The 72089-nt window shown below is 42.0% G+C and overlaps 1 protein-coding gene and 2 non-coding genes across 4 annotated transcripts; 2 read left to right on the top strand and 1 right to left on the bottom strand.

The window, feature by feature from the left end:
* The first annotated feature begins 20971 nt into the window (after nucleotides 1–20971).
* Nucleotides 20972–51112, top strand: LOC4335504 (aspartic proteinase 36). Of its 2 annotated transcripts, XM_015779755.3 has the most exons (12): nucleotides 20975–21374; nucleotides 21467–21596; nucleotides 21753–21985; nucleotides 24667–24891; nucleotides 25719–25884; nucleotides 25967–26037; nucleotides 26748–26838; nucleotides 30541–30610; nucleotides 30693–30764; nucleotides 49354–49443; nucleotides 49524–49729; nucleotides 50826–51112. In XM_015779755.3, exons 1-10 carry the CDS (start codon nucleotides 21133–21135, stop codon nucleotides 49389–49391), a joined length of 1338 nt encoding a protein of 445 aa, XP_015635241.1. In that variant the 5' UTR covers nucleotides 20975–21132; the 3' UTR covers nucleotides 49392–49443; nucleotides 49524–49729; nucleotides 50826–51112. The 2 variants fall into 2 exon arrangements, with proteins under 2 accessions (XP_015635240.1, XP_015635241.1); XM_015779754.3 differs by lacking the exons at nucleotides 49354–49443; nucleotides 49524–49729 and having other exon boundaries at nucleotides 20972–21374.
* Nucleotides 51113–56616: 5504 nt separating this feature from the next.
* LOC112938853 (small nucleolar RNA R71) lies at nucleotides 56617–56723 on the bottom strand. Its single transcript, XR_003242173.1, has one exon. It is a non-coding gene; the product is annotated as a small nucleolar RNA R71 (small nucleolar RNA).
* A 12907-nt stretch (nucleotides 56724–69630) lies between these two features.
* Nucleotides 69631–69737, top strand: LOC112938859 (small nucleolar RNA R71). The gene has a single exon (XR_003242179.2). It is a non-coding gene; the product is annotated as a small nucleolar RNA R71 (small nucleolar RNA).
* Nucleotides 69738–72089: the final 2352 nt, after the last annotated feature.

Below are 72089 nucleotides of genomic sequence, written 5' to 3'. Positions count from 1 at the left end.
CCATTTCAATTTTTAAATTTCTATAATATTAACTAATATTTGCAAGATAGGGAGTTTGTTGCTTCTTTTGACAAGATCTAGGTTTATTTTTATTATTTATCAGATAGACTTTTAGCTTGGATGATATTATCTCTGCTTATAATCATACTGCTTAGTCCTCATATGGCTAAATTAAAATTTAGAGTAAATTTCACTTTGGACCTGTTTTATTGACCAAAGTTTCACCATGAACTATGTCTAACTCGACCTTTTCAGTTAACACCAGGTATTATGATTACCTTCTTTTGCAATTTGGACCGGGTTTTAAGACTTCGGGCCACTTGATCTGAGCCTAGTGAACTCAGTTCAGGGAAGAGAAATTATCGATGGAAACTAGTACATGGGAGAGGAAGATAGTGCCGTGGAGGCGGACTTGCTCAACGCCTCGGTCTCCACCCTCACCACTGGTGGTGACTCCTGCGCCTGCGGAGCGGCATGATGCGGCTGCGGCGTGGCATGACGCGGCGGCCATGTGCACGTCTCTGGCTCTGGCGAGGCATGGCGCAACGGCCGCGCGTGCTCTTCTTCGGCTCCGGCGCGGCAGGGCGGCGGCATGCATGCTCTTCTCCTGCTCGACCGCGGTGCCGGCAACGGGGTGCACGCACCGCTCCTTCAGCTCACGGCAGAATGGAGGCCAAAAGCCTCAGCAAGTTAGACTAGTAGGATTTATTAGCTCTGTGTACTGTAGATAAGTACCACTAAAGAGAAGGCACTGGGAAGGGAAATTATCACAAGTGCCATGTTGTACCGATAATTCATTGTGCCTCACCATCAGGTACATGTACATATGGAACTTGGAACCTCTTTGCTTGTTTTTAGTGGCAAAATGGACAGCTCCATCTTACTTGCACACTCATTCAGAAACAAACATTGATTCATTCCGCCAGCACTACACCGGAGCTGAAGAGCGCGCCGCCATGCCAATTCGGAGCCGGAAAAGAGCACGCCGCCGCCACGCCATGCCGCTCCGGAGACGCGGCCACGAGCCGCCGGTGGCAAGGGTGGAGGCCGAGGCGTTGAGCAAGTCCACCTCCACCTCCACCTCCACCTCCACGACACTATCTTCTTCCTTTCCCGCGCGCTAGTCTCCCTCGATAACTCTCTGCCCTGAACTGAGTTCACCAGCTCAAGCCAACGTGGTGGCCCAAAAGTATTGATACCCGGTCCAAACTGTATAAGAAGGTAATCATACTTGGTGCTAACTGAAAAGGTAGAGTTAGACCTGGTTCATGGTGAAACTTTGGCCAAAAAATCAGGCCCAAAGTGAAATTTACTCTAAAATAAATAAATGCATGAAGTAATGCTACCTATCCATCTTTTATATTATCATGTGTTGTTTTTTACAATAATATGATTTATTACTTGTGGAAAGAGTTAAAAATTTACGTATATTTGTTACACTATTTTTTATGATCATAATCACTTGTTAAGCTGGCCCCCTCGTGTTAAAATTCTGGCTTCGCCGTTGCCTAAAAATTTTATACATGAAAACTCTCTATATATAAAGTTATATATATAAACTTTATATATGAAAACTTAATAAATAGAAACATTAGGTATATAAACTTTATGCATAAAAACAGTTCGACCATCTGCATGGGAGGGAGAGAGAGAAGAGCTCTCAGCAACGGCTAGACACGAGTAGTGGATGTCGATGATGGACGTCTCGTTATCTCAATCGGCATGTGGAAAACAACAACAAAATGCCAGGAAATCAAATAGCGGTCAGAAATTAATAATCAATCTAATAAAAATTAAATTGGAACTGCCAACCCGAATAGTGCGGCGTGGCTTGGATCGTGAGTGATGGCCGGTGACACGCCGTGTGCGTCGATCAGCTTGGCTGGGGCGATTCAAAAAAATTAACCACCACCGCATGTGTGTATCTGCCCCTATAGGCGATGGCTATCTTGATGCCGTCATCAGCAGTAGCCGGCGGATCTCATCATCAGCTGAATTGGATCTTGGAGCGAAGACGGTGCCGACGACTCCTGAGATTAGTTCCATCGCACTTGTCGATGGGAAACTCAACACAGCCTCTACCTGACACGTCAACTGTAGAAACTGGAATTCGGCAATATGAAAAGGGGTAGCGCACAAGACCTAAAAGTGGATGGATGCGGAGACAATGATTTAGACATGTTTATACCCTCTCAATGAGAGGTATTGATCTGACGATCGGGTTGTGAATACCCCCTAAGGGGCGTCCTGCCCTCCTTATATAGGTGAAGGAGCAGTCTTATAAGATAGAAACTTATTCACTTACGGTTTAAGTTTCCTATATCTAATCCACAAACTTAACAAACTAGGATTACAAGTCATTTCTTGATACACAAGAAAACATAATACCCAAGTCCTAGTCTTGTACGTATTCTATATACATTATCTATCCCCTGTAACCAGTTGGATAGCCCAGCCGAGTGAATATGTGGTAACCATAATCTCCAAAAAAAATGAAATGTAGTTTTGATCTTGATTCATTCCCTAGGGCCAAAGGCCTTAATATGTAGCTTACAATTCAGGCGATTACATCCAGCTGTACAGGTAAAAGTAAGAAGAAATAATGGAAACAATGAGCTGCATGATTTCAGCTGAAAATAACAACAGGTAATCACTACAGTTGTCCTGGTGTAGTGACCTCCGCCTGATCTCCTTCGCTTTTCTCTCCATCGTTGATAGTCGTCTGATCCTCATAAGTGTACCCATCAAATCGTTATCCCAGCTGAAGCTTCCTCTGCTTCCCATCTATAACTTCAGTCCTAAGTCTGAACTCCATTTCAGTTCACAGCTCCTGACAATACCCTTCCCTCGCAAGAACCTTGTCCTCAAGGTTCAAAAGTAGGAAATGCTGCTTGGATGTATGAGGTAGCCTCAGCAAGAGTTAAATTCTGCTTAAGAATTAACCATTGTGTTACTGAAGCATCATTCCTGGGAACCGAGCTTCTTTTATAACCATCCTATGACAATTGTGAAGTCGGTTGGTTAACACCCCTAACCATTATTGGCATTGAATGAGAAGTTGCCATCTGAAGGGCCAAGATGAGGGGGCCAAAAGAGGTTTGGTCAACTCTCTAGTCCCACCTATCGGCCACTCCTTCGGCTGGGATACTGACTGGAGGGCCCTCTACATGTTGCACCATGGATTGACTCATTTGTAGTCGGTTTTGATTGACACGTGGGGCCTCCAATCATTGTGATCTCTTCTGATTGGCTGGTAGTGTGTTCTTCATATGGTGGGTGGTTGTTGGTATTTCTTACGACCAGAGATAAATCTGCAAGTGCATGAAATACTGCTGTAGCACTTCACCTTCGGGTAACCCCAAAAGGATAGCAAACTTAGGGAACGTGTTTAATCTACCTAAGGCTAAGACTATATCCAAGGACTACAACTATTGGTAGCTAGCTAGGCTAGAGAGGACTTTCTACATGTTTTAGTTATCTAAGCTAAGTAAAGGTAATTTTCTATCCGTTGCTTTGGGCACCGACCGCTGCTGGTCTGCCAGCATGGTTCCGGCTATAGTTGTATGATATATCCGAACATGGAGGATTACTAGGACGGGATTCAGGGCTGTCACCCCCTACCGGCTACCTCTTACAAATCCGTGGGATACACAACAAACAAAGATAATCTCTAACCTAGACATCACGTCTAAGTTATTAATTACTAATCTAAGGGCCTGTTTGGCACAGCTCCAGCTCCAGCTCCACCTCTCCTGGAGCTGGAGCTCAGCCAAACAGTTTCAGCTCCACCTAAAATGGGAGCGGAGCTGGGTGGAGCTCTCTCACAGAATGAACTAGAGAGGTGGAGTTGGGTTTAGGCAGCTCCACAACTCCACTCCAGACCCAACTTCTGGAGCTAAATTTAGGAGTTGGAGCTCTACCAAACAGACTCTAATACTTTCGCAGGAACTTCCTCCTTTATCCAGAGTCTTAGTACTAGAGCACTTAGTACAAATACTAAACAATGAACCCGCAAAGATGGAAATCTATCTCACTTAGACTAAGTAATTAAATAACAAAAGAAATGATCCCAAATGCTTACTTAAGAGAAGAAGTTTCTCCGAATCTAGAGCAGAGTGTACCGACAGCTCCGGTACTCCTCCAGAATTCCTCCTAGAAAGCTACACTTACCGAGGTAGAAGTCGGAGAGAGCACCAAACTTCCGGGCACTCCTCCGGAGCTTTTCTCACTCTCTACCTATTTTCTAATGTACAAAAGATATAATAGAGCCTCTTGTAATTTACCTCAAAGTTGTGTGTATTGGAATGAGAGCCTCTCCTCCTTTTATAGGCTCCAAATGACGGTTATGGCCATGAAAAATGACCAAAATACCCTCCAACAGTCATTGGGGAGTAATCAGGGCCGTCCACGTGGACACAGATGGCGGGAGGCGCTAGGAATGGTTTGGCCAAACCCAAAAATACTCCTCCTGGCCTCTCCTTCGGCTAGGACGTTGTTTATTTGGGCCCCAACATCATGTACTATGATTTGGCCCAATTCTAAGTGGTTTTGATTGACATATAGGCCCTTCAATCTGTGTAAACGCGTCCTGATGGTGCGGAGGTGCATTTTGTCGCATGACGGGTGTGTTTTCTCCTTAAAACACCTGCATAGACATATTTCACCAATAATAGTGGAAATGATTAGTAATAATCCCTATCACTAAGTTGGATACCATATTTTATTTCATTATATGCAGGTGTTAACGATCAGATATTATGATTTAAGGACCGTCAACAACACCCCCACACTTAACCTTTGCTCGTCCCGAGTGAAGGCTATGGACTCTACAATAGGTTATAACTTCATTACTAATAATTATGCAAACAAACTATTCAAAGCCATACCTGTACTTGTGAGTCTTTGTAGTGTCTACCATGCGATCCTGGGCAATTGAGAAATGGAACAATCTTGATTCAAGTTACTCTAACTTTTCATGAAGAACAACTTGAGGTTTTTCAAGTAACTCAAAATTATAACTTTGCTTTGCTTCTCAATTAATTCTCTCGATCATTCAATGTGTATGATTCCTCACAAAGGCTTATGATTGTGTCTTTTCATTTTCTACCATCTAATAAGGCTTATGTGGAGCTCAGGGTATGGAAAAGAGTAGAGCATTACTTGCATCACATATATTGCAAAGTCAAATAATGGATCCACGGAAATACAAGACATACCTTCTAGTCAAGAATGTGCATGTGTATGTGTATGCTAAATTTGTGGGTGGAAAAAAGGATAATACTACTACTAATAATAATAACTCCTTTTGTATACCTACTCATCCTTTTGCATGGCTATCTTTTTTTTCTTTTCTTTCTCTTTTTTTCCTTTTTATCATCATGATGCTCCATACTCATGTGAGCAACACTTTTTATTTCTTTCTTTTTGCATAGGCATGCCTCTCTCTGTTTTTTTGTTGAAAGAACTTTGGAGCAAGAGACATAAATGACATGTAGTATTTATTTTATGGACTATGGATGAAATGAATGAAAAATGAGAAATATTAACTTCCAGTAGAAGTCAAGCATAGGTGGGTGTATGTGATCTTGACAATGAAAGTATGAAAAGTATGTCACAAGGGTTACAATATTTGACAACGCTCAGTGTAATAACAAGCAGCGTATGTAGCAAGCTAATAATGAATGATCAACCTATATATATGTATATATATGTATATACATATATATATGTATATACATATATATATATATATATATATATATATATATATATATATATATATATATATATATATATATATATATATATAGGTATATATGTATATGTATATATACATATATATATATATACATATATATATATACATATATATACATATATACATATATTACATATGTACATATATATATAGATATGTATATATATATGTATATATATATGTATATATATATGTATATATATATATATATATGTATATATATATATATGTATATATATATATATATGTATATATATATGTATATATGTATATATATATGTATATATGTATATATATACATACATATGTATATATATATATATACATATGTATATATATATACATATCTATATGTATATATATATACATATGTATATATATATATATACATATATATATATATATATATACATATATATATATATATACATATACATATATATATATATATATATATATACATATATATGTATATATGTACATATATATATATATATATATATGGGGCAACATATCCTATGCACACAGGCCCTCACGTGTACACACGTGCACACCAACTAAAAAATGTCACCAAAAAATCTAGAAAAAATCATACACATACTTTCAATTGTATTACACCTAGGGTTAAAATCTTAACGTCAAATTCATTATATTTTAGCTGTAACAAAAAAAACAAAAAATCTGACAGTTTTAAGGTTGCAATTTTGTCAGAATTTTATCTTTTTTGTTATTCTCTATGTAGAATGAATTTGAAGATGCGACTTTGCACGTAGATGTAATACTATTGAAAGTATATGTATGAATTTTCCTAGAATTTTTTGTGATAATTTTTAGTTGGTGTACACGGTGTGTACACGTGAGGGCCTGTGTGCATAGGATACGCTCCCTATATATATATAGAGGAGTTGGATTTTTTGCACGCGAGTTCACATGTACCCACAATCTACACCCTATATGCAGCTTGCACGAATCTTAGAGCGAGTATATTAGGTGCTAATAAAATGTACCATGCATGATGTTTACGTTATACTATTTTTTTTACAAGTGTAAAATACCTTGTTTATGTAATTTTTGTATTTCTTGTAGGCAAAACTTGTTTATGTAGTTTACCTTGTTTATATAAATTACCTTGTTTATGTAGTTTTTGATGGTAGGATATATATCATTTTGGAAGTATCATTTTTGCAAGATGACAATTTAGTGATATAGTAGATATATTGTTTTCTCATTTTGACTAAATATCATGTTATAAACAAAATAACGGTTAGAGAAATACAATACACTAGATATATAAATGTCATATATGATTGTTATTGAAAAAGTTATTTGGTAAAAAATACAACATACATGTTATACATATTGTGAACTAACCTAATCCTAATCTTTTCTCCCTATAGTAAGCATTCATTTGGTTAAGGTTAGGTACATTTTGCAGCACGAATCTTAAAACACATCAACGGTGTAGATTGTAGGTACATATGAACCCGAGTGCAAATATGCATTTTCATATATATATATATATATGTATATGTATATGTATATGTATATGTATATGTATGTATGACGCCCGGATGGGACTCCATGGAGTATGGGCTCCAAACTTGGGAGCTGTTGGATGGTTGCTAATCGGTTTGATCATTTGATTGCAAGAGCTTAATGGGTATAGACCCGTTTAGAGTACAGGATTTACTAGTTAATGGATTCCATATATTTGAATAGATTAAAACAGGAATTAATGCATTTATATGCATGCATGCATGCAGTGTGGATGAGAGAATTTCCATAATTGCATGCACATTTCAAAAATGGAAACATTAAATGTCCGTGTAATTGGAAATAATACATCTAAAATAAGGAAACTTAGTTCATTGCACGTACATTTCAAAAATGGAAACATTCCATAATTGCGTGTACATTTCAAAAATGGAAACATTAAATTCCCATAAAATTGGAAACAATATCTTGTAAGTACGGAAACTTACGTGATTGAACGGTGAGGTTTGAATAAATGGTAATATAATGGTGAAAAATGGAAACTAAGTATATGGATAAATTGACTTTTTTTTTCTGCGAACTAGGTATGTGTAATACTAAATACTAATCCTTCGTGTTTGGAAAGTAAGTATATGGAAACTAAGTAAATGGAAAGTTACGTGCAATATACTGATCCTTCGTTTTTGGAAACTAAGTATATGGATAATAAGTAAATGGAAAATTACGTGATTGCTCGGTGTGGTTTGAATCCATAAGTGTGTGTACATTTCAAAAATGAAAACATTAAATACCCATGAAATTGGAAATAATATCTTGTAAGTATGGAAACTTGCGTGATTGCATGCATGGTGAGGTTTGAATAAATGGTTATATAATGGTGACAAATGGAAACAAAGTATATGGAGAAATTGACTTTTTTTTATGCAAACTAGGTATGTGTAATACTAAATACTGGTCCTTCGTATTTGGAAACATGGAAGCTAATTATTTGGAAACATGGATACTATATATCGCAGCTCATTTATATGGTAATGTAGCTGTACCCAATTATTACATTAAAGCTCTGTTAATTTAGCTATTTGATTCACAAAATATGCACAGCGGATCACTTTCCGAGGTTAAGCTACACATATTGAACATATACTAAAAAAATTGGGTATGAAAAGGATCGGAAAAAATCCCTTTACCCCAATATACCTTTTTTGTGAGTATTAAAGGAAGGAAGCCTGAGACATGAATAAATATGTCATATATTATGTATTAAGTTAGTGATATAAACTTAGGTATAGATGTAGATAATGCCTAATTGATCGATTTAATATATGATGGACACTTGACAAATATATTATTTATTGTCAGTATATATATACAGGATAAAAATTCCATCCATACAAACAATATACTCCAGATTTGGCTAGAAAGAAAGTAGTATGTGATAAATACGTGTATGTGATCTAAAGTTAGTTGTACTATGTTATATTTTGATATGCTCCAAGAACCTAAACTTCTGTATACTTATATGTTCCCGTGCCAGGTAATAGTGGCAAATTAAATGATCAAATCATATGGAGTACATAATAAATAAATTAATGTGATGTATTGTGACAATTATAGTTTGTATAATTACTAGATAACATGCACGAAAATCGGGCACAAGACTTGTACTAATTTGATTGGAAATATATATCTTCATATCAAAATGGTTTTTTGAAGCTACTAGGTGCCGTGTGGCAATTATTACAATATTTGATACTCTAAAAGAAAAGACCAAACTGGATTATTAATTGACAGATGGCTTGCAATCCTTGCACGCTTTCAGGGGCGCCGGATTCACCTGATCTTCAGATTGATCCCCATGAGCCTGAACGAGCAACTTGGGAGGATCCACTCTAATCTTGACATCAGTGAGTTTATCTGCGTCTGTCTCCTGTGATCAGCAAACAAGGGAAATGATTATATTGGAGGTCGGAAAAAAAAGAGGTACGGATCATGATGCATGAATAAAATTGGAAAAAAGAAACCCAAGAATCGTTTTGATCCGATTCATCATCTATTATTTTCTGCGCATTTTGGAGGTATTCATTCTCATCTTGCAAGCCATAGTGATTGACAAAAGCCACCCAAGCATTTTCAAACTCCTGTGCTGTGCATCCTTTATCAAGGACAGAGGGCATCCAATACTTTGCAAAATCCTGTGATGTGTGTGCTTGACCAACCTTGTCGACGTTTGATCTTACAATTCTAGTATTTGCATAGTATGGGCATCGTCGGTGCTAGGATATACGCGAGACTGAGGTAAAAGAGATGGAGACGAGGATTTTTATACAGATTCGGGCCCCTGAACTGTCAGGTAATAACCCTACATCCTGTTGGCCGGAGCCGGAGTTACTTTTATTCACCATAATCACACCAGTACAATATGTGAGGTAGCCTATCTAACTGTTGTCGACATGGCGGTCTGAAGATTTGTCTCGTAGTCGACAACAGGGTAACCTTGCTCCTCGAGCTCGCGCCCGACGAAATCAGAGACAGTGTTAGATCCCTACGGCCGGCCTCTGAAGGTACTGGATAGGGTTGATCCAGGCGTATCTCTGATGTCGATATCCGGCGGCTTGTCTTGGCGTATGTTGGCTTGTATGCTGTGGCTTCTGTTGTTCCGTATATTGTTGTAGGTGTGTTGATTGTGGTGGTCGTCGATTGTGTTGTCCGTGTCCCCTCTCCTCCTAGGGGGCCATATATTTATACCTATAGGTGTCCCCTTGTCCAAGTAGAACTAGAGAAACCAATATGGATACAATCCGAGTAGTCCTTGTCGTTTCCATGTAGAACTCTGGTTGTCTTTCTTTATCCGGAACTCCTCCTATATCCGCAGGTTGTTTCCGTATAGGACATGGTATGTGGTGGGTCCTGCCGAGATGTAGTCGACTACTATTAGGTATGTGGTATCCATAACCCTGACAATAGCCCCCGACTTCAATGCAAATGAACAAATTCATATTCTCGACCGCTCACTATAGAGTAACTGTTATCGAGCTCAAGTGACCGTTCTCGGTGAGTTCAGAGATAATGTTAGACTTCCTTTGTCAGCCTCGTGCGGGCACCTAAAGGGTTTGTTTGAGTCAATCTCCGACGTCAACCAAGAAAGTACATAGCGTACGACTAAGTCTCCCATCTTGCTGTAATCGAGAATTTGGATTAAAGTCAAGAAATTTTATCTCGGCGGGTACACCATCTCTTCATTCCGTATTCCTTGTCGAGATCCAGCAACCGTTCTCGAGCGATCGAGAAGGCGTAGAGTCTGCGACGGAACCTTGTCAACATTGGTCGTACTCGCCTTAGTCGATCTTGGTGTAGAACCATAGAGACATGGAGCCTTCGTCAATGTCGAATAGGATTTTCCTGAAATCAATACTCAGAAAAGAATATTAGATAGAAATAGCCCCCGAGCGAATGCCCAAAGGGTGACATGTTATAATATATATGGTAAATTGAAAATGAATTAAATTTATCAACCAATGTTTTGTGTATGAGCGTCTTCCCTCTTACCGACTTCGATCAGTCAGTTTGTAGAGTTATATACTCTCCCTAGCCCCCAGCCTTGTCGTCGGAGAATCGTTCTCGGAGGAGAAGGCTCTTGGACCTTTGACCTGCCTTGGTTGAACAAGCACTGATCCTAGCCCCCAGCCATGAAGTTGGAAAACTCAATTTCCGATTACACGACTTGGTTAATACGCACGGCGAGAACTCTTACACGACTAGATCTTACATGGTCTTTTGTCTCTACAGGATCCGACAAGGCCTTATCGGCTCTGGGCGTCCCCAGCCGAAGTTCCCTTAAGTTCCTCGGAGGCCTTGTCAAGACGGCGTAAAGGGACAGTAGGATAGGTTTCAACGCTAGGTGTCGTCATGGTAAGGGATCTCTGGGTAAAACATTTGGCGATAGTGTGTACCTGATATCAACTTTGTTGAAGTAGAGGTAGTAGGAGAATTGCTACACCGCTGGTCGAGGACCAGGTAGTAGTCGTAACTCGACCACTAGAAGTGGAAATAGTGGGAGAATCGCTACACCGCTGGTCGAGAACCAGGAAGTAGTCATAACTCGACCACTAGAAGTGGAAGTAGTGGGAGAAACGCTACATCGCTGGTCGAGGACCAGGAAGTAGTTGTAACTCGACCACTTAAAGTGGAAGTAGTGGGAGAAACGCTACATCGCTGGTCGAGGACCATGCAGTAGTCGTAACTCGACCACTTAAAGTGGAAGTAGGGGGAGAAACGCTACATCGCTGGTCGAGGACCAGGCAGTAGTCGTAACTCGACCACTTAAAGTGAAAGTAGTGGAAGAGACGCTACATCGCTGGTCGAGGACCAGGCAGTAGTCGTAACTCGACCACTTAAAGTGGAAGTAGTGGGAGAAACGCTACATCGCTGGTCGAGGAGCAGGCAGTAGTTGTAACTTGAACACTTAAAGTGAGGCGAGAGAGATCACTACGTTTTACTGGTTCGAGAACCAGGAGTAGGAGTCTTTTAATCACCTATAGGGGCGCTAAAGTTGGTTTATTACATGTGCATATCATGTGGCCAGCATGACTCACATACCCAACTTACAGCATATCCGGATGTCCGTTCGCAATCATGTCGGGTGATCAAGCCGACGGCGTTCGCGAGGAATTATCCGTTAACAACCTTTTCTCGAGTAGTCCAGCGATGGCCGGTGCTATGAGATAGGTCGTCGGTCTTCGTTGGCAGGTTGGGTGCGATAACTTCGCATTTGTCGAGAATGTTCTCGATAATGGAGTGTACTCGACCATAACCTAATCGAGTGCTCAGTTGTTCCTGAAAAATATTTTCTAGAAGGCAAGATATATAGCAGATAATATCGAGTATGTACTCAAAAAACTGCATGGATCTTCTAGTATTATCAGGATATAATGAGTAGATTAAATATCAGGCATTATGTAAACCGTAAACAAACATGATTCATACAGAAGAGAACAAAGTGAGGCCCCAGCGTTAGACCGTAGTCAGTTTAACGTCGGAAACACTCACGCGATAGATATTGTATAAAAAACATGCTCTAGGTAAACATAGTAAATTGTAGATCTGACAATGCTGTATGATCTGAATAGGTACGATAAATTCATATAGAATATTGCGTACCTTTGTAGATATATGCCGGATATATCTACGAAATTAGTAGATCAATTAAATTAATTAATCTACTAATTACCTTGTTTGTCATGCCGTGCGTCCTTAGTAGAGATTCCATGCATGCGGTAGATTAGGACGTGGATTAATATATCACCAGGATCATGCTGACTGTGTACGGGTTGGACACGGTGCCGAGTTCGGCCTGGATTGGCCGCACCAGCCGATGTCGCGGGCGGAGGGCCTGATCAGTAGCTCAAACCGATCCCACATGCCGTCATCATTGGGTTGACTCTCCACGGCGACGATTTCCTGAAGCTTGGTCGATCTTATGAGATCGAATTGTTGATGATGATGATTTCGATCTCATCGAGGGACATACTCCGGTCGGGTTAGATCTCCTATAGCCGAAGTTGTCGAGTAGTATGTTGTCGGAGAATCCATCTCTTGAACCCATCTCGTCGAAATCCTGAAGCACCAAAATCCCCCTACCTGGCGCGCCACTGTCGACGTTTGATGTCGCAATTCTGGTATTTGCATAGTATGGGGATCGTCGGTGCTAGGATATACGCGAGACTGAGGTAAAAGAGATGGAGACGAGGATTTTTATACAGGTTCGGGCCCCTGAACTGTCAGGTAATAACCCTACATCCTGTTGGCCGGAGCCGGAGTTGCTTTTATTCACCATAATCACACCAGTACTATATGTGGGTAGCCTATCTAACTGTTGTCGACATGGCGGTTTGAAGGTCTGACTCGTAGTCGACAACAGGGTAACCTTGCTCCTCGAGCTCGCGCCCGACGAAATCAGAGACAGTGCTAGATCCCTACGGACGGCCTCTGAAGGTACCGGATAGAGTTGATCCAGGCGTATCTCTGATGTCGATATCCGGCGGCTTGTCTTGGCGTATGTTGGCTTGTATGCTGTGGCTTCTGTTGTTCCGTATATTGTGGTAGGTGTGTTGATTGTGGTGGTCGTCGATTGTGTTGTCCGTGTCCCCTCTCCTCCTAGGGGGTCTTGTATTTATACTCATAGGTGTCTCCTTGTCCAAGTAGAATTAGGGTAACCAATATGGATACAATCTAAGTAGTTCTTGTCGTTTCCATGTAGAACTCGGGTTGTCTTTCCTTATCCGGAACTCCTCCTATATCCGCAGGTTGTTTTCGTATAGGACATGGTATGTGGTGGGTCCTGCCGAGATGTAGTCGACTACTATTAGGTATGTGGTATCCATAACCCTGACAATTATTAATTGACAGATGGCTTGCAATCCTTGCACGCTTTCAGGGGCGCCGGATTCACCTGATCTTCAGATTGATCCCCATGAGCCTGAACGAGCAACTTGGGAGGATCCACTCTAATCTTGACATCAGTGAGTTTATCTGCGTCTGTCTCCTGTGATCAGCAAACAAGGGAAATGATTATATTGGAGGTCGGAAAAAAAAAAGAGGTACGGATCATGATGCATGAATAAAATTGGAAAAAAAAAAAACCCAAGAATCGTTTTGATCCGATTCATCATCTATTATTTTCTGCGCATTTTGGAGGTATTCATTCTCATCTTGCAAGCCATAGTGATTGACAAAAGCCACCCAAGCATTTTCAAACTCCTGTGCTGTGCATCCTTTATCAAGGACAGAGGGCATCCAATACTTTGCAAAATCCTGTGATGTGTGTGCTTGACCAACCTTGAGTTCATCTGATCGCATGTACGCAGAGTGCACATTTGCTTGGACTGAACTGAAAGTGTGCCAACGACAACGTTCGTCGCTATACTTCCACAATCCCTGCTTGATCTCCTGGCTTCGAGCTGCAGTGTTCATCTTGTCCATATGATCTGTCTGCATGAACATAAATAGAGGAATATATTGAGTAGTACCCCAGTAGCGTTGAACACATATCAGAAAAACATGGATAGATGGAGCACATACCTGAACGTCGTCGCCGATAAGATTCAACAGTAGGAACTGAAAAGCCGAAATTCTTGTTGGTGACAAAAACCAGAGGATAGAACGTATGAGAAGAACAAAGTCATCCGGCCCTGATATTTATTGTCACCTGTAGTGGCGGCCTTGAGTTGGTAGGGCGGCAAAAATTGAAAGGAATCACCATGTATAAAGATTGTATTTATGGATATAGATACAGCTATGAAAGTGGTACCTTTCAGAATATCATTTCTTACCATTTATATGAATATCTCCATTAAGACCTGGATACTGATTGCATAAATCAGTATACAGCTGGTGATTTTGTTTCGTAAATCACATATACATCTGATGGACAATAAAAGAGAATGAAATCCATTTCGATCTATTTCATGCCAATTTATTATTCTACTCCAATAACAAAATTCGAATGTTGCACATATACCTGACGTATCAGTATGATACCATGGGATGAATACCTACTGTCTCAGCCATACTATTTGTTACCTTGTTCCTTTGTTAGCTTGGGGTTATAACATGATTAGATGTTGGGTTAGGGATTGCTTAGCCATGCTTAGCTCAACTAGCACATAATAGGGGAACTACATTAATGCATAGATTTCAGATTCTAGATTGGTGTTGGACTATAACCACCGCTCTGGTGTTGGTTAACTAAAATATACTAAATGGTGCGCTGTGGGTGCATGGTTTTGATGGTCGCACCCATGGAAATTAAGGACCGGTTCGTGGGATGTCCTGGAAAAACTTACCATACTTACCACAAACCAGCATGGGCAACGGCTGGGCTTGTAGTGTAGCTTTCCTCTAGCTGACGCATCCAGGCAAGGGTGAGCGTGATGGAGTTCGGATGGGCCCTGCGATAGCCTGTGCGGCTTTCAGATTCACCTAGGCACGAAAGGGGACTGCCCGATGCCTTGCGAGGAGTGGGGGTGAAACCTGAGGTGTGGTGTGTTTGGTTAGAGGAGGTTATGCGAAGGGTCCTGTCACGGCCTCTTTCCGGTATGTTGTGGTGGCATGCCGGCGCACGGAAACATGTCGTGGGGCTGTGTCTTTTGGGTACAGTTGTCCATCTCTGATCAGAGTAAAACTATTCGAATAGCCGTGCCCGTGGTTATGGGCGGTCAACCAGATTCACCGTGATTAGTCTCACCCTAGCTTAGTCTAATGGAATTGATTAGTTCAGGTGGTTGGTTGGGCCTGTTGCAATGCGGTGTAGCGTTGGACAATGGATGGTTAATATTGATTAATTATTACAACTGTTTTACTATTTTCAACTACTGTTTATAAATGCTAGCTTTATGCAAATGATCCCCTTTAGCCTTCCTTTGGTTATATATTGCATCATACCCTCCGTTCCGGTATGACTTGTTGAGTACAGTGGGTAGTACTCAGTCTTGCTCTATCTCCCAACCCTCAGAGTTCGAGTATGCGTTAGTGGTGGTTTCTCAGAGGAGTAGGCTTCGTCCGTGCCGTCGAGGATGCCTATGGAGTGGTGTTCCCGCTGCAATCCAAGTCAAGGCTTAGCTCCAGTTATCTTTAATTTTCCGCTTTATTTATGTAAGACTTTTATTATGTTTGTAAGACGTGGATCTGTATGTCAACTTTGTTGTTTGTGTACCTTGGCCGGTCCTGGACAGGGGTTATAATGCACATTCTGCTTGGAATTCTATTCGAGAATTTCTGGGCGTGACAAGTTGGTATCAGAGCCGACCTTGGCCGTAGGACAAGCCAAATAGAAACCCTAAGAGCCAAATTGTATTTGTTTCGGGAAAAATTTGGGTTTGTTCCTTGGGTCCATGGGAAAAATCTTGATCGCTCCTTCAATTGAAATTTGTTCAAATGAGGTCAGTCTAGGGTTTTAGTAAAATTATTTGAGAATTATTTGACAGTCAGTCGGGATTTAATGGGAGGTATGCATTAGGTCTTCACTAAGGAACATGGGTTGCAAGTTATTTATGCTCTTATTATCATTGTTATTATTATTACGTATCTAATTCCTCATTATCTTATTGTAATGTATGTCAGTCTTATTTATTCGCTCTCATGCAAAAATGATCTATGCACAAAATTCTGCTCTTATTCGCTTACTTTATTTCAGTCCTTTACTGTTTATTTTATAATTGGATTTGATCATACATTGATTCTCCATCCTTTGTCTTCTATAGATGGCCGACTGTCCCCTAAAGCACCAAGGTCAGACTATGGGAGGCTTCGTTGCAGAGTTGTCCCGCATGGCGTTTGTGATTGGTTTTCCAAGGGAGCTGCAGTACACCAGCATCCACCCTCTTAGTGGCGAGTTCCCACGTCAGGTCCGCTTGGAGATTCACGGCATACACTCCTACCTGCACAACATGGAGGTGACAGCTTGTGGGGGCACATTTGAGCATGCTTGTGAGGAGGCCTCCCTCAAGATGATGGCCCATTTGAGGGAGCGGCATGACGGCACCCTGAACACCACCGCCTACCGCTTCCACCCTCGCCGCGGTTCCAGCTCCAACACCAGCACCTTCAAGTCAGCTTGGGGAGAGAACGACGTCACCTTCGGCCACATGAGTGAGGTGATGGAGGGCTACGACAAGCTGCACGCCATGCTCCACAAGGCAACCAAGAGGCTCAACGACCAGAAGCTTGTGAGGATCGCTGAGTTGCAGGATGAGAACGGTCGCCTCAAGAAGGAGGTAGCCAGGCTGCACGGATGCTCACCGCCAGGAGGAGCCCGCATCCGCACCATGCCAAGGAAGTCGACCATAGCTCCAGTGCGCATTCAGCTTGCGCCCAGGAACCCGCCACCACCTCCACCTCCAGCACCTCCCGCAGCTCCGGCGCCAGCTCCAGCTCCTGCTCCCGTGCCAGCTCCAGCATCCGCCCTCTCCTTCGTGCCAGCTTCAGCCTACAGGGGTCCAGCAGGTGGCAGTGGAGGATGGCTGCCAGCTTCTCCCAGTGGTGGTCGTGTGATCATCAGCAGTTCCAGCTCTGAGGCAGGCAGCGGCGACACCTACCAGCTATATATGCTGATTTTCTTTCTACAGAAGTATATACTGGACTCTGTATGTACTGCTTTTTTCTATGGAGTGCTAATATGCTGAATTTTTCTATGGTCGGGTATATACTGAACTTTGTTACACAAAAGTATATACTGCATTTTCCATAGATATGCTAGATTTTTTCAATAGAGCGGCACATACTGTCTTTTCTAACAACGAAAGAGTAGTAACATACTTAAAAAAAAAGAATAGTATGTATCCCCCCCCAAAAAAAAAAAAGAAAAGAACAGTATATACTCCGACAAAAAAAATCAGTATACACTACAAATTTAGAAAAATGGTATATACTATAAATCTAGAACAAGTGGTCTCTCCTAATACTCTAGAAATAACGGTATATATATACTACTAGTTTCTGCCTCTCTGCTTTCCATCTCGTATTACATGTATTGATGCGTCAAATATTTTCTTATTGATGTTGATCTAATATTTTAATATTTTCGTGTAGAACGGTCGCCATTAATTTGGAGTGAGGAAATTCAAACAAAGTACTGTGTTGAACGCCTTGAAACAGAGGAATAGGAAGGTTTGCTTGTTCTGATCAACTAGTAATGCCGAGGGAGATCGAGGTGTGACACCGTCGCCGTCCGCCAGGGAATGTCATGGGAGAGTGCGGCGAGATGTCGCCCACCTGCGCAAGGGATGGGAACGCTGCCGATGAGATTTAGTCGTCGGCGTCGGCGCCGCCGCCTGGACACTAGGGTTTTTATTTTCTACTATTTCCTTTTGATATCGGGAATGATGGATTTGTGCGATCCGTTCGGTATGGACGAGTCCATTTATTCAGGATAATTAACAATTACGGAAATTATTTCTTTCCACAAAAACCGGAACGGGTTCGTGATGCTGCGCCTGTTAGCAGGTATGGGGATACTCATCATGCAGGTTGGGATCAACGGTGGATGAGAGTAGGAGTACGTACACCTGGGAGTATAGAAGCATTTTTTTTGAAACATATATATGCATAATATATATAAACTATTGTTGACGGTCATTAGCGATCAGTTTCGACTGTCAATATTACTGAGATAGAGGAGAACTAGTTATGCTTGCATTGCATATCCATGTTAGAACAATAATATTCCACTAGTATTTGGTTCACTAACCTTTTACAGAGAATAATCATAAAGTGGAAGAGAATCGACATCGAATCAGACGATAAATCAATCGGACGATGTCGAGAATCAGACTTGTATGAATTGGCCAAGAACTCAGAATTGACACGATGAATTAGGCCAAAATTCACAAGTTTGCAATGAGCAACAGAACAGGAGGCCACCTGCCGAGTTTGGGCCAGGTGGGCCCAGCCCATGGTTTGGCCGAACCTGCCATGGTGCCGATGGATGCAGGGTTTGATGGACGGCTGGGATTGATCCCCAATGTCGGTTGGAGGGTATTACCGACCATTCCAACCGTCATAATCGTCATTACCTGCCTATAAAATGAGCTCACTCTCTTCACTTCAACATACACCTCAAGCAAGAGCTCTCTCGTATTCTCTCAAGTTAGTTTAGTGTTCTTAAGCTAGTGGAATAGGAATAAAGTAGAAATCGGAGTCCGGAAGCCTTCGGAAGAGTTCGGGTATGGCTCTAGTAGCTCTTCTCTTCTCTTTTGTAAGTTTTTTACTTTTATTAGAATACTCTTATTTATACAATTATGGTATTTGTCAGGGTTGTGGATACCACATACCTAATAGTAGTTGACTAAATCTCGGCAGGACCCACCACATACCATGTCTTATATGGAAACTGACCTCGGATATGGAGGGAGTTCCGGATAAGGAAAGACAACTAGAGTTCTACATGTAAACGTCAAGGACTACTCGGATTGTATCCATATTGGTTTTCTTAGTTCTACTTGGACATGGGGACACCTATGGGTATAAATATAAGGCCCCCTAGGAGGAGAGGACACGGAACAATAGATCAAGACACAAGATCAACATACAAGCCAACATGCGCCAAGACAAGACGCCGGATATTGACTTCAAAGATAAGCATGGCTAGTCCCCTACGGTATCTACGGATACTGTCAGGAGAGACATAGCGCTGTCTTTGATCTCGCCGGATGCGGATTCGAGGAGGAAGGCTACCCTGTTGTCGACTACGAGTCAGCACTTCAGATCGCCAAGTCGACAACAGTTAGATAGGCTACCTCAAATATTATACTGGTGTGATTATGGTGCATAAGAGCAACGACCGGCTTCAGCCAACCGGAGTAGGGTTATTACCTGACAATTCAGGGGCCCGAACCTGTATAAAATCCTCGCCCCCATCTCTTTTACCTCAATCTCGCATATATCCTAGTACCAATGATCCCCATACTATGCAAATACCGTAGTCGTGACATCAAACGTCGACAGTATTGAAATACTTTCCGAGTATATGAATGCGAATTTTACATTATGTTCGTGTTATATTGAATATACTGCTAGCTTATCTGGGAGATGCGTTGGTACGGGTATAATGTTTGGTTATGCAATTACTCTATGTCATGAAGATGATATTAGAGTAGTATCTAGTAGTTTAGGCGTGGTGTCTAGATTACGGGATATTATTATTTACGGTTATATGCTGCGGATGAGAGGTGGGCCGATGATAGTGATAGCTCAGTACGGGTATTCCTCCGCGTGTATATATAGTCCTAAGTTAATTTCCCGGGGAGGGTACTACTCCGCATTTAGCCCCGGTTGTATGGTCATGACGGGCTGTCGTAAGGAACTCGGCAGTCAGGGGTGGCTTCTCGAAGTACCAGGAGGGCATCGGATAGGGGGTATTAGCTACTATATCAGATAACTAGGATGTATATATACTATGTATATTTGAAGTATAGGAATAGATTCTCTTTCTGTTTTCTTCCCACTTAGCTTAAATATTTTAGTATGAGAATGAGTAGCTCCTTGCTTGTGTGTCACTCTACCCTTTGGATTTTCTTAACCCCTGCATAGACTATGATTATTACAAGTAACATATAAATTATTAGTCAGGTTCTCTCTACTATGATTTTTCCATGGGATTAAATAAATACGATACCCTTGGAATACTCTCGGGTGAAATGCTACAATGATATATCTGTGTGCTTGCGGATAAACTCTGTAACCATAATATACCAAGAGTATTTTTGCGCCATTGCTAGGAATTATATTTCTAGTAATGTCGTTAAGAAATACCAACAACAATGCAGCAACATGGCCATGGAAATAAAAAAAAATGAATCGATCTTTAGTCCCGGTTGGTGTTACCAACCGGGACTAAAGATGGCTCAACCGGCCACGTGGTTGAGCGATCTTTAGTCCCGGACTAAAGATCGATCTTTACTTCCGGTTTTTTCACCTCGGACTAAAGATAGCGATATTTAGTTCCGGATTGGTGATCCCAGTTGGAAAACCGGGACTACATGGGTTACAAACCGGGACTAAAGACGGTTTCTTCACCAGTGTAGTGGCCAGATTTATATCCATTATCTGAAAAAAACACACGTGCATTTTTCTCAACCGCAAAAACCCATGTAGTTTCCAGTTTCCTCGTACTCTCTCCCGGCAATAATTGGTGACTGCTTCCACTTTTAGCTATTTCCTGTTCACGGTTCCCCACATCTTTTGCTAGCATGCCCCTACCCATTCATATTGAAGCTCATAGAATAGCCCATTGCCAGAGATGAGGACCAGATGAGGAACCAACAATTACCATTTAAAACTCCATAAAATACAAAAAGGGAAGGGATAGTACGCACTTTGCTGAAGAGATGGCAGCTCCTTTGTTGTTATCAACAATCATTTTGGCTCTAGTGGTGGTAGCATCCTCTACTCATGGTACCATGGCCAATGGGGTATTCCAGGTGCGCCGCAAATTCCATATCGTGGACGGTGTGTACAAGGGGAGCGACATAGGTGCATTACAAACCCATGATGAGAACCGCCATCGTCGCCGTAACCTTATGGCTGCAGAGCTCCCACTTGGTGGCTTCAACATCCCATACGGCACTGGGTATGCTTCAATCATCTCTGCATTTGGTCATGTCTGTGTTTGCTTGGTTGGTTGGTTTGGTTATTAGGGTTAAAAAATGGATCTTGGCATAGGCTATACTACACGGATATAGGGATCGGGACACCCGCCGTGAAGTACTATGTGCAGTTGGACACCGGTAGTAAGGCATTTTGGGTTAATGGCATCTCCTGCAAGCAATGCCCTCACGAGAGCGACATATTGGTAGGTTTCCTTGTAGTGTTTCTTTAGTTTCAGTCCCTTAATTTGCTTGCAAAATTCTTTTGCAATTTAGGGTTTTTATTCATTATAGAAGTTGAAATTCTGGATTGTAATATGTTTTTGTTTTTGTCGTGGGTACGTGTATTTGCTTGTGTGCAGAGAAAGCTGACATTTTATGACCCTAGGAGCTCAGTAAGTTCAAAAGAGGTGAAATGTGACGATACAATATGCACTTCGCGACCACCATGCAACATGACCTTACGTTGTCCGTACATCACGGGGTACGCTGATGGTGGCTTAACAATGGGCATCCTTTTCACTGATCTTCTGCACTATCATCAACTGTATGGGAATGGGCAGACTCAGCCAACCAGCACCAGTGTCACATTTGGGTGAGTTATTAAAGAAAGAGCACTGCTACACGTACTATGTTTTTCTTACTAAATTTTTACTAACAATCATCTCAACTGTTTGATTTTGCTAAATGGAAGTTATAAAAAATCTAGATACACTCATAGCATGACATATCAATGTATTACAATTCGTATGTGAAATTTATTGATTTACAACTGAAGTGATCTATTGTAAAATGCCATTGATAAGCAATAGTTCAACAATATGTTTTCCATACGTGCAATACTCTTTCTTTTTTACCATCACATCATGGTTAACCTCAAATTCTGTCTCTAGTTTTTACAAAATGACCAAAATATCATTGAGAACACACATATACCCTTGACAGACTTCTTTTATTTTTTACAGTGACCAAAACACCTTTGATAACTCTGTTAAACCCTCGACAGACTTTCGCGAGTGCCTGTTGCAGTTTATGGTGAAATGAACTTTCCATTAGAGGACAACAAAGGCCCCTTAATGGTTAGTTCACAGCAATGGAGAAAAGGTAGAAAAATAACATGTATGATGGCATAACATATAACTCATATTTATAAAATCGAAACACAATAACCAAATCTACCAGAGAGTTGTGAATGGTACGAACACCAAAAACCAAAATGGAATAAAAATAATCCTCTAACCTTACAGAGTCCACGATGAAGTCTGGTGTGCACCGGTCTGACCGCTCTGATGCTGTCGGTCTGACCGGTGTAGAGTCGCCGGTCCAATAGCCTTGCTTCTCCCTTTGCCTGACACTGCTGGTCCAACCATCTAGAAGTCACCTGTGTGACCACTGTGCCGCCGCCGGTCAGACCTCAAGGATGCTACCAGTCTAACTACCGAAACAAAGTAAAATACAAATCAAAGAACTCTTTAGAAGTAAATCAACTTTATTGTTTCTAATTGTGCTCACAAAGTGTAACAATAACACTCATTTCTCAACTTTTGACTATACTCAAAATTTAGGCTAAACCCTTTTTTTTTTCAAAACTGTTATCTCACAGAATGGTACCAAGAGGCTCAACCCCTCTTTTATTTATACCTTGAAGTGGCTGCACAAAGCCACGAATTCAACTTGGATAAGTAGTTCTAATCTCATAGAAAACCTACCCGAACAAGTATACAACTTATCGCTTTACAAATCAAACTCCAATCTTTTCAAATTTGGATTCCTTCCAAATTTGAGTCATATTTGTTGATGGCATTTCATAGAGTCGAGTGGCTGCATGTTGATGGCATTTTATAGAGTCGAGCACTTGCATGCTGATGGCACTTACAATGTTCCTTTTCATACCAAAGGCATTCCATTGCACAAGTACACAGTAGGCAATCACTGCCGGTCTAACGGTTGCTATAGGCTAGCAGTGATTAACTATATATAATGCCGGTTCATGCTGGCTTGGATATTTTTTTCCCTACCAACCCATGTGTATGGGCTATGATAGACCTAGCATCTCTGTCGGTTCAGCAACTGGTAGTGATAGGTGAGGCCACCACTGCTGGATGACCTCATCTAGTTCAAAAACTGATAGTGATGCATTAGTTATGAATCGATGGTGATCGGAGTTTCCGTACTGGTATTGTTTTATTAAATCTGAAGCATTATTTTACTGCATCACATGGCAACAATTAAACCATACATATATTTTTTGTTCACTATTGTCTATAAGGTGGGTATGCTGTATTGATTGTCTTTTATTGTAGATATTCTTTTTGAGAAGCCATGCTATATAAGTTTGCCCACTTAGGACCTGCTTGAAATTGATTATTGACTGTATTTTTTTCATGGATTATCTGCTTTGATTATATGGATAGACAAAATATTTTCAGAAATATATTCAACAGATAGCTTAGAACAAGTGGTCCAATAAGTATACATGCAATAGAAGAATGTTCAATTTTAGAGGCGTTGAGCAAATCCATGGCTATAATCCAGCGAAGTAGCAGAAGAGACATGGCATAAGTTAATGCTCCTGTGGGGGGCTACCATTGGATGTTGCATCACACAACACACTAGTTCTTTTTCATATGAATGGTATTTTATTGCACTAGCACACATGAGCTAATCACTACCACCCATCACTACTGGTTGCCATGCATAGTGCCAACAATTATTGACTATTAATGCCATTTCATGCCAGCCGGGTTGGGCATTTACCAAATCTATGTGAATTCACTATGATAGCCTGAGCATCGCTGTCGGTTCGGCCACCGGTAGTGATAGCCGAGATCACTAGTGTCGGCTGGCCTCTGCTGGTTTAGAAATTAGCGTAGATGCCGGTGATGGGTTTTGTGTAAGTATTTTTATTTGCTTTTCATGTAAATCTCTGATGAACTCATCACATGACAATAACCGGTTATGGCGGTTATAGGTATATTTTGATATTTTCTATGCCTTGTTCTCCATAAGGTGGGCAGGCTGTATTAATTGTGTTTTATTATAGCTGTGCTATCTAAGAAGGTGTGCTATATATGTTGGCCCACTAAGGCCATGTTTGAAACAAATTATTACTAGTTTATTTTTGTGGATTACCTACTTGAGAAACAATCTTAACAAATGGCTTGGAAAGTAATCTAACCTATGCAGTAGAAGAATATTTTTTAGCAAACATATTTTTAGGGACGTGGAGAAAATCCGTGACAATAATTCGATGAAATGGCTCCCCTGTGCTTCTAGGTGTGGTTTACAACAATCTGGAAGTTTAAACAATTCAGCAGTAGCGATTGATGGAATTATTGGTTTTGGCAATTCTAATCAGACTGCGCTATCACAATTGGCTGCAGCAGGGAAGACAAAGAAAATATTTTCTCATTGCCTTGATTCCACAAATGGAGGTGGAATTTTCGCTATAGGAGAAGTGGTGGAGCCAAAAGTAAAAACAACACCTATAGTAAAGAATAAGTGAGTTAACCATGCACTTTATTATGTTTCTTTTATGGTCACAATTTAATTTGGCTCTACTTTAAATACATATATTTTTACCCTGGTTATAGCATCTTCCGGTATACTTGTTTAAGAAGCATTTATCAACCCCCCTAAAATAAGATGCATTTATCCACTTAAACATGAACTGTGTCAAGTGGTACATCTCTGGTACAAACGTTGTGAAAAAAATGTATGTGTTGTTGTTCTTGAGTGTTCTTATTAGGCACAATGTTTCAAAGTTTTGAATGCACATAGCTATGTGAAAATTTATGTTGGCTGTCTTCAACATGGACTGAAGGGTGCTCTTAGGCTGGAATCGCTTGAACCTTAAACTATAATTTTTAAAAAAGCTATTTATATACTTTAGTACATGATCTTGGCTCTCCACCAGTCCCTGTTGGATGTTAGGTTTATGACAAGTAGGGATATATGCATATAATATCAATTTGTATTGTAGTGCACGTATGCCTTCTTACATGTTGTAACCTTTTGAGAATACATGTCTTTCTGCGTGTAATCCAGACTCGTGGTTCCAACACAAAGACCATAACCAACCTTGTTTGGTTCTATTCTCGTTTCCACCAAACTAATGCTATTGTATCCATTTTGAATCTGTATAATAATCACTGGACCCAAAGCATGGATTTACAAATTTGAGGGAATATGCATAGTTTTTTATAGAAATACTTATCATGTTTATCTGCATCTTCTGAAAATTAAAAGCAACAAGGCATTTGGAACTTTTGAGCCCACTCACACACCACGCACACTAACTCACATCAATTCACGATTCTATCACATAGTGAGGTATATCACCTTGTGAACCTCAAGTCGATCAATGTTGCTGGCACAACACTTCAGCTTCCTGCCAATATTTTTGGAACGACCAAAACAAAGGGTACATTCATTGATAGCGGTTCAACCTTGGTGTACCTTCCAGAGATTATATATTCAGAACTAATACTTGCGGTATGGCAAAAGTACTGCTATTCTTTTCTAGTGGTAGAATTGTTTGCAATTACGTTTACATATAACTCTCAACCAATTGCAGGTATTTGCCAAGCATCCGGATATAACCATGGGTGCTATGTATAATTTTCAATGTTTTCATTTTCTTGGAAGGTATACTCTATAACACAAAATCTAGCTATAGTGCAGAGACATTACATTCACCAATGGACTAAATACCAGAAGATTCATAGGATTCATATTGAGTTCTAATTCAATCTTTTCAATGCCTCTGAATTCCGCTTTATCCATCAAATAACCCCAATTTGTTGGTACTCCGCTAACATTACCCTTGTTTTAATACCCAAGTACCCTATACATTTGTTGATTGTGAGGAAAACCAGTAATTCTCTAACAATTCCCATTGGGTCATAACCTAATAAAGAACGCTGCCTACTCAAACCGAAGCTTTGTTATGGACAATTTTAAGTCTTGAATAATACTCTAAATGGGTGAAGTTGCCCAAATTACCAAAACCTTAGAGTAAAAATAAAAATAAAAGAAACTTTTGCTTTTCTATATGAGTTTCAGACAAAATATAAGGTACGATGGAGAAGCAGTAGTGGAAATTGTTTTCATTATACTATTTACTCGGTAAAAGACACATAAACTGCTATTTCATCTGCTACAGCAGCAAAACCTATGTCAAAAGTGCAGTAAGGGTTTATTTAGAGGATTTCCTATTTCTTTTCGGATTACTTAGACTGCTCCATAGTTCTGAGGGATGGGGTATATTATATGCAACTTAGTCTTCAGATGGTAGAATATAATTATTCCATTTTACTTTGTGATTATTCTAACTATGTTGTTGTTTTCTTGTGCAGTGTTGATGATAAATTTCCAAAGATAACTTTCCATTTTGAGAATGATCTTACCCTGGACGTGTATCCATATGATTACCTTCTTGAATATGAGGTAACATGACATTTCACCCCCATGCTCTACCAAAGTTGGTATAAAAATTTGTTCACAAATTGGTATTGCCTTGTCTTATTACTTCTGACAACTTAACACTTCAAACTTGTCACGGCCAGAAAATACCTTTTCCGAATGCTAGTGTATTAATCCCCGTCGTAGGAAAATCCGGGGACACCACAACAGACTTGATACAAAAGACACATCTTTATTAATTATCACGATGATATTTATATTATTACATAGGCACATTAGGCCTATCAACAAAAGAAAAACAACAGCGGACTAGAGGACCTATGACTCCATCTTCACAAGCGCTCAACAGTGCTATAAGCTAGGACTCCACTTAAGACTTCTTCAAAGCTTCTCCGATTAGAGGATAAAAGATTAAGAATGAGTACAACCACCATACTTAGCAAGCCACACCAAGAAATGCACACATAATGCAAATGGGTACAAGCAATAATGATACATGTTGACTTTTGCTTAAAACCCATTTTTAAATAGTTTAGTTTTAAAACACATTTCAAAGCATGATCCTAATCTAGTCAATTTTTTTAGTCAAGCTGCACACTTGCACGTACTTGCGTTAACCCAGGCCATCAAATTGCAGTTCCAATCATTCCAGTTTAACTAAATAAAATCTCTAACTTGGGAACATTGCTAGGCTTGCCCATAACCGAGGGCTTGGCTATTCGAATAGATGATATTCTGATCATCCATGTCCTTTTGTTTCTGACCATATTAAGCTATGAGTTAAGCCTTGCCCACTAGACATGTGGTTGTAAGGAATATGCATTGTAACATAGGCCCGGGGACCAATCCTTATATATGATGGCCAAGGTGCGACTAACAGAACCAAGCACATTGAGCCCAACCTAAAACAAGTTTGAGAATTATGAAAAGAAGTCCAACATGTCCAGGCTAACAAGCCTCTAATCCACCATTAATCAAGATTATATGGTTATTCCCAAAGTCCAGATCATTAGAAAATAACTATATGTTTATGTTAGGGCATTGTTAAGCATAATCCTAAAATCTCTAGTAAACACCGCACATAGAGTTCTCACTAGATAGTTTTGGTTTTCTAGGGTTGTCAAAGGTAATTACTCAATATTCAATAAATAAGGCCATAACAAAGAATATAGGAAAGGCTAAGTAAAACAGTTATAACGCGATAAATTTAGTAAAGCGAATGCAAAAATTTAAATTAAAATACTTTCCGTAAATTGGGATTCAATAAGGAGAGCGTGACTTCCCTTGCTCAACGGAACAAACTTCCGAGACTTCAGCAACGAACATGAACTGCACGACTGGAATCTCCAAAATGACAACAACTATAGGTGACCCAAAACAAAGCCACAACTCTAAGAGAGAAATGATAACAAGACATAAAAACAACATACATGGGTAATTTAAGTTATAACAAAAGTTCAACTGGTCAATTTGGAGCTCATTTGGCCAAGAGAAGACAATCCAAAATTTAACTGTAGTTTAAATGAAGATTTCTGAATTGTTTAATTATTATTGTTCCCATAAATTATGTGTAACACAACATCGCTCGAGGAGAGAAAGGATCGAGCGACTAACAGCCAGGACCAACGGGTCAGACGGCTAGTTCACCGTGGATCAGGTTCACCGAGACGATGCACGGGAATAGAGCACCTACATGTAAGCCTCAAAGAAAAGACTGAAGAGTGGATCCCACATGATGCCAAACAAGCAGTCACGTGCGTCTAAACGCAGCTACACTTTACGTCAAAAAAATGCAGCTACACGCGGATGGAGACGACAACTGGTGACTGCGGCACATGACTGGTAGTCACCTAAGGCAAGGAAAATAGGAGGGAAAGAGCGGAAACCGGATTCTCACCACAAACATGGCGACATCCAAAATAGCGAGGAGGGAATTGTTGGTGAGGAAGACAATGGCGAGCTTGAGCAGTGACGACGGCAACTGGTCAACGACGAGGGGACAATGGAGGGATTGGTGCTGCAGACTTGAGGGAGGCGGTGGTGAGTGGTGACGTCGGGAAGCACTTGGACGAGGAGGGGACAGCGGCCAGAGGAAGATAGTGGTGACGTCATTCGGGTTGATGGCGGGGGTGCGTTCCGATGGTCTTCACTTGATGAGAAGGCACGGTTGAGGAAGAGGACGATGAGGGAATCGAAGACCGACATTGAAGGTAGACAAGTTAACGCAGTGGGGTGGTGCTCTGGCAAGGCTGGAGGGACTGCCGAAGGAGGAAGAAGACGGCGTTCTTCTCTGATCACTAGCAAGGATGAACTTCCAGCGATCTCCAGGCAAAATGGTGGGGTTGCTGAGCTATAGGAGGTTAATGCGTGGCCAGGGGTGGCGGCGCCGAGGTCTTCCATACGTGGCTTGGGTGGGTCTACGGGAAAGGGTGGCAGGAGCTCGCCGGTGCAGTCGAGATGGCAGGAGAGCAAGAGAGCTCGAGGTGGCTGTGAAAATGGATCGAAGGGAGGAAGACAGCGCCATTTTATAGGCTGGGAGAGGAAGGAGGGGAACGGTCGTGAGAGGAGCCACAGGCCATTAACAGCGACTATGAATTGGGAGGTTTCAAATCTGCGATATAAAGCCAAATTAATAGGGGGGAAAATATGACAGAATTGGAGAGATGAAAGTAGGGAAATGATTTTTGCAATCAATTTGGAGGAGAGACGTCTGGGGAGGCGGATCAACCTCGGTGGCAGTGCTAGTGCTAGCTAGGGAGAGGGGAACTGAATTGGCGGGTTGGAGGTGGAAGACGACGACGCAACGACTTCCTGGGCTGGCTGAGCCGTGCCCACCTAGGCCGAGCAAGGTAGACCCGGGAGAAGGAGGGGACTTTGCTCATGAGCCAACGGAGGAGGACAGGAAGCGGACTTTGGCTATAATCGGCCCAAAGAGAGGACATACTTGTTTTTAGGTTTTTTATTTTCATAAACTCTGAAATTTGTTTTGCTGCATATTTTAGGATGCTCTGAAAAAATCAAGGAAAAACTGAGGTGACATTTTAGAGCATGGAGAATTTAAGAAACATACTCTAAGCCACATTCAAACTTTTCTTGAACATGTTCTTGAACTTTTCTCAAACTATTATAGCTTTTAATTATTTCTATTATTCATTTTAGAATGTGATCTTTAATTTGGGATGAATTTATCAAGACATCACAAAAATGAAACATGAAACAATTATATGAAGCCAAAATAGTTCAAAGTCCAACCATGGATTTTATCCCATACATATTGCGGGCCACATCATGCGCTACATAGATATATGTGCTAGTCATATAATGGGTACCCATTAACAAACATTCGCTAAATTGAATATATATGTACTTCGTGTCATACTTTTTTTCTTCTTTGTACTGACAGAGTAACTTAGGCTCATCGTCATTGGCATTATAATGTAGAGAATTGTTTAATTAGTTACAAGAGAGATAAGAAATAATCTATATACATTAAATAGACGATGATATCTCCAAAAGTAACTGTACGGTTTTGAGTTTCACCTTCAGCTGTCAAATTTTAGTTCTTGTTTCGTACGTGAAGAGTCCCATTCTGAGATTCTCAATCAACTGACAGTTAGTTGTTTCAGTCATGCATGCTACTCTGTTTGGTATACATGCTTTTGTTTAATATTTTATAGTGCAAGTCTATAGATATATGTTCATCACACTTAGACTTGTTTGGAGCAGGGTAACCAGTATTGCTTTGGATTCCAAGATGCTGGAATACATGGATACAAGGATATGATCATTTTGGGAGGTTTGCATATATTGCTCTCCAAAAGAAAATTCCTTTTTCATATTTTTTTTTATGCTAGAGCCATTGCCCTGTTTTTTTTCAGACATGGTCATCTCAAATAAGGTGGTCGTCTATGACATGGAAAAGCAAGCCATTGGCTGGACAGAGCACAACTGTAAGTTTCAACTTGTTCAAATTTTATCGATAAATTGTTATATTCTGTTCTAACACCAGCGGTTGAGGAGGCATGTGGCGGTAGCGAGGGCCTCAGCCCAATAGGAAGGATGCATGGAGGCTTGTAGATGGAGGCACAGAATAAAGTCATTGGCTAGGAGTAAGGAGTATGAATTGGATGCTGAACTAGCTATGCCCCTGCATCTTGGCTGTTCTAGCCATGGCAAGGATAGTGTTACGGCTACAATTTAGGAGGTGAACGAGGTTGCGAAGGTTGTATAATTGTCAAACTAGTGGCCAAGGCCCTAGCACTCTAGGAATCCGAGGCGCCAGGCCAGTGTGAGAAGGGAAAGGAAAGAGAAAAAACTTTGTTTATCCCTTTGATTATCCTCCACAGTCCATCCCTTTTTGGGGTGGAGTTACATCCAAATAAGCCTTTTTGGGGGTGTATTTATATCCTTGGGTGCCCCTTGTCTAAATAGAACTAGGAAGACAAGTTTGGATACAATCCGACTAGTCCTTCTAGTGTCCAAGTAGGACTTTGCTTCTCTTTCCTTATTCGGAATACCTTCCGTATATGAGGCTTGATTCCGTACAAGACTTGGTATATGGTGGGCCCCGTCGAGCCTAACACTAAAATATCAGGTATGCCTTATCCTCCCCTGGTTGTTCATTTGGACTTGGCCACTCATGCCAACCTTCTTGGTTTGCAACGTTGATGGACATGCTCTAGCGCATGTGCTGCACATGCACCCCGAGACGAGCCTTGGCCTTCGTGAATAGGAAGCAATGAACCTAACCAGAATCCACCAAGGATTGTGGTGTGGCAATCGAATCTCGAGCAGCATGCTTTTCCCATCCGAAGATAGACCAAAATGGGGGGAGGGGGGGGGGGAGGGTCACCACTTGCTTCTTTACTCTGCTTTGGACTGAGTTTAGGCTTATGTAGGTGCCTGGGATTTGAAGGACGAGAGTGTACATATGGTGAAAATAGACGAACTATAGCTAAAAATACGGATTTAGTTCGGAGGGAGGTGGGAGGGGGGTTCACGACAGTGGTCGCTGCCACCGTGCTGCTGATTCCCCGGTCACAGCTTGGCTGTCCACCGCAATTGCACTGGCAGCCGACAATGTTAGTTTGGTCAACGATCATGACGCTGATGAAGTCGCTGACGTGCCCTTAGTCACGACGTGTGCAGTTGGTGGTTGTCTCCCCCAGATTGTCTAGCTTTTGATGACGGATGTCAATACTCATAACTTAGGGGATCACCAAGACCAATGATGAAGATTTGTTGCTGTTAGTCCGAAGTGAAACTGTGGCGCACCCCTTTCTGAGAAGTGTGGCCAGGATGGTTCGCCCTCCTCTTCCTCGAAGTGTATGTTCCAACATTGAGCATTGCCAATCATATGGTAAGAAGCCAGCCATAGAATGTCCTCCTCCATGACCTTGTGCCCATGGAGGAACTGCTCACATATCTTTAACAACGATAGTGGTTCCTGCTTGGCTGTCGAAGTCCAGGAACTCTGACTTGTTGACCGCAGAACACCACTACCACTGGTGCTCTGATCCATGTTTGGAACAAGAGACTCCTCTCCTGTACTGCTACCTGAGCCATGCTTGTCGATGTTTGGAAGGTGGAGAGCAACACCTGAGCCATGCTTGTCGATGTTTGGAAGGTGGAGATCGTGGCTCTCCAGTATTCGGTTAATGGTGGATAGATGCCCCCGGACTTCATCCATCTTTTGTGAAAGTGGAGCTCATGGTTGTCCTGTATGTAGATGATGGTGGACAACTAACCCAGGACTTCATCCATCTTGGCGAAGAGGGGTACCATGCCTTCAATTGTTAACATCGAGATGGTGGTGGCGAAAGAGTGCTCTGATACCAATATATTATGGATAGAATTTAGGTGGTGCATGAGGTTGCGAATGTTGTACGAGCGTCCAATAGGAGGCTTAGTCCCTAGTGCCCTAGGATGCTGAGGCACCAGCCGTGAGTGAGGACAAGGAATCATCATGCTGTGAACAACGTGCAAGGAAGGAGATAGTTTCTGCTTATTCCTTCTTTATTGTCCAATAGTACATCAAATTATAACCTAATTAATAGGAAATTACCAACTAGGGATATGACACACTAAAAGGAAACTTGATGGTGCACCCGGCGTGTTCTTGGACTGCTGCTTGCGACGGCGGTAAGTAATTATAACCCATGCCACATGGTTGAGGCCTTAACCCGTGCATTGAGGCCCCAATCACGTACACAATGGCCGCCCACTATTTGTAGGTCGGTTCAAGGGGCCAGCGAATGACCTTTTCTTAAACCAACTCTGAAAATTCACACCAGAGTTGAACCCATGAGCTAGTAGGTGCTACCATGCATAAAAGTGTAAATACTAGGCTGCATACCCATTCACAACGACGGTTGCCCATATTTTCTTGGAGGCATGCTTTAATGGGGATCTAACATGTGATCAACCGTGCACGGACGTGCTCCCCCCATCCCAACGCGCGGCTTCGCCCCCCTTCTCATATGGTTTTCAAGAAAGAATTTAATATATGTTTAGAAAAGAAAAAAAATACTAACAAAAGAAGAAAAAATCTGCTCAGACATATTCATGTGTATAAACTTTATACACATAAAATCTATGTGTATAAACATTCAATGAAGCTAAATTCGGTATGAGATATTTGAATCCATTTGTCAGACATTTAAAATTTGGTGTATAAACTTTATGTGTATAGACTTTGGGTGTATAAACTTTGATTGTATAAACTTTAGCTGTACAAACATTTCAAATAAGGAAAGCATGTGGAGCAAGAAAAGAAGGGGTGCCCAGAAAGAAAGGGCGACCTCCACACGCTGATACATGAGCATTGGCACGCCGAATTCGGGCTTCCTTGCCTTTGGTCGCCACCAAATAACAAAGAGAAAACCAATGTATGTCTAGAGTTTATTAAAAGGGATTGTTTAGATTCCTTGGGTGGCAATCCTATAGTTCTAATAAGTCCACTCTTAATTAATCAAAATAGAGTCTCTTTCATATGGATAAAAGGTCAAACAACAAATTCCAAACCTAAATATGACAAGCATTTTCAATTTCTAAAAATTTACAAAATTATATGTAGAAGTATTCAATAACTTGCAAAATCAAAAAAAAAGCAAGGATAATTCAGTATTTTGAAACATACGCACAATGACCTACAAATAAAAATATTCTTATTTCCTTTATAACAACAGACAATTTAATTTCGTTTATCTGAAACATTTTTCCTTCAATGGAAAAAGACGGAAGTTCATGATATAGTAGTTTCCGTCCTAGTTTTTATTGTGGACAATCTTGATTTGCATCTTAGCATTTAGCGTTCAAGTCAAGTAAACAGTACCAGTGCCTAGCAACACGAACATAAATAAAGAACCGAAGATACACTTCCATGACTATAAGTGGCACTTAATTTATTTAAGGAGAATAACATCATGAACTTGAAAAGATGGACATATAAGAGGATTAATAGCATGCAACAATAATAATAATGATGCACATATGGATTATAAAATAGTTAGACCGATTAAAAACATAAAATAGATATAGTGAATTGAATAGAGTAAAACTGCTGAATGATCACGCATAAAACAACTTCATGACACAATTACCTTAAAGATGGTAATAGCCCAAAGTCTTATCAGCGGTACTAGAACCCTTCAAACTTAAAGAACAAATCAAGTTCGAAACATATTACCTCTAGAATGAAAAAATTACCTCTAGAATGCTCAATATAAAATCTGAAAGCCCGAAAACCTGAATTCCGACAAACAAGCAAAACTATGTTTACTTATTATTCTGGTCATAACTTTTAAACCACTCAAATTATATATATTAATTTACAATGCACTATGTTGGCGAATGGCCTCACAAGTCCATGTAGGAGGCATCCTATCATGGAGGAGAGGGGAGGTGGAAGCAGTGGCTTGTAGTAGTGTCAGGGTACACTCACTGAGGCACATTCCTTTGGAGAATAAAACGATGCTCCACACCGCAGAGGAAACGGCATGGGGAGAGCTCAGTGAGGGCAAGCATCTCCAGGTGTTTGTCTCGTTGTTGGATCGGTACCTCAGACACGCAGCTGCTCACGTTGACACCATATCTGCACCATTGCTGGGCAAGTTTTTGCATCTGCATTGATATAAGGCTTATCGGCCGATCTCTTTGCCATATATGTGCCACAGCTGTCAAGCGTGACACACCACTGCAAGCTTATCGTCTGATATGTGCCATCAACATCGTCCTTCAGCCGAGCAGCCCTCGGCGCCACAGAGCTCATCAGCCCACTGCACAAACTCCATGGAGGGCTGCTCACGATCCGTCATCCGTGTTACCACAAGCCCTTCAATCGTGGGAGGGGACGGTGGAAGTGGGGAGGTGGTGGTGATTGGTGAAGAGTGATGACTCAAAGCTTTAAAGTAAATGAGGATGGCAGCATTCACAGTGAATGGAAGTAGTTGGAGGCGGAAGTGGCGATGGTGATTTGGGAGTAGAGGAGGACAACGACGGTCCAGACGTGTGAGGGTAGATGAGTATGCAGGGTTATGGTTAGGCTATGATAGTTTAAAAGAAAATTTCTTACCATATAAAACAGGAACCATGAGATGCTGAGCAGCGGTACAAGATTTGGAGCACAGCAAACTGGTTTGACAAACTTGGGACAACATATTTGAAGTAGTCAATCCTAGCAACTTGATCGTATCCTCCTCGCATGAATGTTTTCTCCTCGCACTCACTCGCTAATCAATGCCACAACATGGGCGGACTACTGCTATCCACACGTCTATGGGTGGAACGTTGTGTGCAGACACGTCTACCTACAGCTAGTGTTTGGCTCGTGAGTGCAGGGGCGGCTAGGGTTTATCATGATGGTTCATGTACTTGCATGTCTCATTTACCCCCTCAACCGTCGCCCTTGAATGAATAGAACTTCTAATTGGACCTCCAAGGACCATTAGGACGCTTACCTAGATCCCTATCCAATCAAGTCATTTCAATACATTAAATGTGTGACCCAATAGGTTCGTGTACACTCACTACATGTATCATAACAGACCTAGATACTTCCTTTATAGCAATCTAGTTACGTGCAGTAGCATTTGACAACCTAAAGTTAGCCAATATGCTTGTTGAGAATCATGATACCACCTATGATATACAATCAAGGAGGATTTAGAAATAGTAGCATATTAGATGAAGAGTATCACGAATAAGTCACATATTCATTGATCAATAGTAAGTCATCTATCTCAAGGAACACTTCATTATAATTCTAGACAAAGTATGTGAAACAATCATCTCAATGATTGCCTCTAGAGCATATCACTAATAAGGGACAACAATGTTGCTTGTGCTTTGGAGGAAATGGGGATGGTGATGGTGTTAGTGTGTAGGCGATTTGGGATCGGTGTCCAATGTGCGGTGAGCAGAGTAATTGTGTGAGGGAGATAGATGAGGGTGACGAAAATGTGATGCTTTTGACAATGGCCAGTGGGGCATGGGTAAGGAAATGGTACATGTATGATAGTACTTAGTGCCATAAGGTTTGTAGTGTAAAATTTGAACATTTTTAGTTAATAAAGGGACTAAAATGGTCAAATAGTTAAGGGTTGAAATGCAAAATTTTATAGAGGAAGTGACTTTGTGCTATAGTCTCATCTATGGTTTTACAAGTCATGTTCTCTCATACATAAACCATCTTTACAAGCGGTCAAAACATAAATTTGTAAACGACTATGAGGCCCACATGCCCCGAGGTGTCTGTGAAAATCGGTATTTTCCCAAACAGGTAGCTGAACCGTGTACGAAAACAGATTTTTTGCATAATGCCATCCATCTGCAAAAAAAAAAAGTCCAGAAAATCAAAAACCCAGAAACCCGTGCTCCCATTCCCACTGTCGTTGTCGCCAGCGCAGTCCAATGTCATTGTCGTTGCACCGGAAGTTATTGCCGCCTCTCCTCAGCACTCCTTCACCACCCTGTATAGATCCACCCGTCGCAGGGCCGGGCGGTCGATCCTGCACCTCCACCGCCACCCCTTGCCTTTCCTTCACCAGCGTCGCTCCCGAGATTGGGACCAGTGGATCCGCTCCCCTTGAGGCTTTCACTATCATCGTAGTTACCGTAGCCGCACAGTTGTTGTCACCGCCCATCGTGTTGTCGGCAGAGGCGGATCCCATAGCGGGGCTGCCTGGTGGTGATGGATCCACCTCTCCCGCGGCCAAGGGTGGTGCCGCCTAATCCGCTGCCTTGAGGCCGCTGCCTCCGTCACTATCGCCCTAGTCATTGTCGCCCCTTCCTGCCGCTCCTGAGGACAGTGCCACCACCGGTTGGCGCTTGCTTGCACGCTCCCATCATCGGTAGAGCTGAGAGGAGCCAAATGAGGTAGGGAGAGGAAAGGGGAGGGGAGGAGTACAGAGAGGAGATTCGGGAGGAGAGGTGATGGACGGGGGAGTAAATCATAAAGGAAGTATGAACCGGCTGGGTGTGAAAACTTGCAGGCAGGCCTCTTAATTGGACCATCAGCGAAAATATACCTATTTTTTAAGGTGTGTCTCTTAATAGGTATGTTTGTGAAAATGGATTTTGTCACGCCCATAGATTCGACAACCCAAATCACCGGCTATATGTGCATTTAACCTCTGTCCATGCATCAACCAGAGTACACAGGTGACAATTTGATGCAGTTCCACGTCTTACAAAAATACAAAATAAACTCAAAAAAGCAGCGGAAAAACGAAAGACCAACTAAACTTAATCTTCTCAGCGAAGCGAAGCTTCCTCCATACTCCACAGGCAAAATCTTGACGTCTGGCACACGTCTGGCACACGCCTAATCTTCATATTTTGCTTTTAATGCAAAATATCTCTGCTTCTGGGGGATTGGGAAAAATAAAGCAAGACTAAGTACAACCACCATGCTCGACAAGTCATACCATGGAGAAGGTATGATGCAAGGTTAATCACAGGATTGGCTCATAGGATATTTTGCATTAAAAGCAGCATTTATAAATCATAAGTTGAAAATAGTAAAACAATAGATAATTAAGAAGTATTAACATCATCACTGTCCAATGCTAAACCACGTTGCGATAGGCCCAACCCAAAACCACCTGAACTACACCAGTTCAAGAAGTCAAATTATTAAGGTGAGATTAATCACGGTGAGCTAGATGACCGCCCAATAACCGCGGGCACGGCTATTAGAATTGTTTTACTCTGATCAGAGGTGTACAACTTTACCCACAAGACACAATTCCGCACATGAAACCATGCCCCCAAGTACCGCCACGATACTGCAAAGGGATAAATCGTGACAAAATCCTCCATATAACCACCACTAACCAGTACACCCACCTCCGGTTTCACCCCTATCCCCATAAGGCGATGGGCAGTCCCCGCTCATGCCTTGGTAAATCCGGAAGCAGCGTAGACCCCCCCCAGCCCATCCATACTCCATCACGCCTACCCTCGCCAATGGTGTGCTAGCTAGAAAATATAAAACTTAAGATTTAGCCTGGAGCCCATCTGGCTTGTGGTTAGTACAAGCATATCTTCCAGGGATTCCCTTGAACCGGTCCTTAATTGTCATGGGCACGACCACCAAATGAATCATGCATGTACCCACGACCCACCAATAAAGCATATATAATTAATTAACCATATGCCAAAATGGCACAATATCAGCATAAAAATTAAGGACTGTATTACAGTGAATCTTATTGTGAGCTAGTTGATCCAAGCATGGCTAAGCATCCCTAGACCAATCATCTAGTCAAATTATTATCCTAGGCTATCAATGAATCAGGGTAAACATAGGCTGAGTACTGGTAAATTCCATCCCACATGGCATAATAAAATAATGCAAATTTAAGAGAAAAGCAGGGGTTTTGTAAATAGGCTCAATATGATCAATGATATTCATATGACTTGCCTTGCTCTTGAGCTGACGGGACCTCAGTGACCACTTCAAAATAAACTGGAGCGTCGGAACTGCTGGAGTCTAAACGACAAACAAGGCACACAGTAAGTACAAGCTAAAAAGCTACTGAAACAGCAAAAGAAACCAATTTTATTGAATTCTTGATATTTTAGCGAATTTACTACAATTTGAATGTGTTAAAACGGAGCTCAGATTATTTAATTATCAATTTTACAAGATGCTCTGTGTTATTACTAATAACAGAAAAAACTTAATCATTTGACAGAGATTAATGTCCAAAACAAAATAAGATCAAAGGATAGATTGACTGGCTAGCGAGCCTCACGAGATACCGACTCAACGAGTTGATTCTACGTGACAGGGGATCATCGAAATGATCAACCGAAACTGACGGCTCTGAACGGCTCTAAACTAAAGGACAACTCAACACGGACGAATGAACGAACCACGGGAGCACCTTGTTCGAACGAACGAGCGAACGACTCAACAACGGCTGCGGCTAAACCGGCGGGCTAGACAGGATTCACGGTAAAGCCTTGGTACGGCAAACAATAAGCCGGTAGGAACCTAGGGTTGCACCTACGGCTAGACAACTCAACTACTGAGGAACGGGACAAAACAACGGCTAGGTTCTAGCAAAGCGCAATCATGACACAACGGCGGCAAGCGGCTCGGCACGACAAGGCGGCGGCTCATCATGACGGCGGCGCTGCTCGGCACGGCAGCGACGCGGCTCGGCAAGGCGTCTAGGTGGGGCAACATGGCTGTGGCGGCGCGGCATGGCGGCTCGGCACGGTGGTAGCTCAGCTAGACGGAGCGGCACAGCGGCGGCTAGGGTTTAGCGGCACGATTCAAACCAACAAAAACAAGGGGAAAAACTAACCCTAAAACAGGGGGAAAACCTTACCGGAGAGCAAAACCAGCGAGGGAGCACGACGACGATGGCGGCGGTCCGGCGGCAAGCACGAGATTGATGATGGAGGCGGTGCTAGAGAGGACACAACGGGTTATGTTAGACAGGGATATAATTGACATTGGGTTCAAACAATTCAATTAAGAGGGAAAATGGATCACCGGTGACGCGAGGGCGACGGCGGCGGCTAGGCTATTGAGTTGCAAAAGGGAAAAAAAAGGGGAGGGATCACTTATATAGGGGAGGACTAAATTAGGAAATGTGGAGTCCTAGGGGGAGTAGGATTGAGAGGAGGGGAGGGAATCGGAGTCGGCAAAGGGGGAGGGCGGCGCGCGCACGGGAGGAGGGGGAGGCGTACGGTTGAGGGGGAAAGTGGGAAGGAAAAAGGAAACAAGGGGAGACTGGGACTTTCCCGAAAAGGAAAAGCAATGCAGTGCCATTTTAGGAAAAGAACGGAAACGGATATTGTTCGTCATGCAAAACGAAACCGCAGACCGAGAGGGGTGTGAATTGGGCACAATTCACGAGCAAAAGCAAAGGAAGAAATTATTAGCTTGACACTTTTACTTAGCAACACTGCCTCCATTGTTCTAATATTTACTCTTTAGGTCCTGTTAGTGATTTTCAGAGCAAAGAGAATTTGAAAAAAAAATTTCCCTGACAATTCCGATTACTAAATGCATTGTTAATTGGGTTTTTCTCCTGATTAACCAAAGCAAATTCTTGAAGCCATTTATTAGTGATTTGGAACCTAAGGGAAGGTAAAACTCAGGGTGTGACAAACCTACCCCCTTAAACAGAATATCATCCTCGAGATTCGGAAGAACTGGCGAAGAGATGGGGATGGATGGCTTTCAACTCATCTTCTCTCTCCCAAGTTGCTTCATCTTCCGAATGATGGCTCCACTGAACTCTACAAAACTTGATCACTTTATTCCTGGTGTTCACTTTCCACTTGATTCAAACTTACTCCTTTCTTCTGAGTTAATGGAGACTGCATCACTACCACTTCTCCTTTTCCATTAACTAACGTAACTGTGCGGCTTGCACAATCAATGACTCCGTTGTGTTTTGTCAACCAATCCATTCCCAGTATGACATCTAGGTCTTTGCACTCCACAAGGATAAGATTGGCTAGAAAAGGTGACACTTGGATTTCTATCATCGTAGAGGGACAAAAACTAACTAATGTTGAGCTATTTCCCGGTGTATTAACTTTCATGGGAGAACTAAGTTCCACTTTTCTTAACCCGTGTACCCCAACAAATCTCTTGGATATAAATGAATACGTAGCACCAGAAAAAAAAAAACTATAGCAGGAATTGAGTTCGCAGGGAACGTACCCAAAACCACTTCCAGCGCTGCTTGAGCTTCTTCCGTAGACACGTGATTAACACGAGCTTGAACAATCTTGGGTCCATTGCGCTTTCGTTTAGGACACTTACCTGCAAAATGTCCGGGATCTCCGCAGTTGAAACATGTGAGGGGCTTTCCTCCTAACTCCTTCGGCTGTTGGGGCTGCGAAGCTTGAGACTGTTTCATTGGCGGGCGCGGAACGGGATTACGGTTGTTCTGATTTCCACTATTGCCTTGGCTGAAATTTCCTGGCTGATACGGCCTGTGCTGTCGAACAATCATAGTAGTTGGACCATTGTGTTGACAATCATAGTAGTTGGACCATTGTGCTGTCAAGGACCGTAGCGGAGCTTCTATTGTCCATCTTGCTGACTCCTGAACTGTATAGCTTTCCTCTTGCGATCCATTTTGTTACGCTAGTCTTCCTGACGAATGGCTTTGTCCACAATTCTCTGAAAATCAGCATAATCTCTAGAAATCAACTCGTTAGTCAACTCATCATACAAACCTGCCAAGAACTTTTCCCATCTCTCAGCATCGGTTCGCACATCCTCAGGGGCATAACGTGCTAGACGATTAAACTCATGCAGATACTCAGTAACAGTCATGTTTCCTTGATGTAGAGACCTAAACTCTCGCTTCTTCTATGCAACAATTCCATCGGGAACCTGGGCTTTCCTGAAAACACGACAAAACTCATCCAAGTAACTTCTATTCCGGCTGAATAGGTAATCATTTAATTATCCCACCAAGCTAAAGCTAGACCTTGCAACTGATGTGTGGCAAACGCAACCTTCTCCTGATCAGTGCACTTAAGTAGATTAAGTTTCTTCTCAATGGCGTACAACCAATCGTAAGCCTCCATTGGGTTACTTGTGCTCGAGAAAGTCAGCGGACGGACACATCAAAACTTTGGCAACTTGGACTGAGGGGGACCATTGTGCTGCTGGTTCTGCTACTGTTGCTGCATCATATGTTGCATCATCTGATGATACTGTTGTTGCATCTGATTTATCATGGTTGTCATTATCTGAGTCTGTCTTGCTATTGTCTAGGCAAGCGGAGGATTCTCTGATATATCTCCTGAACCATTTCCTAACAGCTGTTCCTCATTGACATTGTTTCCAGAACGGGTAGTCCTTGTGTTCACCATCTGAAGCAGAAGACGAGAAGAGAAATAGGGAAGGAGAAAAACAGTTACTAGGGAACCTCATTACTTTTTTATTTATTGTTCAACTGTAATTGTTCTGCTCTGGTTTAAAACACACTAAAAAATCCTTAAGTAGAACGTCATACCATAGGCACATGGTATCGACTGTCAACTAAACCCCACAAGCAAACACACCTAAACACAAAAATCTACCAAGCAATGAGTAAACAAAACGGTAAACTAGGGTAGCAAGCCTAATGCTTGGAACAGCTCCTATGATCGGCAGAGACGACATCGTCTTCTTCATCACCACTCGAACTGCTGCTACTAGAGATTGACACGATCCACTTCACTGCATCACTAACTGTTGCGGCTTTGGCGGCGGAGAGCATCGGCAACTGCGAAGACGCGCGAACTGGGACGGGAACGGGATCGACGGCTAGGACATCGACTGGGGCGGGACGCCAACTGCATGCGAATGGGAGCTGTAGACCTCTTCCTCGACATTGTCCGGATTTTGGCTCTTCTTGGTGCTGGACGACCTTGGAGCATTGCGCTCTCGACCTTGAGACGATCAACCTCATCTTGCAAACGAGCTATTTGAATAAGCTTCTTGTCGTTCAACGTCTCTGAGGCTCGGTGAAGATCCTGGTGCATCTTGTCAAGCGCTCTCATCACAGTCCTCATGCGACCAAAAGTAGTATCATTCTCACTTGAAGCTGAACTGAAACTACTAGCAATGCCTCCTGCTGAACAGCTTGGATGATAACGGTAAGCAATTCCATCGAAGATGAAAACAAACTTCTCTCAAATCCTGGTCATCACCAAATATACGGCTTCCTGGCAAGCATGCTCTATTGTTCCTCTAGAAGTCTCAACCACCATATTAACCAGAGGGGTGCCCAAACTACCATGAACTTCCAAGCGAACTCTATGCAGCAACTCTCCACTGAGGGGCTCAATAACTGTGTACTCTGAAGCTTCAATGTAGCCGGCAACCAATGTCATATTTGCGAGCTCAGCACGGTGAATAGGGGGGAAATCAGCCATCTAAAGAGAAGATAGAAGGAACAAAGCTGACTCCAATCAGAAATGAGATGCTGGCATTAAAACTAGAAGCAAAAAGGAAGAAAAAGCACTAAACTGAAATCAAAAGACTAAAGCAATATATAAATATATTTTTTAAAATACTATTTTCAGCCAAATTTTTTTAAATACCAAAACTCTTTTTTTAAAAAAATACCAAAACCTCTCTTTTTTTTCCGCTGAAAAATCCCCCTTTTTTTAACCGAAACATTTTTTTTGCCGAAATGTTTTTTTTAAAAAATAGCCGAAAACACATTTTCTTTGAAAATCAAAAAGGCACAAAGAAAAAATATATATTTTTTGACGAAACTCAGAAACTCAAAAGAAAACAGACTCATATATTTAGACTCACTGGACCACTTCAAAATGTGGGAATAAGAGATTTCCAGGGGAAGAAGAGAATTTCAGAGGGCTCTATGTGTTTTCCGTTTGGTTTGTCCTACGGTCAAGATCAGCTCTGATATCAACTTGTCGCGCCCAGATATTCGACAACCCGAATCATCGCTATCTATTGTGAGCTGGTTGACCGCACAATAACCACGGGCACGGCAATTTGAATAGTTTTACTCTGATCAGAGGTCTACAACTTTACCCACAAGACACGATTCCGCACATGAAACCATGCCCTGAAGTACCGCCACAATACTACAAAGGGGGAAATCATGACAAAATGATGTGGACTAGGGTTGCCGATCTTCCGAAATGTTTTGATAAACAACGATTTCGGGAGAGAACCAACACAAATCGATCTAGCTTCTTGAACGAACACGCTCTTGAGCCCCGCAATCGCAGCACCACGTCTCCTCTAGTTATCACCCGTGTCGAAATGCGGATGACCTCGCCGATGTTGGTATTTCTTAACGATATTACTAGAAATATAATTCCCAGCAATGGCGCAGAAATACTCCTGATATATTATGGTTACAGGGTTCATCCGCAAGTGCACGGATATACCATTGTAGCTTTTCACCCGAGAGTATTCCAAGGGTATTGTATTTGTTTAATTCCATGGGAAGATCATAGTAGAGAGAACCATACTAATAATTTATATGTTACTTGTAATAATCATAGTCTAAATAGGGGTTAAGATAAATCAAAGGGTAGAGTGACACATAAGCATGGAGCTACTCATTCTCATACTAAAATATCTAAGCTAAGTGGAAAGAAAATAGAAAAGAATCTATTCCTATACTTCCAGTATACATAGTATGCATACATTCTAGTTATACGATTAACTAGCTAATACCCTCTTTCTGATGCCCTCCTGGTACTTCAAAACGCCACCCCTGACTGTCGATTTTCCTTACGACAGCCTGTCATGACCATATAACCGGGGTAAATACGGAGGAGTACCCTCCCTAGGAAATTAACATAGGACTATATACACGCGTGGAGGAATACCCGTACTGAGCTGTCACCATCAGCGGCCCACCTCTCATCCGCAGCATATAACCCCAAATAGTGATATCCCATAATCTAGACACCACGCCAAAACTACCACATACTACTCTAATATCATCGTCATGACATAGAGTAATTGCATAGGCAAACGTTATACCCGTTAACTATGCAGTATAATCAATATAAGATGAACATAATGTAAAGTTGGCATTCATATACTCGGAAAGTATTCCAATACCAGAAATGTATAAAGAAGAGTATTCTATATAAAGTACAAAGCTTACAAAAGACGAAAGGAGAGCTACTAGAGCCATACCCGAACTCTTCCGGACTCCGATTTTTATTTTATTCCTACTTCACTAGCTTAAGAACACTAAACTAAACTTGAGAGAATATGAGAGAGTGTGTTGAAATGTAGAGAGTGAGCTCCTTAAATAGACAGGTAATGACGGCTATGACGGTTGGAAAGGTCAGTAATACCCTCCAACCGTCATTGGGGATCAATCCCAGCCGTCAATCAAAGACCTTGCATCCAGCGGCTGCATGGCTGGTTTGGCCGAACTAGGGGACGGCAAAATCCAGCCCAATTTCGGCTGGCGGCCTCCTCTTCTGTTGCTCACTTTAGACTTGTGAATTTTGGCCCAATTCATCGTGTCAATTCTGAGTTCTTGGCCAATTCATACATAAGTCTGATTCTCGACATCATCCGATTGATTTGTCGTCTAATTTGATGTCGATTCTCCTCCACTTTATGATTATTCTCTGCAAAAGGTAAGTGATCCAAACACTAGTGGAATATTATTATTCTAACACAAATATGCATTGCAAGCATAACTAGTTCTCCTCTATTTTGGTAATATTGACGGTCGAAACTGATCGCTAACGACCGTCACAGCCGAGAATGCTAATCCCTGGTTGCCAATCGAAGAACACAAATAAGAAACAAGATAGAATACAACCAAAATTGCAAATGAATGATTAAGCTCACAAGTTGGGGTCTTACAAACCGATCTAGTGGCGAAACTGTTCTCGACAGAATAATCTAAGCAAAACCCAAACCATAAAGATGACGGCCGGTACTGATATATAGAGTTTGGGTCGTGCAACAAACCCTTGGCGCAACCCTAATGGGCTCCAACACGATACATTGCCCAAAGGCCCAAATACGGTGATGCAGCATCGGAACAGATTCTGGATGCCAACTTGTTCGATCGATTCCTATTGACTCGGAAAGAATTTGGACATGGGACCAAATCCATTGGAAAGGTTATCTTCTTACCTTTTCCATACATGTAAAGAACGCCCCAATCCAAGCGCGTATGCGACCTGGTCGCCCGTTTTAGTGCAGACTGGTCCTGGACTCCGAGTTGCACTAGAGGTTGACTTGGTTTGGGCCTCCACCTTGATGATCCTCGATGATTCTAAGTCCTTCTCTAAGTGTCTCCTTGTCCCCTCCATTGTTCCTAATCACAATATAATGATTAGATAGCAATCTATTCTCAAATTTGTACCAAGAAGAACATAGGTACGAGCTCATCTCTAAATTCAATCGTCGCGCGCGAGCTCTTGTTATCGGTCCTTGAATGACCATTGAAGGATTGTTGAAGGAGTGATGTCCGCATCATCTTCCCCCTCCTGAATTGGAGTCATCCTCCACTCAAGCTCATGTTCTTCTCCCCAAGTATGGCTTCAAATCTGAAATGTTAAACGTGGGACTAACCCTAAACTCGGGAGGCAACTCACGTTTATATGCATTATCATTAATCTTCTCAACAATTTTGAAAGGACCATCCACGCGAGGCATCAACTTAGACTTTCTCAATTCTGGAAATCTATCCTTTCTCAAGTGCAACCAAACTAAATCACCTGGTTCAAGCTTCATTTCTTGCCTACCTTTACTATTATCAATTCTATACTTTTCAGTCATCTTTTCAATATTGTGCTTAGTTGTCTCATGCATTTTCAAAATAAATGCAACACGTGCCTTAGCATCATTGTGAACCTTCTCACTAGTAGGTAAAGGCAAGATATCAATAGGAGCACGAGGGTTGAAACCATATACTACCTGAAAAGGACTTACCTTGGTAGTAGAATGTCTTGCCCGATTGTATGAAAACTCCACATGAGGCAAACATTCTTCTCACATCTTCAAATGTTTCTTCAAAATAGCCCTTAACAGGGTACCCAAAGTATGGTTGACTACCTACGTTTGTCCATCTGTTTGTAGGTGACTTATTGTAGAAAACAATAGCTTTGTACCCAACTTGTTCCATAGTGTGTGTGTGCCAAAAATGACTTAAGAATTTTGCATCGCGATCTGAAACAATAATAGAAGTCATACAATGCAAGCGAACAATCTCATGAAAAAACAGATCAGCAATATGAATAGCATCATCACTTTTATGACATGGTATGAAATGTGCCATCTTAGAAAAACGATCCACCACAACAAAAATGCTATCCCTACCCCTCTTAGTCCTAGGCAATCCCAAAACAAAGTTCATAGAAATATCTGCCCAAGGAATAGAATGTATAGGAAGAGGTATATACAAACCATGTGGATTAAATCGAGACTTAGCTTTCTGACAAGTGGTGCAACGTGCCACGAACCTCTCAACATCTCTCCTCATCTTTGGCCAAAAGAAATACAAGGCCAAAACATCTTCCGTCTTCTTAGCTCCAAAATGTCCCGTCAACCCTCCTCCATGCGCTTCCTATACCAAGAAAAGGCGAACGGAACCAACTGGAATGCATAGACGGTTAGCTCTATATACAAATCCACCATTGATCATAAATTTGTTCCAAGTACATCCCTCTTTGCAATTTCAGCAGGGGTCAAAGGTAGCAAAGTAATTTTCTTTCCATTATGCACAAAAGTGTATTTATTACTCCTACCATGGTGTGTAGCATCATTATCATGTTCCCAAGGATGACCCAACAAAAGTCAACAAGCTTGCATAGGAACCACATCACAATCAATAGAATCTGCATATGTCTCAATGGAAAACGAAACCCTACAAACCTGTGTTACCTTTGCTCTTCCGGAATCGTTTAACTACTAAATATGGTAAGGATGTGGATGTGTGCGTGTGGTCAAACCAAGCTTCTCGACCAAATCATCACTCACCAAATTGTTGCAGCTATCTCCATCAATGATCACACGTGCACGACGTTTGTTGATGACGAAGAAAATCTGAAACAAATTATGGCGTTGCAACCTCTCAGGTTGCTGTACCTGCGTGCTGAGCACCTGCTATACAATGATGGTCGTGTAGGCCGTTGTGTCATCATGACCAAAGACATCACTACCCTCATCCTCAACTTCTTCTTCCTCCTCTTCCCCATCATCTTCAAGGTCGGAGGTGGTGACGTAGCCATCTTCTATAGCAACCTATGCCCGTTGACTAGGGCAATCTTTCTGCACATGCTCAAACCCCTAGCAACGGTGGCACTGAATGCGTCCCATCGAGGCGATGGATGAGGCAGTCTTGGCAAGTACCTGCAAAGAACTTTTACCTGACTCTGCTGGTCGTGGGGGAGGTGGTTTTGGCGCTGTAGAAACTCCGGACGCAGCTAGTCGCTTGCTCACTGGTGGGGCAGGCACCCGGAAAGAGATGGTTTTGGAGGATTGTTCTGTGTATCCGAAGGAGTGATGTTCACATCACAAAACCCTCCATATAACTACCCCTAACCAGCACACCCACCTCTGGCTAGGCTATTGAGTTGGAAAAGGAAAAAAAAACAAGGGAGGGATCACTTATATAGGGGAGGACTAGATTAGAAGAGGTGGAGTCCTAGGGGGAGTAGGATTGGGAGGAGGGGAGGGAATCGGACTCGGCAAATGGGGAGGGTAGCGCGTGCACGGGAGGAGGGGGAGGTGCACGGCTGAGGGGGGGAGGGGGAGGGGAAAAGGAAACAAGGGGAGACTAGGACTTTCCTGAAAAGGAAATTCAATGCGGTGCCATTTTAGGAAAAGAACAGAAACGGTCCCACGAACTAAAACGGATACGGTTCGTCATGCAAAACGAAACCGCGGACTGATAGGGGAGTGAATTGAGCACAATTCACGACCAAAGGCAAGGGAAGACATTATTAGCTTGACACTTTTACTTAGCAACACTGCCTCCGTTGTTCCGATATTTACTCTTTAAGTCCTGTTAGAAAAGCTACTAAGATTCCTACCTATTAGAAAAGCTACTAAGATTCCTAATAAGAGCATCTCCAAGAGTCCTATAAACATGTTCCTAAAGTTAAATTTCGTAAAACCCCATCTATTATATATGGTCCAAGTTACACAAAACCATAAGAATCTTAATACATGACATATAACTTCAAAAATTATAGTTCTAAAATTTTAGAAAACCGCACCGTTAACCATTTTTATATACTCCTATATTCATATTTAAAAAAGCTTTACATACATGCATATAAAATTTATAATGGATAAAACACTCATAAAGTTAATTAAGATGTGATTGTAGAACTCAAAAGTGTGGTTGATCAAAGTCAAAATGATCAATACCATGGTTTTCTGAAACTTTATGGCCAGAGTATCTAAAGTTACGTGTTACATGACAAAAATCGTGTGATTTTGTACAACTTAGATCATAATAATATTCATGGTTAAGTGAGATTTACTCTATAACATAAGTCAAAGACAAAGCTCTCTAACAAGTACCAAAACCCTCTCCCAATTTTTAGGCACGACCAACAGCGCTCCAATAATCATATTCAGATGAGAAATCTCTTGGGCATATTGGTGCGAACTGGAGCTCAGTGGTGATGACACAGGTATAGCAGTTGGCCTGGTTAGTAATTTGAAGAAATAGCAGGGCAAAATCAGAATTTGTCTCTGATAAAAAAAATTGCAGGTGCACTTCCACCTAGTTCTAATTTCTTGTTGGGTTGGAAGAAGAAAATAGTGCAGAAATACAACATTTAATTAATAATATGAAGAAAAACCGGAAGTTCTGAATGGAACTTGTCGAAACTTCTGACTTTTGGGATCATCAAGAGCTCAATGTGAAATTCCAATTTGAACATCGGAAGTTCCTAACTAGTCCAATTCTAATGCAAGGTAAAATCAGTGCCCATTTTTCTTCGATTTGATTTTATCTCTAGCTGCCAAGCCCAACTAGAGACCCTCAAACGCAACCATTCACATCTTATATTTTGTTTTAATTTCCTAGGTTTTGGGAAACTTAAGATTTTATAGTTTTCCTATAGATTGTTCCTTATCTCCTAAGAAATTGATTTAATCTGCCGTGATTTGCTCATAATTAAATCACTTGTTCTTCACACAAAACATGACATGCCCTTTCACAAAATGTGATTATCTCATCAGCATTAGCACATGTAACTAGCTGCTGCCATCGCAATCACCAATGCCACCACCAAAGCTGTAGTCACTGGAACCGCTGCCGCCGCTGTCCGTCAACTACTCTCCGCTGTTCGCACTCCAATCCTAGGAGATAAGGATTAGTGGCCATACAAAAGAGTGAAGGCATGCACGGCTGGAAAGTTGAGCGGGAGGGGGATAATACATTTACCGTCATTTACATAGGCTCGTATTTCTTTCCTAATATTTACTAGTGTGTCACTTATCTATATTTTAGCTTATATAATATAAGACATGATCAAACTCGGCACGGTCTCCATAATTAATTTTTACTCCCTCCATTCTATAATATAAGGCACAACCACTTTTCTTAGATATTCTATAATATAAGGTATACATGCAAGCATGCAATTAATTATGACATCTTCTCCATTAAATTATTACTTTTTTAAATCATCCACTCTCATGTTATCTAATCCTATTGGATGCATGCATTAGTATTTATTAGGATGATCCAAACTACAAGATGATAATAATTATTTCTTGGTCTTTAAATTAAGGGTGATTGTGCCTTATATTTTGGAATGGAGGGAGTAGCTTATAATTTCTCATATTGTATAAGGTTTATACCAATAAAAATATAACCTAAATTCAAATGTCAATTGAATGATATTATTTTCAACAAATAAAATTTAATTCATGTTATATTGATTGTTAGTTAAATGTTTTAAAAATTGAATCTTAAATTGCACGCACATGTTATATTATGGGTTGGAGGAAATAGTATCTAAACTAATTTAATTTATGTGCAATTGGCTTGTTTCTTCGTTTCTAGGTTCCTCTAGCGTTAAAATTAAGGACGAAAAGACGGGGGCAATATACACTGTTCAAGGGGGTTACCATTCTTCGGGATGGAGAATTCAATGGCAGATGCCCCTGGTTCTGTTGTTGGTTACAAAGGTGTCAAACTATCTACTTTTCTAACACAACGTTAACTCTATTTTCACCCAATTATTATGATTCCAATTCCTTTCCTGATAAGTTCTGTATTTGATTTTCATAAAAGATATAATTCCACTATATCTGTCTTGATATGAAACAATAATGAATTTTCATATGGAATTCTCCTGCTCTAGTTTTCCTACGGGATTGAACATTACTGTGTTTTGTCGATTGGCTGGAGTCCATTCGATGTATCTCGCCAGGTGTGCATGCACCAGAGCTTCATTTCATTTATCCAATGGTTAAATGTACACATGCTATACGCTGATAAATACTTTGTAATTATGAACAGCAGCTTTGTATAGGGGGCTAGCACAAAATCTGTGGTAGTGGAGTCGTGATACATGACTCCTTTTGTGCATCAGATCGTAGTGCCAACAAGTATTGGATCCAACAATTATGCTTACTACAAACATTTAATGCTTCACGGATTTATACATGCACCAACAATAAGATTTCTTAGAGCATCTCGAGTAGTAGCCCCTACAATAGAGCCTCTAAAAGTCAAATGGGGGCTGCCCCCAATTCTTTAGGACACTAAATATGTCATCAACTCTAGCAGTAGCCCTCATATCTTAGCTCCTATTTCTTTTTCTCTTTTATTTTATTATATAATTTATGTTTAAATACAGTTTAACACCATAATAATTCAAACATAAATAATTCTAGCACATGGAATTCAACCGTATTCGAATTTGCAATTTCAAACACCATGGTTCAAATTTGAGTTCAAAATTTTCTAACATGAAAATTGAAAGTGCATCTAGGCCCCTAATGATTTTCATGATTGATTACAATGCGATTAGAGAGGACTAACATTTTCATTCAAGCAAATGTGAAGGTTGTTATGTCCTCAATGTGTTGCAATACAATCCATATCCCGTGAATGCGACATCGCGATGTAACGCGGCAATGATCAAATGGTATATTGTATCTTTTTCCTCGCATTGTGTCGTAGAAAAGCCATACTATTATGGGGGATGATGCATAGACATGTAAGGAGTGATGCGTGTGCTCAAAATCATTTTTCCTTTCAAGCATTTCTCTTTTGGAGCGTTCTGGAAATTTTCGGAAGTTCCGAAAATACACAGAAGCGTTCTGGAAATTTTTGGAAGTTCCGAAAATGTTTTTCGGAAGTTCCGAAAAATGCGTTGACTTCGATTATTTCTCAGATCTGGAATTTTCGGAAGTTCCGAAAATTGTTTCGGAAGTTCCGAAAATTGCATTTATTGCACTCCAACGGGCAGATTTGTGCTGTGGGTATAAATACCCACCTCGCCTCACTTGTGAGGGCTGCTGGTTCCATTCCAATTATTTGTGCCCTTGGCTTGCTCTCTCTCTCTCTAGTTCATTTGAGCCTTGCTTCCTCGATTCATCTCTCCACCTGTGTTTGATTCGGATTTGGTGTGTGTGTGAGAGTGTGGATTCGAGTTTGTGTGGATGCTCCTTGTGGTCTTTGTGAAGATTTGTGAGCACTTGCATCATCTCCGGGAGTTCTTTGCATCATCTTTTACTCTTGGAGGTTGAGGACTCCTAGACGGCTAAGTGTCACTCCCGAGCCACCGATCTACTTGTGGTTGGCCGGGAGAAGTTTGTGAAGGCCGGATCTCGCCTCCGCAAGGGAAGAGATACCTCTTAGTGAAAGGAGTGCTTAGTGCAACCTCTTGACGAAAGGGTTAGCTAAGACCCGGCTCTTAGTGAGCTCCTCAACGGAGAGTAGAATCCCCTCAAGGATTTGAACTCCGGGAACAAGTTTGCAAGCTTCACCTTGGTGATATCTCTTTATCCCTCTCCTCTAACTTTGCTTGCTTGTGCCGCTATTGGTCTAGTTGCTGTATGTGCCTTTGTTTACATGTGGTAGACTTCTAGATCTAGATACTTCTTTTTGTGTGCGCTGCTCTGTGCATTAACGGAAGTTCCGAAAATCCTTTCGGAAGTTTCAAAAATTCCCAGCCTAGTTCCGAAAATTACTGCTTTCGCTTTACTTAAGTTTTTAAATTAGCCTATTCACCCCCCTCTAGGCCTAATTGACCTTTTCAAAAATAATATAAGGCAAAGCCTAGACAAGAGTGGCGTGTTAAGAGCACAGTTACGACAGCCGATGAAGCTGAAGCCGATAAGGCCAAGAGGCTGCTTAAAGGAAAAGCCGTTACATCTACATCGGTAAATATGATTTTTATGCTACCTGCAGAGTTTGAAGCCAAAGAAGCCGATGTTGATGATGTTGAAGAGGCCTCTGCTAGGTTGATTTTGTCACCAGATCAAGCAGTTTTTGAGAAACCAGAAGGGACATAAAATCGGCACATAAAACCATTGTATCTTAATGGATATGTTAATGGCAAGCCGATGTCCAAGATGTGAGTCGATGGTGGGGCTGCTGTAAACTTGATGCCATATACTACTTTCAGGAAGTTGGGTAGGAAATCAGATGATCTCATCAAGACAAACATGATTCTCAAAGATTTTGGTGGCAATCCATCTGAAACCAAGGGAGTTTTGAATGTAGAGTTGACAATCGGTAGCAAAACTGTTCCTACCATGTTTTTTGTCATCGATGGGAAGGGGTCCTACAGCCTGTTGCTTGGAAGGGATTGGATTCATGCGAATTGTTGTGTTCCTTCGACCATGCATCAGTGCTTGATTCAATGGCAAGGTGACAAGATTGAGATCGTGCCAGCCGATAGGTCAGTTAATGTTACCAGTGCCAATTTAGCTCTTTGGGATATGGATGGTATTGATTGTTTGTCTGGAAAGATTTGGGATGGAATTTTTCTAAAAGTGTCCGATTGTGATATACAACCAATTGAAGATGGAGAGCCCGAATTATTACTTTGAGGGCGTCGTGGAGGGTTCAAATGTCTACACCAAGGACACGGTAGATGATCTTGATGACAAGCAAGGACGGGATTTTATGTCGGCTGATGATTTGGAAGAAGTTGATATTGGTCCAGGAGATAGGCCGAGGCTGACATTTATCAGTAAGAATTTATCTGCAGAGTTGAACCAAGCTGATAGAGCTATTAAAAGAATATAGAGATTGCTTTGCTTGGGAATATTATGAAATGCCAGGGCTCAGCCGATCGATTGTTGAATATCGGCTTTCTATCAAACCAGGGTTTAAACCGCATCAACAACCACCAAGGAGGTGCAAAGCCGATATGCATGATGCTATCAAGGCTGAGATTACTCGTTTGTATGATACTGGTTTTATTCGGCTATGCCGATATGCTGAGTGGGTTTCTAATATAGTTCCAGTTATTAAGAAGAATGGCAAACTTAGGGTGTGTATTGATTTTCGAGATTTAAACAAGGCTACCCCTAAGGATGAGTACCCAATGCCAGTTGCCGATCAATTGGTTGATGCTGCTTCAGGACATAAGATTATAAGTTTCATGGATGACAATCAGATTTTTATGGCCGAGGAAGATATTCATAAGACTGCTTTCAGGTGTCCTGGTGCAATCGGTTTATATGAGTGGGTTATTGTTGACTGTCATTATCAACCAGTTTCGACCGTCAATATTACCAAAATAGAGGAGAACTAGTGATGCTTGCAACGCATAAATGTGTTAGAATAATAATATTCCACTAGTATTAGGTATGCTAACCTTTAGTAGAGAATAACACTAAAGTGGAGGAGAATCGACATCAACATAGATGATAAATCAGTCGGACGATGTCGAGGATCAGACTTATGTATGAATGGGCCAAGAACTCCGAATTGACACGATGAATTGGGCCAAAATTCACAAGTCTACATAAAGGAGCAACGAAGGAGGCCGCCAGCCGAAAGGTGGGCTGGTTGGGCCGACCCATGGTTCGGCCGAACCTCCCTCGTCGCCGTTTGATCCTGGTTTTGGCTGGATGGTTGAGATGAAGCCCCAATGACGGTTGGAGGGTATTACCGACCATTCCAACCGTCACAACCGTCATAGTTCAGCTATAAAATGAGCTCCTCTTCTCACTTCACTCACACACATCAAGCAAGAGCTCTCTCATTTTTCTCAAGTTTGGTTTAGTAGTATATAGCTGGTGGAATAGGAATATAGTAGAAATCAGGAGTCCGGAAGCCTTCGGAAGAGTTCGGGTATGGCTCTGGTAGCTTTCCTTTCCTCTTTTGTAAGCTTTGTACTTTTATTAGAATACTCTTCTATATACATTTATGGTATTGAAATACTTTCCGAGTATATGAATGCCTACTTTACATTTTGTTCATGTTATACTGAATATAAGGCTAGCTTATCTGGGAGATGCTTTGGTGCGGGTATAATGTTTGCTTATGCAATTACTCTATGTCATGACGATGATATTAAAGTAGTATCTGGTAGTTTAGATGTGGTGTCTAGATTACGAGATATCATTATTTGGGGTTATATGCTGCGGATGAGAGGTGGGCCGCTGATGGTGACAGCTCAGTACGGGTATTCCTCCGCGCCTGTATATGATCCTAAGTTAATTTCATGGGGAGGGTATTCCTCCGTATTTAGCCCCAGTTGTATGGTCATGACGGGCTGTCGTAAGGAACTTGGCAATCAGGGGTGGCTTCTCGAAGTATCAGGAGGGCATCGGATAGAGGGTATTAGCTAGTATATCAGATAACTAGAATGTCTGTATACTATGTATATTAGAAGTATAGGAATAGGTTATCTTTCTCTTTTCTTTCCACCTAGCTTAGATGATATATCATGAGAATAAGAAGTTAATGCTTGTGTGTTACTCTACCCTTGGATTATCTTAACCCCTACTTAGAATATGATTATCACAAGTAATATATAAATTACTAGTCAAGTTATCTCTACATGATCTTCCCACGGGATAAAATAAATACGATACCCTTGGAATACTCTCGGGTGCAATGCTACAATGGTATATCCGTGCGCTTGCGGATGAACTCTGTCACCATAATATACCAGAAGTATTTCTGCGCCATTGCTGGGAATTATATTTCTAGTAATATCGTTAAGAAATACCAACAAGCATTTCTGGCGCCGTTGCTGAGGAAGATTCATAATAGAGATTACCTGAACTAATACTTTATATTTACCTTTGTATAATCATTTTCCTTTGTAGGCTAACCTTGGTTATTTTCACTTTTGTTGTGAAAACAGGGTAGTGCGTGACTGGTTTCAACTGGCCGGAATACTTCAACGAAAATCCATAAGCTTTCTTCCGTAGCGTCAGGCCGCGAGTCGTTGTTCCGTAGAAAACTCTACCGACAGAGAAACCAGCCGTACCAGCGCCACCGACCTTCAAGACTATGGCTAACAAGACTCTTCGCGAGTTCGCTGCTCCCTCTGCTGAGAATGTGGCCATTGGGCCGCAGATCAACATGGGAGATGTGGATTTCGACTTGGAGTTCAGCCTCATCACGATGTCGTAGGCTAGCCTGTTCTGTGGCAAGCCTAATGAGGATGCCAATGCTCATCTGCAACAGTTCCTGGAGATCTGTAGCACGTACACCATAAAAGGGCGTCAGTCCAGACGCCGTCAGGGTATGGCTGTTCCCGTTCTCCCTCCTCAGGAGAGCGAAGTAGTGGTTCTATGCCAATCGTGCTGCTGTCAACACCTAGGACAAATGCTCTATGGCATTCCTCTCGAATTTCTTTACAATGGGCAAAACCAATGCCCTTCGTGGGAGGATTTCCAGTTTCCAGCAGACAAGGGACGAATCTATTCCGGAAGCATGGGAACGACTGCAGGAGTACATGGCCGCCTGTCCTCATCATGGGATGGATGACTGGCTGATCCTGCAGAACTTTTATAATGGACTCACCCCGATGTCCCACGATCACCTGGACGCGGCAGCTAGAGGGGCCTTCTTCTCTAAAACGGTTCAAGGAGCCGTTGATCTAATAGAGAAGATGGTTTCCAATATGTATTGGAGCGAGGAACGACTTCAGACCCGTCAGTGAGGCATGCATACCGTCAAGGAGACGGAACTGCTTACTGCCAAGCTCGTGTTGATGCAAAAAACACACAGTGGCCTGGGAGATCTGCTTAGCTATAGTGCAGGTCCAAAGGATAGTGAGATGCGAGTGTGCCAGTCAGTTTGATCCTGCAACTGACAAGATATGCAAATAATAGATCAAACAGCCGATCGGCTGACAAGCTGATGGAGTAGTTCCAGCCGATGCCGATACCAGCCGATAGCGATAGGGTTTAAGCAATCAGCTATATGTCCAAAGTAGATAATGATATAAAGGCAATCGGCTGATGATAATCAATATAATTAAACAATATAATCCAGTAGAAACCAGTCGGCTAATAATGATATGATAGAATAAGCATTGATCTGAAGGTTAAAGCATACATCGGCTGAAGGTCCGATGTCATAAAATCCACAAGATTAAATAATGAAACCTTTGTTGTCATCGGCTAAATCCAACTTATATGTATATGCAATCCTTGTAAGCCGATGCAACATATAGATACCTGATCAGCTGAAACCCCGATGAAACCCTTATTGACAGTCAAAAGCAGGCTAAGGATTATGGTTCTAAACATGACTTAGTAGATGAAATTTAACTGATGCAACACTAAGTATGAAAAGAAACATAATATCTAGACAATCAAGTCGTTGACTGAGTTTTCAGGGGGGAAGATGTCTAAGCTAATCTAATCTAGCAACACGATTTAGCCGATACCAGCATAAACCCTAAAACGAGAAGCAGCCAATAGAGCTAAATTGATATGCTAAGACTAGATTAACAGAGACATATGATAAATAGGTAGGCAAATATATCATCCAAACCAGAGCAATCCAAGAGGTCGAATGTAATGATGCAGCCTTGAACGACGCCGACGTAAACGATACATTTGCCTGGGCCGATGGTACATTGGACTTACCCCTTCGCCGGAGATTGAACACCGATGCAGCCCCACGTCGGGTGCCAAGTCCCGCCGGACGATAAAATAAAGTTGAAAAGGTAAAAGGTGGTGATGCGCCGAATTGTATTGATCGAGATTGATAGATTACATAGACCCCGGGTGTACATATTTGTACCCATGGGTTGATACAAGTCCTTGTCGGACAAGAAAGAAACTTTCCTAAAGATAAAAGGAAAACATAAAGTCCTTATCAGACACTAAACACACTTTCCTAAAGATAAAAGGAACTAACAAACTATTCCTAATTAATAGATAACTTGCCACGCCGCATCCTCCTTGAACTCGGACTCTTCTGGATAAATTCCCTTTAGTTGATCCGACTCCATCGAAAACACGGTTGCTGGCGATTTGACGACTCCCATCGGTTGTTTCCTCCAATCGGCTGATTCCAGTACTCTAAAGCCGATATTGACTCTAAGCCGATGATAACTTCGGGCTTTACCAAATTTCACTGTTAACAGCTGGACCTCCTCATGAAGCGATTGGACGACCACGACAAAAAGCCACAAGGGACTGTCAAGGTCTTGGACTCACACGTCACGTGTGAGGTCTGCGGCAACACGGGTCATTCTGGAAATGATTGCCTGGATACCCGTGAGGCGATGTACATGGGCAACAACAACGGGTACTGTCCACAACGAGGTCAGGGGTGGAACCAGCCATGCCCATATGTTGACAGAAAACATGAGGCCTGGGAAATCTGCTTAACTCCAGTGCAGGTCCAAAACTCGCCTTCGGATGTATGAGCGTGCCAGTTGATTTGATCCTGCAATCAACAAGAAATAAAGACAAGAAAACCGTAGTTAAATCTATAAATGATAGCTGATCGGCTAGGTGCCGATGACATATGATTTATATTAAGCCGATGTCATATGTACATCGATCGGCAAGTGTTTAATAAACAATTCAGAACTAAATCTACTCGATCGGCTGTAGATATTAATGATATACAATCCTTATATCGATATATACTTAAATCAAGTGATTGGGATAGATGGGTCACCTTACCGAGACAGTATAAATCACTTAAATTGAGATATATATTAATAATGAGATTATATATATTCATAGCATAGCCGATCAGATAGATTTAGCATGTATCGGCTAATACTCCGATACCACTCTATATTAAGATATTAAAACAAGCAGAATATATCAATCATAAGCCTAATATACTTAACAGCAATAAGATCTTAATATGAAGGGCAGATTTAACATATCAATCAAGCATATAAAATAAAAGTAGTTACATCAGATAAGATCGGCTGAAACTCCGATGCTACCCTAATCGGCAACCAGAAAGCAGGCTAGAGATTGAAGTTCTAAACATGACTTAATAGATCAAACTCAACTGATGCAGTATTAAGTATGAAAAGAAGAACAATATCTAGACAATCAAGCCGCTGGATGTTTCATAGAGTGGTAGATATGTCACGTAATCTAAGTCAACGTCGCTATATAACCTAATCGGCTATCTTCTATTAACAGATATTAGCCGATTATAGGTTACATGACGATACTATCAACGATTACGTGAGATATATGATAACTCGACGAATTACATAAACAAGATTAGAGTATCATGAAGATGGAAGCACTAATCTCGAGAACACAAATCGTCATAACAAGCTTTACCTCTTGTTGAAGATCGACACCGATGCAGCCCAACCCGAAAGTAAGAACTCGTCGAAATAAAACTAAAGCAAAAAGGGTGGCGATGCGCCGAGATTGTATTGAACGTGTGTTAGCTTGATTATATAGGGCTCGGGGTCTATTTATACCCGAGAATTACAAGATACGTCCATACCGGACACGACTATTATCTCTAACAAACTCTAAGATACCATAAGTCTTTGCGGCAGACTTTTGCCCAAACATATCTCTAAGGAAATTACATAGAATATCCTAACTAGTAGATACAATTGCCTTCTCAGGACTCTATCCTTGTGCGGCAATCACCATGAAGCACATTAACTCAACCCGATGACGTACACCGAATCGTATTGTCGGAATCGGCTGTATCGACTAGCCCCGTCTGACTCTAACTCTGTCGATCCTGACCGTAGCCGATTTGGATTGCAGCCGATTCTTGCTCTGTTTCTGCAACGATCTTCGTCTTGGATTCCGTTTCGATCGGCCCTTCATCTCCGATACTGAAGTTACCAAATTTGGTCGTTAACACCATATTATGAAGGAGGCAACAACAATGGTAACTTCTCTAACCAGCCCTCCTTGAAGGATCTTGTTTTTGCGCAAGCCAAAACTATTGATGCTTTAAGCAAAAACCTCGCTACAAATGACAAGATCCTAGAGAACATAAATGTTAAGCTAGATGGCTTCGCTTCTGCTTTCCAAAATCAGCTGAGATTTAATAAAATGTTAGAAACCCAGCTAGCTCAGTTTGCATCCTTAGTCCCTGCAAATGAAACTGGTAAGTCCACTCGTGAGAATGTTAAGGCGATCACGTTGAGAATGTTAAGGCGATCACAACGAGGGGAGGTAAGTCCACTCGTGATCCGCCGTATCCTAACCCTGCAGGAACTAACGGAATTGCAAAAGAAGTGCCATCTAGTGACTCGGCTGACAAAGAGGTTCAGCTAGAAAAGATAGTGCCGCAGGAGTACTGCGACACATGGTTGCTGTCGTTTCATCAACGGAGTAGGAAACCATCAGTGGACGAGCAATTCGCTCGTTTTGCTGAAGTAATCCAGAAGATCCACATCAACGTACCGTTGTTGGACGCTATGCAAGTGCCAACATATGCTCGTTATCTCAAGGACATGCTCAACAACAAGAGACTGCTCCCAACAATGGAGGTGGTTAAGCTGACAGAACAATGTAGCAGCGTGATACTCCACAAGCTCCCGGAGAAGAAGAAAGATCCGGGGTGTCCTACGATCACCTGCTCGATCGGGGCACAACAGTTCGACCAGGCCTTTTGCGACCTCGGAGCCAGTATCAGCGTCATGCCAAAAGACGTCCCCGACAAGCTCAACTTCACGGTGCTGACACCAACACTGATGTGCCTCCAACTGGCTGATTTGTCAGTCCATTACCCGACAGGGATAGCGGAAGATGTGCCAGTCAAGATACGGGATTTCTTCATCCCGGTTGATTTCGTGGTGCTGGATATGGACATGGGGAAGGAGACGCCGCTCATCTTGGGGCGTCCGTTCCTTAGCACCGCGGGAGCCAACATTGACGTGGGAATGGGGAGTATCCGTTTCGACATCAACGGGAAGGAAAAAAGTTTGAGTTTCATCCGAGGACGGGCCGAACCCACAGAATATTCAAATGGTCGAAGTGGAGCCACCCAAGATGGACAGCCTGGTGAGATTCATGCAGAATTTTCTGGAGAAGGAAACAACGATGCCCAGGAACCGTTATTGGAGGACGCCGGTAAAACCACCCATACCGGCCAAGAAGCTAGAGCAGTCGGCTCCGAGGAAGCCGCCGTCCGCACGAAAGCGAAATAAGGTGTGGAGGGAGAAGCCAAAGACGCCCGCTCCATCACCTCCGGAGATGGGAGGAAAATCCGTGAGCTAAATCAGAAGGAGGTACAGTCTTGCACGTCGGACTTAAAATGACGCGACCTTTGTCAACAGGTAAATTGGTATGTATCCGCATATTTATGTTCAACAATTTGAATTTTTGCATCAACACATGTTTGAATTTCAAAATTGCATTTAGGATTTTTGAATTTTGAGGAAATTCTTCAAATGAATTTTTTTCAGAGCAAACCAAAATAAAATTTTCAACAAAAATTTACTGTGCCACGATCACACTGACCATTAGAATCCAACGGCCGAAAGTGGGGCCGGTTGGCCCACCAGAGGTTCGGCCGAACCGGCCAGGCAACGGTTACCTGCCACTTTTGGCAAGGTAATGGCTAGTGGGTCTCACATGTTATTTCTGACCGTTGTGGGTACCCTATAAGAGCCAACCGGCCGAGAGAGGGAAATCCACCCCATTTCAACACATTTTCATTCCCTCTCCAAAGTTTGCGCTCAAGTTCATTCAAGCTTTGATAGTTTCCCCCAAATTCAAAACACTTAGTTGCATATATACAAGTTGCTTTGGTGAAACTAACCGGTGGGTGCAACTCTTGTCATTTCTAACCCCTACCGAGTTAGTCCGTTCGTGCTCCATTGTCCAGAATGAGGAGGCGATTGTCTCGTTTATTCTAGGGGTCCGATTCTTCATCAAGTCATCATGACGAGTCTAGCACTCGTTCATTAGTTGATGTCTCGATGGAAGACACCGAAGCTCCGTGACGACTCCTGAACGACACCAACCTCGACATTGTCGGTGATCGGGAGAGACAAACCTACTACATGCTGAGCGACCGGGAGTATGCTCACACACGAGACTACTCACCGGAGCTGCTGAAAAAGATAGGTATAGATGTTGAATTTTGTGCTATTTGGAAAGCTGTTGGTTGGCAGAGATTTGTTGTGGTAGATGAGCCTGGTTCTTGTTTGCTTACTATGCAATTTCTGTGCACTTTGAAAGAAACAGAAGATGGAATTTCCTTTCGCTTTTTCCATAAGAAGTATACACTTATATGGAAAGGCTTAAGCACACTTCTTGGTTTTTACGATTCCTGTAAAATCAATCTCTAGAAAGAAATTTCTAGGTTCGAGAAAAATAGGTTATGGGAAGATATTTCTGGTGCTCCAATTTGCAAGAAACCTAGGACGAATGATATCCATAATCCTACACTTAGGCTCATGCACAAATGGATTGCTATGACTTTGTTTCCTAGAGGTGATCTTAGACCCATTAGGGGGGATGAATTGATTATCATGTTTGCATGGTTAGAAAGATCAAAATTGCTCCTGTGAAATATATGATACGGCAATGGTTTGAATAAGGTAGAGAGTGAGGGGAAGCTCTGGAGGAGTGCCCGGAAGTTTGGCGCTCATCCGACTTCTACCTAGACGAGTGTAGCTTCGTAGGAGGAATTCTAGAGGAGTACCGGAGCTGTCGGTACACTCTGCTCCAGGTTCGGAGGACTTCTTCTATAAAGTAAGCATCTGTGTTCCTTTCTTATGTTATTTAATCATTTAGTCTGAGTATGATATATTTCCATCTTTGCGGGTTCATTGTTTAGTATATATACTAAGTGCTCTAGTACTAGGACTCGGGATAAAAAAGGAAGTTCCTGCGCGAGTATTAGAGTAGTAATTAATAACTTAGGCGTGGTGTCTCGGTTAGAGATTACCTTCGTTTGTTGTGCATCCCACGGATTTGTTAGAGGTAGGCGGCATGTGGTGACAGCCTTGAATCCCGTCCCAGTAATCCTCCACGTTCGAATACATCATAGAGCTATAGCCAGAACTACGCTTCCAGACCAGCAGGGGTCGGTGCCCGAAGCAACAAATAGGAAATTACCTTTGCTTAGCGTAGATAATTAAAACACATAGAAAGTCCTCTCTAGCCTAGCCTACATATCATTAGTTGTTGCCCTTGGATAGTCTTAGCCTTAGGTAAATTACACACGTTCCCTGAGTTCGATATCCTATAGGGGTTACCCGAAGGTGAAGTGCTACTGCGGTACGCTGTGCGCTTGCGGATTTATCTGTGGTCGAAAGAAATACCAACAAGCATTTCTGGCGCCGTTGCCGGGGAACGGTTGCTAATTTATCCGAGTCTAGGTCATCCTCGTATGTTTATTTTTATTTCTTCTTCTTTTATTCCTTTCCTTGATGGAGCAACCCACAATTCAAAACCTTTCTGCTCCTCGGGCTGATCTTTGTGAGCCATCCTGTTCTTCAAAACCAACCCTTTCGGATGGCTACGAAATCGGTCCTGGCTTTATAGCCATGATTCGAGAGCAAACCTTCTCTTGTGGTATTAGTGAAGACCTATACCTCCATCTTCGGGACTTTGAGCTAGTGTGTTCATGCCTATCCATCGTAGGCATGACGCATGAAACTCTAAAGTGGAAGTTGTTTCCTTTTTCACTTAGAGATGAAGTGAAGCAATGGTACACTCTGTCTGTCAAGAAATTCCATGGTGAATGAGAGGAGCTAAAGTGCAAATTTTGCCTTGCCTTCTTTCCATCAACCCGTGTAATTAATCTTCGATTAGACATCCTTTCTTTCTGATAGAACGAGAAGGAATCTCTCAGTGCAGCCTGGGCTAGGTTCTCATTATTAACTCAGTCTGGCCCAGACTTGTCTTTACCCGATCATGTATTGTTACAACATTTTCAATACGGGTTAGACATGGAGTCTGCCGAAAATCTCGATATTTCTGCCGAAGGATCATTTGCCCACAAGACAACCGCCGAAGGAAGAGAACTCTTATATCTGATCTTAGAGATCGAAGTGAAGCCGTCTCGGAGGTCGAGATTATCGATGAGGAACCTCTGCACGTGGAGTCGGAACCCGACTCAACTGCCGAATCCTCATTCCAAATGCTGGAGCCTGAGGAAGAAGAAATTCATCCTTCGGAAATTCCATTCCAATTCAGGGGTGATCTTTATGATGATTATGAGAACACCCTGAATTATTCCAGCAAAAAAGAAGGCTCGTCCCAACCATGAGCCGTTCGAGGAGGTGATATTGTTTGTATCTTTGTCCGTTTCTTCTGAACCTATTATCCATCTTCATGAAACTGAACGACCGTCATCACCCTCGATCAAGCCTAAGCCTTGTCCCTCTGGCCCTCATAATGTTGTTCTTGTTTATCACCAAGAAACAACCCGATTCTTGCACGATCCATCTGTTGAGAACAAGAACCTTCAGGCCACGGGCAAGCTTGAGACATTGACTCTGGAGGATGAGAGAAAACATTCCACATATGAGCATAAAAGTTTCTATTGCAAAATCCCTTTGGATTCATGCTCACATAAGGAATCCCTAGAGTCCTGTTCGATTAGTACAACTTCCCTGTGTGAGGACCAAAACCACCTTCCAGTCCTCATTTCTAGCATGTTTATAAGGATGGTTGTGGATGCTTACATTTATCATAAATACTGCAAATCTCGTATTTGTTTGTGGCACTAATCTTGCAAAGCGATGTCTCCATGGTCGAGCTTGTGAGCATAAACAAAGCACTGGCGGGAGATACCCCGGATTATCATGGTAAGCTTTCTTCCCAATAAAAGGAAGAACCAGTTTTTAGGATAATATGCACCTTCGGGTATTCTTGGTCGCTAACCATTGTAGGTTGAGATTAAGAACGAGGGTCATGCGATGCCTAAGGACACGGTAGCTATATCAACTGTACACTTTGGTGATCCTTGGTATTGAAACACACTCTATAGGATAATCCGACATCACACACTTGGTTTTGATGTCTTGTGACACAAAAGTCCAAGTGTGGGGGGAAGGTCGACGAGCTTTTCATGACGAGTTCCATCCACTAAGGCCATCTTGGTTTGAAGTAGGTGTTAGTCCTAGCTTGCTAAAAAAAGAAAAAAAAAGAAAAAAAAAGAGGACAAAAGAGAGATAGAAGAAAAGAAAAAAAATAGGAGGAGAAGAAAAGAGCAAGAGAGCTGATGGGCTACATTTGGATCAATGACCACATTAGGTGCGTGTCTTTAAAATATGGCTATACAACTCGCTAGTAGCAATCGTGCTGCCTGGCTACACCTAGTCCCGCCTTCAAGCTCATGCACAACTTCTCGCTCCCGCAGCACCTACGCGCAATTAAGTAAGAGGAGTTGCCCTCTTCTTTTCTAAGCGTTTGCTGCCACTCCAGTTGGCACCTGCATATTTGCCCAAAAAGAGAGCTATCCTACGTCTCTACATCATTTTGCCAATGGATCACGCCTTCAAGGCACAAGGTTCTTGCACCTGAGGTGTGAGCGTGACCAAGTTGCTTGCCAGAGTTAGCATGGTCAAAGCGTCGTCCTCCGATACAATCTGCGTGGAGATGGAGGAGAAATAGACAATCATATGTGACCATGCCACTGCCCCATAGATTTCAAAATATACATCATGCTGGCAGTAAGTACACTCAGGTATGCGAAGGACAGAAAAAAATTCACCACATCTTTTACTCTTACTTATCTCTATTTGAATGAGACTTGAGTATACATGGTTATGTTTCTTATGTCTATTTGCATATGCTCTGGTTTGGGTGTTTTCGCAAGACACCCATAGACTTTTTAAATTAAGCATGGTGCTTAGGTTAAACTAGTCTACTTTAATCAAATTAGACATGGTGTTTAGTTTGACTAATGAATTTCATAGTTAATATGTTCATAGACATTGGATATATATCTTCCGTGGACTAACCCCTGCAGGAAAATTTTCACATTGACGGGTGAGTCCTCAAGTTCAATTCACAATGGAGGTAGGTCAGGGCCGGGAACAAATCAATTGGTAACATGCAAAGGAGAAACATATCACCTATAAAGGTCCACGGTGCGTATATTACTAATTGCTCCTTTAACATGTTCAAGCAAATTTACCTCAGCCTTGTATGAGTTACACTTAAACGAAAACTTGCTGAATATTAAAAATTTGAAAAAAAATATTTTCAGAATAAAAGGACTGTCTCTCGAAAATAAAATAAAATGTTGGCAACTTCTGGGATCCACGCTTCTTAAGTTTTGAATCCAATTTCGTTTTAGCGTGGATGTGAACAATTAATCTTGAGGCGATGATGAAATCTTTTCAAATCTTTGTAGTCCCTCAAGTATTTGTTGTCCACTAACCTTTTTCAGGAAATAAAAAGACAATCAAGGAGCAGTGTACAATAACTTCAAATAGTTATAACACGCTCCTTATCCATGAGAAAAGAGATGCACAGGGAACCAAGTAGAACAAATGCAAAACTTGTTGCATTCTTGCATTCGGTTCAAATCTTGGTAAGACCAATCTGGTAAGAATATCATACACCATGCGAATCCTCATCTCATGTCTCCATCTTGCCAGGTGTTGGTATTTCTTAACGACATTACTAGAAATATAATTCCCAGCAATGGTGCAGAAATACTTATGGTATATTATGGTTACAGAGTTCATCCGCAAGCGCACGGATATACCGTTGTAGCATTTCCGTCGTATTTATTTTATCCCGTGGGAAGATCATGTAGAGAAGACTTGACTAATAATTTATATATTGCTTGTGATAATCATATTCTAAGTAGGGGTTAAGATAATCCAAGGGTAGAGTGACACACAAGCTTTAACTACTCATTCTCATAATATATTATCCAAGCTAGGTGGAAAGAAAAGAGAAAGATAATCTATTCCTATACTTCTAATATACATAGTATACATATATCCTAGTTAGCTGATATACTAGCTAATACCCTCTTTCCGATGCCCTCCTGGTACTTCGAGAAGCCACCCCTGACTGCCGAGTTCCTTAAGACAGCCCGTTATGACCATACAACCGGGGCTAGACACCACATCAAAACTACCAGATACTACTCTAATATCATCGTCATGACATAGAGTAATTGCATAAGGAAACATTATACCTGCACCAAAGCATCTCCCAGATAAGCTAGCCGTATATTCTGTACAACAAGAACATAATGTAAAGTAGGTACTCATATACTCGGAAAGTATTTCAATACCATAAATATATTTAGAAGAGTATTCTAATAAAAGTACAAGGCTTACAAAAGAGAAAAGGAAAGCTACTAGAGCCGTACCCGAACTCTTCTGAAGACTTCCGGACTCCTGATTTCTACTTTATTCCTATTCCACCAGCTAGATACTACTAAACTAAGCTTGAGAGAAATGAGAGAGCTATTGCTTGAGGTGTGTGTGAAGTGAAGAGAGTGAGCTCCTTATATAGAGGTAGTTATGACAGTTGTGGAAGGGGAATTGTCCGAAGTGCCCTCCAACCGTCATTGGGATGCAATCCTGGACGTCCAGGTCAAAACCTGGATCCAACGGCGCCAGGATTGGTCCAGGTTCGGCCGAACCTAGGGATGGCCCAATCCAGCCCAATTTCGGCTGGTGTCCTCCTCTATTGCTCCACTCCATAGACTTGTGAATTTTGGCCCAATTCATTGTGTCAGTTCTGAGTTCTTGGCCCATCTATTCATAAGTCTGGTTCTCGACATCGTTCGATTGATTTATCATCTAAGTTGATGTCGATTCTCCTCCACTTTATTGTCATTCTCTGCAAAAGGTTAGTAAACCTAATACTGGTAGAAAATTATTACTCTAACATACTTATGGATTGCAAGTATCACTAGTTCTCTCCTATTTTGGTAGTATTGACGGTCGAAACTGATCGATAACGACCGTCACACCAGGATACCCACCAGGATACCCACCATATCCATTGTTGCCATAAAACAAAAAGAAAAAATAAAATAAAATAAAATAAAGTTGGCTCCCGCAGTGCTAAGGAACGTACGCCCCAGGATGAGCGGCGTCTCCTTTCCCGTCTCCATGTCCAGCACCAGGAAATCAACCAGGATGAAGAAATCCCGTATCTTGACTGGCACATCCTCCGCTATCCCTGCCGGGTAACGGACTGACGAATCAGCCAGTTGTAGGTGCATCGGTGTTGTTGCCAACACCGTGAAGTTGAGCTTGTCGAAAACGTCTTTTGGCATGACGCTACCACTGGCTCCATGGTCGCACAAGGCCTGATCGAACTGCTATGCCCCGATCGAGCAGGTGATCGTGGGACACCCCGGATCCTTCTTATTTCCCGGGAGCTTGTGGAGTATCACGTTGCTGCATTATTTTGTCAGCTTGACCACCTCCGTTGTTGGGAGCGGTCTCTTTTTGTTGAGTATGTTCTTGAAATAACGAGCTTATGTTGGCACTTGCATGGCGTCCAACAACGGCACGTTGATGTGGATCTTTTGGATTACTTCAACAAAACGAGCGAATTGCTCGTTCACTGACGGTTTCCTACTCCGTTGAGGGAATGGCAACAACCTTGTGTCGCAGTACTACTGCGGCACTGTCTTTTCTGGCTGAACTTCCTTGTCAGCCGAGTCAATAGATGGTGCTTCTTTTGATATCCCATCAGTTCCTGCAGGGTTAGGATATGGCGGATCACGAGTGGACTTACCTCCCCTCGTTATGATCACCCTAACATTTTCAACAGAGGAGTCGGGTTGCCCCAGAACCCTCCTAGATTCATTTGCAGGGACTAAAGATGCCAACTGAGCTAAGTGGGTTTCTATCATTTTATTGAAGCTGAGTTGGTTTTGGAATGTGGAAGCAAAGCCATCTAGCTTGACATTTATGTTCTCTAGGATGTTATCATTGGCAGCAAGCTTTTTGCTTAGCGCGTCAGTGGTTTTAGCTTGCGCAAAAACAAGATCCTTCAAGGAGGATTGGTTAGAGAAGTTACCGTTATTGTTACCTCCTTGATAATATGGGCGTGGTTGGTTCCACCGCTGACCTCCTTGTGGACGATACCCGTTGTTGTTGTTGCCCATGTACATCGCCTCCTCACGGGTTTCCGGGCAGTCATTCCTAGAATGGCTCGTGTTGCTGCAGACCTCACACGTGATGTGATAGTCCAAGGCCTTGACGGTGCCTTGTGGCTGTTTCTCGTGGTCATCCAGCCGCTTTATGAGGAGGTCCAGCTTGGCAGCAAGCAGTTCCGTCTCCTTGACGATGTGCATGCCTTGCTGATGGGTCTGGAGTCGTTCCTCGCTCCAACCCATATTTGAGACCATCTTCTCTATAAGATCAACAGCTCCTTGAACAGTTTTAGAGAAGAATGCTCCTCCAGCTGCCGTGTCCAGGTGATCGCGGGACATCAGGGTGAGTCCATTATAGAAATTCAGCAGAATCAGCCAGTTGTCCATCCCATGAAGAGGACAGGCGGCCACGTACTCCTGCAGTCGTTCCCATGCTTCCGGAATAGACTCGTCTCTTGTCTGCTGGAAACTAGAAATTCGTCCACGAAGGGCGTTGGTTTTGCCCATCGGGAAGAACTTCGAGAGGAATGCCGTAGAGCATTTATCCCAGGTGTTGATAGCAGCACGGTTGGCATAGAACCACTGCTTAGCTCTCCCGAGGAGGGAGAACAGAAACAGTCGCAGCCTGACGGCGTCGGGACTGACGCCCTTGATGGTGTACGTGCTACATATCTCTAGGAATTGTTGCAGATGAGCATTGGCATCCTCATTAGGCTTGCCACAGAACGGGCTAGCCTACGCCATCGTGATGAGGCTGGAATTCAAGTCGAAATTCATGTCTCCCATGTTGATCTACGGCCCAATGGCCACATTGTCAGCAGAGGGAGCAGTGAACTCGCCGAGAGTCTTGCTAATGATAGTCTTGAAGATTGGTGGTGCTGATACGGCTGGTTTCTCTGTCGGTAGAGTTTTCTGTGGAGCAACGACTCGCGGTCTGATGCTCCGGAGGAAAGCTTCTGGATTTTCTTTGAAGTTCTTCGGCAATTTGAAACCAGTCATGCACTACCCTGTTTTCACAACAAAAGTGAAAACAACCAAGGTTAGCCTGCAAAGGAAAATGATTATACAGAGGCAAATATAAAGTATTAGTTCAAGTAATCTCTATTATGAATCTTCCCCGGCAACGGTGCCAGAAATGCTTGTTGGTATTTCTTAACGATATTACTAGAAATATAATTCCCAACAATGGCGCAGAAATACTTATGGTATATTATGGTTACAGAGTTCATCCGCAAGCGTACGGATATACCATTGTAGCATTTCACCTGAGAGTATTCCAAGGGTATCGTATTTATTTTATCCAGTGGGAAGATAATGTAGAGAAGACTTGACTAATAATTTATATATTGCTTGTGATAATCATATTCTAAGCAGGGGTTCAGATAATCCAAGGATAGAGTGACACACAAGCTTTAACTACTCATTCTCATAATATATTATCTATGCTAGGTGGAAAGAAAAGAGAAAGATAATCTATTCCTATACTTCTAATATACATAGTATACATACATCCTAGTTAGCTGATATACTAGCTAATACCCTCTTTCCGATGCCCTCCTGGTACTTCGAGAAGCCACCCCTGACTGCCGAGTTCCTTAAGACAGCCCGTTATAACCATACATCAGGGGCTAAATACGGAGGAGTACCCACCCCAGGAAATTAACTTAGGATTATATATAGGCGTGGAGGAATACCCGTACTGATCTGTCACCATAAGCGGCCCACCTCTCATCCGCAATATATAACCCCTAATAATGATATCCCGTAATCTAGACACCACATCTAAACTACCAGATACTACTCTAATATCATCATCATGACATAGAGTAATTGCATAAGCAAACATTATACCTGCACCAAAGCATCTCCCAGATAAGCTAGCCGTATATTCAGTATAACAACAGCATAATGTAAAGTAGGTACTCATATACTCGGAAAGTATTTCAATACCATAAATGTATTTAGAAGAGTATTCTAATAAAAGTACTAGGCTTACAAAAGAGAAAAGGAAAGCTGCTAGAGCCATACCCGAACTCTTCCGAAGACTTCCGGACTCCTGATTTCTACTCTATTCCTATTCCAACAGCTAGATATTACTAAACTAAGCTTGAGAGGAATGAGAGAGCTATTGCTTGAGGTGTGTGTGAAGTGAAGAGAGTGAGCTCCTTATATAGAGGTAGTTATGACGGTTGTGGAAGGACACTTGTCCGAAGTGCCCTCCAACCGTCATTGGGATGCAATCCTGGACGTCCAGGCCAAAACCTGGATCCAACTGCGCCAGGATTGGTCAGGTTCGGCCGAACCTGGGGTTGGCCCAATCCAGCCCAATTTCGGTTGGTGGCCTCCTCTATTGCTCCACTCCGTAGACTTGTGAATTTTGGCCCAATTCATCTTGTCAGTTCTGAGTTCTTTGCCCATCTATTCATAAGTCCGGTTCTCGACATCGTCCGATTGATTTATCATCTAATTTGATGTCGATTCTCCTCCACTTTATTGTCATTCTCTGCAAAAGGTTAGTAAACCTAATACTGGTGGAAAATTATTACTCTAACATACTTTTGCATTGCAAGCATCACTAGTTCTCTTCTATTTTGGTAGTATTGACGGTCGAAACTGATCGATAACGACCGTCACACCAGGATACCCACCAGGATACCCACCATATCCATTGTTGCCATAAAACAAAAAGAAAAAATAAAATAAAATAAAATAAAGTTGGCTCCTTGGTCTTCACTCTCGTCTTTCTTTTTCTTTTAGTGTCAAATGAAGAGTCCCAGGAACAACGACAAGTGTGGGGGTGATCTTGCACATCAACGTCGTAACTGTTGGTGCGAAAAACACGTG

This window comes from Oryza sativa, chromosome 4 (genome assembly GCF_034140825.1).
Source record: "Oryza sativa Japonica Group chromosome 4, ASM3414082v1".
In the NCBI taxonomy this organism is placed as follows: Eukaryota; Viridiplantae; Streptophyta; class Magnoliopsida; order Poales; family Poaceae; genus Oryza; species Oryza sativa.
Note: the sequence above shows the minus strand (reverse complement) of the source record. Positions and strands in the feature narration are given on the sequence as shown.

Excerpts from the sequence above, each read along its gene's own strand:
- LOC4335504 (XM_015779754.3), top strand. The coding sequence starts at position 21,133 with ATGGCAGCTCCTTTGTTGTTATCAACAATCATTTTGGCTCTAGTGGTG. Across the intron at positions 25,885-25,966 it reads ATTCAGAACTAATACTTGCG|GTATTTGCCAAGCATCCGGA; the intron begins GTATGGCAAAAG and ends AACCAATTGCAG. Across the intron at positions 26,839-30,540 it reads ATTACCTTCTTGAATATGAG|GGTAACCAGTATTGCTTTGG; the intron begins GTAACATGACAT and ends TGTTTGGAGCAG.